We start from the raw sequence: 71927 nt of genomic DNA on the forward strand, positions 1-71927 counted from the left end.
AGGTGTGCCAGGAGTGCCACCTTTCCTGCACCCTGGCACGCCTCCCCAGGGTGCATTGATGCTTGCCGCTGCATGGAAAAATGCTGCATGCAGCATGACTGGGCAGCGATCTCTGCCCCAGCAGCTGCTGCAGCAACCAGGCTCCCATATTTCACTTTCAGTGGTGGAGGCTGCTGCTACTGCTGCTGCTCTCCAAGAGCTGCCAGCCCGGCCCGGGTCGCCTAGCGACTGGCAATCAATTAATCATGGCGAGCGGTTTTCCCTGCTGCACCGAGAGTCACCATCTGCACCACCAAGCCAAAGCAGATGGGGGCGGAGAGAAGGGAGGAGGAGGAAGAGGAGGGCAGCCGCGGTTATTGATCCTGCTTTGTGGCATCTGTGCAACCCCCCCCGTACCCTCCCACCCACCCCCTGCATGGTCTGTTTCCATTGATGAGCTCCTGTTCCTTTGCTGAGCACTGTGATTGTAGTTGTGGTCTGCCAGCGTGCCTGGGAGCAACCTGATGGCCTTTGAATGGAGGCTCCGGCAAGAGAGGAGCTAAAGAAGGTGAGTCTGGCTAGAAAATAAAATCCTAGAGTTGGAATGACCTAAAAGGTCATCTAGTCCAACCCCCCCTGCCTGTGTCAGGAAATCCCCCTAGAGCAGCAATTTGCAAGCAGTGTGCTGTGGCACACTAGTGTGCTGTGAATGGTCTACAGATGTGCCACAGGAATTTGGGGGAGGGTCAGTTATTATTAGGGCCATTGAAGGATGTTAACCCTCCACCAGCAGCATGGTGTGCCTCGTTGATTATCAAAAAGCTGATGGTGTGCCTTGACAATTTTGGCACCTTTTCAGTGTGCCCTGAGATGAGAAAGGTTGACAATCGCTGTCCTAGAGCATCTCCAGCAAGTGCTTGTGGAGCCTCCACTTAATGATCTCCAGTGAGCAAGAATCCACCCCCTCCAGAGAATCATAGCTTTTCTTTCTCAGTGTAACGTGCTGCGTGGGCGGGGGCTTGTTAGAGGCCCTCACTGAAAGAGGCAACAGCAGTCCCTTGGCACCTGAAACACTCACAGGTTTATTGTGGCGTATACCCATGGTAGTCCATGAGAGCATACACCACAATAAATGTGTTGAGTTCTTGTTTGTGTGTATTTATACCCTGCCACTTTAGCCTAATGTGTCCTCTGAGACGCTTAAATGGCAGAACAAATTAAGATCAATTGAAAGCCAAGACAAAATATCAATAAATGGTTGCAATCCTAGATGCATTTACTGGAAAGGAAAAGCCCCATTGAAAAGCCCCATTGACTCTGGTGTAAGTGTGCACACAGCATTGCACTGCTGGAGGATGTAATTTGAAACCCTCAGCCTAATGAAATGACTGAACTCCACTGAGCAATAGAATAGGCAACCAGGAAAGCAGGGTGAAGGTTCCAACCTGCTCCTTCATTGTGTTTTGCTACAGAGGACTGACACGGCTGCCCTTCTGGAATTCATGTGTTAGTATATGATGAGCCTATAAATCCAAGGTGCTCTTGTGGGCAAAGATCAGTCCCCTGTTCATCAGTGTACAGATCTAATCTCCATTTGGAGCAAAAGCTAACTTGAGAAGGGAATACACCAGGCACACAGGTGTTTGCCACCTTCGTACAGAGGCTTTGATGTGTTCTTCCTTCCCTCTCTCTAACAAGATGGTGAATCATTTACAGTTCAGTCTCCAACCCTTGTAAAGGCTGAACCACTTGTAACTGTGTAGCCTGATCTGATGCATATTGTATTTATTCGGAAGCAAGTCTTAGTTTATTCAGTGGTATATATTTCCAAGTAAGTGTACATAGGATTGCAGCCTTAGTCACTTTGAATTCAGGGGGACTTGCTGTGCAATTCTATGCATGTTCAGTCACAAGGGGGTCTAGTTATATCCAGTGGAGTGTTTTCCCAGATAAATGTGCTGCAATCCTATGCATGGGAGTGAGTAATAAGTGAACCCACATAGGACATATGAGACCGCAGTCCTATGTGCACTTGGAAGTAAGTTCATTGATTTCGCCTGGGCTTTCTTTTGGATAGACATGCCTATGATTGCAACCTGAATGGGTAGAAATTAGCTTGTGGATCACTCTGTTATATTTTGGGGTAGATGACTGACTGTTGGTTCTCTTTGGTGTATGAATTATGATAGTGAAGAAATGTTTTCCTAATACACCGACTGAGTAATAACATTAGCAAAGCTCAGAGAAGGATTTTTAGCAGGTTCTGGGCTGTTATCCAGGTGCCGTGATCTGCAGTTCTGCAGCGTGTGTTGTGTTGATGGCTTGACAGCTTTAAGCACAAGTGGAGCAGCCAATATGGTGGTGAGCAGGTAGTGAAAGCTACCCTAAGACAGAAGCAACACCTGGTGTTTTAATCTGGGTTACAGCAATGTGCAATGCGAGATCATCCTCTAGGAACAATTTATAGCCTTACGAGGGAACCTGTATGAACAGGATGAAGAAATGTTTGGCTGTTTCACAGGCGCACCTCCAACCTGTTAGGAATTACATATGTTTGCAGTGGGAGTCTGACAGCTGAGTCAGTGCAGGCCTTTAGAATAAATCCTGCAAATCTGTAGTATCCCCTTTAAATCCGCTTCAGAAAGTGTGTGAATTTGTAATGATGAATGCTAGAACAGAGGAATTATTTTGCAATTGTAGGTCACATGTTTCTGGCTCTGATGGACTATTTTTTTAAGACAAAAAAAAATTTTTCTGCACATTTTAAATATAACCTAGTTTTTTTCCTTTGCTTTCTTGCCAAATCAGTATTTTCATTAAAATATTTTAATTTTTTAAAGACATGCATTGCCTCAAAGAACTGCTACTGTGTTAACTGTAGTGCCTTCCTGCTCCCCCGTCGCCATATCTGCATGCACAAGACCCGGTTCTTGTCTTTTGTTAGCCTATGACACCTCTAAATGGAAACTGTTCGGAGTGGCTGCTATATCACTTAATTGTGACCTGGTTCCATCAAAGCAAAAATGTGCTTCTTGTAATAAATATGTGAGCAGCACCTACTGCATGCTGCTTGCTCCACTATGCAGTGATAAATAACTCTTATCCTGGATCAGCCACACAGAACGATGCAGTTGTCTAGCTTGATGACCCTTTTCTGTTCTGAGAATAATTGCATAGAGCTTAAATTCCAAACAACACAATCTTCTGAGTCTAGCTTTATTTAATGTTTTTAAAAAAATATGTAACTTGCATGCACATTTTGAGCCCATGTGGTTTTTATCTGCTTTGAACTATGTCTTCCAACTGTATTTCATTTCTTAAACATTGGAGTATTCAAATCTACAGCCAGTTGTGTGTGTGTGTGTGTGATCAGTAGTGTAGCTGGGGGGGTGCAAAGCACTAAGTTTTGCAGGGAGCCTCACCTTGGTGTGCAAGGGGTGTACACCTTCAGTTTGCTCCCACTGCCTGGAATAGCTTCAAGGGGGAGGGGCCACTTGCACACCGTGGTGAGGCTCCCTGTAAAACTTAGCGCTTTGCACCCCCTCTAGCTACTCCACTGTGTGCAATTTCCTTTCTTTTTTCAGTGAATTCATTTTTCTTGTTGTTCACCGCATGGTAATAATTGCAGTCATACACACTGACAAAGAAAACATCCTGAAATAATACCTTGAAGGTGCACAAGGGCCAGATTAGTGCTCACAACTCATTGTAGAATGTTCAAACACTTTACTCCATAGTAATTTATGTTTAATTTTAACTAGACAGAATGCCACCAGGTTCCCCAGGGTAAAAGATGCATGAAATTATGCACTCAACCAAATCTCTTCCCTGAGCTGAAAAGTCTGTTAAACGACAAGATACCTTTTCTCTGTTGTCTTTGCCTGGGGATCTTAACCTATTGAGACTGACACACTTAACAGAACTAGACAACCAAGCTGCATTCCAGCTACAAAATGTCAAGGTGGTGCTACAGTGGCTTGTTTTTCCTTTTCCACTCCCCTACCCATTGCTGAGAGAAACAACAGCGCTAATATACGCACAATCCCAGCTGGTGTCTTAAACAGGTAATCTAAAATCTACATAGTTTTGTGCTTTTGAAGCAACACAGATGGTCGTTAACCATTTCGGATAGTGTTGCTTCCTGTGTAAATATAGACCCTGCAGCAGGCTTAGCTTGGCTATTGCCAAATGTAAGGCAGGGGACTGAAGATTGGAATTATGCATTTGTCTTGGACTTGGGATTCTGGGTCTCCATCAAACAGCTGCCACGTGGTGGAATGCGAGGTTGGTTTTCAGGGGGAAGGCAATGGAAAGGAGGTGAGGGTGCTTCTCTTCCTTCAGCTACATTCCCGCAGCTGGGGTTCCAGACATATGCTGCCCAGGCATGTGCTTCCCCAGTGGCATAGCTAGAGGGGGTTCAAAGTACTAAGTTTTGCAGGGAGCCTCACTGCGGTGTGCAAGCTATCCCTCCACCCCCCCCTTTGGAGTCATTCCGAGTGGTGGAACCGAAACAGAGGCATGTGCCTTTGTTCTGCTCTCACCACAAGGGGAAGGGGCTGCTTGCATGCCTCAGTAGGGCTCCTTGCAAAACGTAGTGCTTTGCACCCCCTCTAGCTATGTCACTGTACTTCCTTCCTGTGTCAGATAGCCATGGGGAAGTGTTTGTTTCTCTTTGGGATCCACCAGTCTGCTAGCCAGTGATGACCATGCATTTTCATCTGGTAGGGAGTGGGATTTGGAAGCCATGAAGTCTTGGTGCTTCTTGATACCTTCACATGGTCAGAGGCAAGATCCCATCTCTCCCCGAAATAAAGGATACCTTTATTCAGACCACAAATAGTAAGTTTCCAAGTCCTTTAGAATTCTTCTTTCGGTTGCACGTTAAGCAGAACTAGTAGGAGTAGAGATGATGGAAGAATTCCCACGTCTGCACTTTATATCAGATGACATGCAGGTGGCTTTATGCAGACTTGGGGTCTAATTTGACCCAGTGCACTGCTGGTGCTCCAGCCCCACTGCTGTCGATGTGTGCTGTAAACATGCCATAAGGCAGGAGACACCCAGAGCTGGTGGAAAGGCCAGCGCTAGTCAGTGCAGGTTGTCAGTACCAGAAGAATGCTTCAGTGGAGTGCCAGAAGGTGGGTATTCCTGCCAGGCAGTGGGGAGGCTTTTGGGAGCAGAGGGAGGGGGGAAGAAGGCAGAACTGGGCAGAGAGGGAGGGCCAATGGGTTTATCAGACCCAGGAGGGGGGTGGGATGGTAGCAGAGGCTGTTGCTTGATCCTACCCCTCCTCCAAAACCCCTGAGCCCAACGCAGGTCTCCTTGGTTCTGTGCCAGCCCAACAGCTGGCACAGATCTAACTAGACCCATCAGGGGCAGCCGTGCTCGACACAGGGTAAGGGTACTAATGTTCCCTTACCCCAAAGAGACATCCAGCAGCTTCCTTCGCTTCCACAGAATACAGTGGTGGCCATTTCTGTGTCACTGTACCACTGGGCGCCAGAGAAGGATAACATTGGGCTAGCCACCAGTTTGCCTCTAGTAGGTGTGAAATGGTTGCATTTCCACTGAGGGCCATTGGGACAAAGAAAAAAAGCTTTTCTTCCGCCTTTTGGAAATGTAAAATTACACTTAATCCACTTCCAGCACTGACTAGAACTCACAAGTCCCTTGCAAGGCAGAAAGAACAAGATACATTGTCTCCTACACTCCATCTTAAGACTGTAACCTGCAGGCTTTGGGGCTTTCTCACTGCATCTAATTTTGTCTTTCTTCCTCCCCCACCCCCCCGTACCCCTCTGTTTATCTTAACATCCAGCTGGAACAAAAGTTCTGAAGATCTTTGTCTTTTACTACTCCCTATTTTGTGATATCTTAGTAGGTCTTCCTAAAAGCATTACTCTAATTCAGTGGTTCTCACACATTTAGCACCAGGACCCACTTTTTAGAATGAGAATCTGTCAGGACCCACCGGATGTGATGTCATGACCGGAAGTGACATCATCAAGCAGGAACATTTTGAACAATCCTAGGCTGCAATCCTGCCCACACTTATAATAATAAAAATAATAATAAATAGGTATTTATATACCGCCTTTCTTGGTCTTTATTCAAGACTTTATTCAAGGCGGTTTACATAGGCAGGCTTTATTTAAATCCCTTATTAAATAGGGATTTTTACAATTTGAAAGAAGGTTCTTTCTTTCAAGAACCACTACATTCAGGTGTTTCATTCCGATCTGGCTTCACATTCTGGCCTCCATCCTCCCACGCTCAGAGCAGATGGAATAGCTCGGCTTCAGCTTTCAGCTGCTTCAAGGTCGCACGGTGCCGGTGGCCTCGAACTGGCGACCTTGTGAATGTTATCTTCAGGCAGACGGAGGCTCTAGACCAGACCTCCTGCCTTACCAGGAGTAAGTCCTATTGACTATCATTGTTAAAAGAATATACAGAGTACCTTGTTAAAAGTACAAATGTGTAACATTTCCCCAAGTGCAGTCACATACCATGATAGCATCAAGTCTAATACATTAAAAATAAAATATTGAAATGAATGGGGACCCACCTGAAATAGGCTTGCGACCCACCTAGTGGGTTTGAGAAACACTGATTGAGAAACACCGCTCTAATTTGTGATTGTTTTCTGGAATAGATCAGTATGGTGACCTATGATTTTTGTGTGTGTGCAATCTCCTAATGCAGTGTTTCTCAAACTGTGGGTCAGGACCCACTAGGTGGGTTGCGAGCCAGTTTCAGGTGGGTCCCCATTCATTTCAATATTTCATTTTGAATATACTAGACTTCATGCTACCATGGTATGTGGCTGCATTTGGGGAAATGTCACAGATCTATACGTTTAACAGACTACTCTGTATATGTTTTTAACAATAATAAATGGGACTTACTCCTGGGTCAGTGTGGGTAGGATTGCAGCCTAGGATTGTCAAAAATTTTCCTGCTTGATGATGCCACTTCCGATCATGACATCACTTCCGGTGGGTCCTGACAGATTCTCATTCTAAAAAGTGGGTCCCAGTGCTAAATGTGTGAGAACCACGGTCTTAATGCATTGATCCTTTATTTATCTTTTTTTCTCTCCAGTGTCCCCTTGTTAGATTCTTATGCTGCATAATTAATTCCAGGGTTAATTAATTAATGCAGGGACAGACTGCACTTGCTCCCAGTGTGGAAGGGATTGTCACTCCCGAATTGGCCTTTTCAGCCACACTAGACGCTGTTCCAGAACCACCATTCAGAGCGTGTTACCATAGTCTTTCTAGACTGAAGGTTGCCAACACACATAATCAATTCCAGCTCATGGTGCAGCAGCTCAGCTCACATTGATGACCGGCTGTGTGGGAGTTCTTTTCCAGACAGTTGTCCACTTTATTTCTCAAACTGCCTGTCACATCAGATGAAACTGCACAAGTTGTTCAGGAAATGTCTTTGGAGGCCAGCGATCTATAAACAGGCTATGTTAAATAATTAGTGCTCTCTCTGGAGGCGCTCAGTAATACACCAACATAACCTTGGAGTACAGTCCTATGAGATACCATCATTGAGTCTCGGTTTCCAAGTTTATTGTCGCTTGAGTCTAGCTGTTATGTGCCACAGTTGCTTTTATGAAACATTAACATTAACACAAGCATGGACTTAATGTTCTTGCCTTCTGTTTCTATCCGTCGTTCTCATACTTATCTTACTCATGGTTGGCACAACATCACAGGAGCCACTACACTGTTGGAAATGTCTCTTCACTACTTCATAAGCTGGTGTTGCATAAGTTACTTTACAGTTGTAGACAGAGATCTGTGAGCCGAAATCCACAAAGTTTGGCTGACCTGGCATGCAACAGAGAACTAGGTTCACAACACTGACCTGCGTAGTGTGGGATTAACCCTGCCCAAGGCTACTGGCTTATGAGTGTTAGATTCAAATGAATTGGAGAGTCAGATTCCCCACCCAGCTGTCACCTGGGGCAACAACAACAAAACCAGGTCAGTTTAACTGGAATTTGCAGCCATCACTCTGCTGATGCATTTTCTAATCTATGATGGATTGAGGAGGAGGGCAATAGTTCAATAGGTTAAGGCCTCTGTTTTCTAGATGTGAAGATAGTTTATTCATCTGTGTGAATTTTTACAGTATGAAAGGGATGCTTTGGGAGCCACTTAAAGGGCCCTTAAGGCTTTCATGCCTTAAGTCTGACTTCCAGGACTAGAGAATACAGCTGAGAACTGTTTTGGGGCCCAATCCTCTTGGGCCATAGCAACGGCACTGAGCTCCAGTGCCAGTGCTTGGTGTTGTAAACGTGCTGTAAAGCATGTTTACAGCATCGTGGGAAGAGAGAGTGCCAGCCCTGGGCCAGAAGACCACTGCCCTGAGGTGAGTGAGACTGCTGGGTGGCAGTGCAGGCTTTCAGGGTGGGGGGGGGAAGATGTTCTGTGGTGGGGGAGAGCAGGGTGGGGAAAGGAACTGGCCCGGGGGTTGGACCTGTGGGGTCCCCCTCTGCTGGATCCTATCCTCTGTGTTGGGCCGAAAAGCCCAACACAGAGCTTCCCCAGTCTGCACCGACAAAATAGCCAGCGCGGACTTGAGGAAGCCCATTCTTTACTCAGGGGAAGGGAACGGGTAAGACCTCCAGTGGCTTCCCGGTGTCCACAGGATACAGTGGTCATCATTTTGGTGCCACTCTTCCTCCAGGTGCCTGGAAGCTTAGGAGTGGGCTGCCCGGTTTATTACTTTGAGTTTGTCAAATACAGTAGATAGTATGTAAGAGAAAAATACTTGTTTGTTTATTTCCTATATTTAGATACCACCTTCACACCATTTCATTTAGAGACGGTAAAGCTGTGTACTGTAGTTTCAAAATAATATCTTACAATTCAAGAGACACCATACAGAGGGAAAAAGGAATTGGGAAGAAAGAGGAAAACTAAATATATTCTGGGACCAACTCTTTCATGTCATTAAATGATGAAGCTCCAGAGTGATCAGATGGAATGGACGCATTAGTAGTTAGTCCCAGCTGGGCTGATGAAGGGGGTGCTTTCTATCGCACAGCTCCCTTGGATGCAGCTTGATGGTTTTAATATTGCATCAAGATTGCACACAAGCCCCACAGTTTTAATGTCATGAATCGTATCTGTGCATGTTGGTTGTCAGGTTGACCCAGATCTTTTTGGCCAAATTGATTTTCTAAGAAATAAATGAGTTGATTTATTTTTTTTAAAGCAACATCTGTGGGTTGTTGGTGGTTCTTGATTGCCTTTGAACACAAGTCAGAGGGGATGGGAGAGGAGAAAAAAAGAACACCGTGGGACGTTTTAGTGAGCTGCTGTGTTCATATGAATATTTGATAAAGAGATGGAATTATTCAGGGTCACTTAGAGTTCCTTCAGCCCATGGGTCCTACTGCCACCAATATGTCTAGAGTGGTTGCTTTTAAGCAAAGTTATGTAAGACACAAGTTACTGACAATCATATACAAATCTCAGGGCACGCAGTGACCCCAACCTCAGGAAGCATTATTCTACCTCTTATTCTGCCGCACATTTGTTTTATCTTGCCACCTCTCTTGGTGCAGCTTGGGTTATGTTAAGGAAATCTTATCTTCTGTATATTCCAAGGTGAAGGAAGTGATACAAGATGACCTCAAAAGTCACATGAGTGCATGTTTATTTAAAATACTTGTATCCATGCCTTTTCCCTCCCAATAGTGAGGCACTTGGGGAAGCTAATATAGGAAAAACAGTAAAAATAAGCTCAATATTGACCAAAAAAAGCAGTAAATTATGTCCTTCATTGCACTAGCAAGTCATGGGCTCCATTCCCCTCCTTCCAACCCCATGGACTTACCTTCTCTGGCAGGTCTTCATGGATCCACCAGCATACCTGCAGCGCATACTGGTGGAGGCTGCTTTGTGACTACTATAAAGCAACCTCTGCCGGCGCTGCACTAGTTATGTCAGTGGGAGAGGGGGATAAGACTGAACCATTAGTGCCATCAGTGTGCTTGATGTTTTACTTCGATGGAAAAAGTCAGGTCCCTCTCTAGAGGAGCTTACAATTGACATATGGGCCCAAAAGAAACAGCAAAGAGGGAAAGAAGTGGGGTGGTGGTGGAGGTAAATGGAGGAGGCCTGTGCAACTTGTGCATCAACTACTTACATCCAGGAGAAGGACTGTGATGTGCTACCTCATTTCAAGGGCAACCAACAAGGTAGCAATGTATAGAATAGCGCCCATGTATGTGGGAGGGCAGTTAGAATCCAGAACTCTCAACAGCTGTTGTTGCAACTTTCTGGACCTTCGTGGAAGTTTCATTCCTTGTCCATTGTTGTTGGGAAGCAGGTCATGCCCTAACAGCCTGTTCCCCTTTAAAAATGGGTTAAAGCAAGTCTTATCATTATGAATCCCAAATATTTTCTGCTTGTATAAATAGTGAGACCAAAGAACTGCTTTGATGCTTGATGAGGAGACTGTGTGGGCACGCTGGAGGCTTACAGATTCTACCTTATTCACTAGAACGGTAAGGTCCACTTGTCAGAACCATGGAAATAGTGGCCAGGGGGGCAGAGCTTTATGAAAAATGTAGGTGAATATACAGAGCCAGTTACTTTATGAGCCCTACACTGGGTGACACCTCCCTCTCTACAGGCACACACTCTCCATATGAATTGTTACAAATCATGTTTTTTGATTACCCCTAGCATTCAGCATTGATCTACTGACTCTGTACCCAGAAGTGCCATATGACCCTCATGATTAATAACCTTTTAGCCTCCATGGATTTGCCTAGTCCCTTTTTAAAGCCATCCGAACTAGTAGCCATCACTAAGGTCTTGTGCTAGTGGATTCCATAAATTAATGTTGCATTGTTTGAAGGTATTTGTTTATCCTGATGATCCTGCTGCCATCAGTTTTTTAGCTGCCAGCTCATTAGTTATTTGATTTTTCTCTGTAAACCACTTTGTGAACTTTTAGTTGGAAAGCGGTATGTAAATACTGTTAATAACAATAAAAATAATAATAGCTGATCCCATATTCTAATAATATGAGAAAGGGAGAATTTGCTCTTTCCAACCTCTGCCATGTGGACTTGCTCTCCCCTCCCTCTTTAGAAACTAGAAATTGTGGGAGTTGGGGAAAAAAGGTTTAACTGTGCCCTAAATGAATTATGTTTCATTTAGAAAGCACGTTTGTCTCCACCACCCTCTCTCTGAATGGACCAAATGAAATGTATATTGGTCAATAGTATTTATAGCTCATTTCAGAAGCTATTAGTTTTCTCCTGACATCTCTTTAATCAGAAAGTCAGATGTCTCCATCATTGGCTAGGATGTTTTCCCAATAGCTGCATGCAAAGCTGATGAATTCACTTCTGTTACTGAAACACGAGCCACAAACATGTCCACATTCTTAAAACACCACAGGAAGCATCGAGACAGATGCGCTTCAATGTCAGTAAGTGTAAAGTCATGCACATTGGGGCAAAAAATCAAAACTTTAGATATAGGCTGATGGGTTCTGAGCTGTCTGTGACAGATCAGGAGAGAGATCTTGGGGTGGTGGTGGACAGGTCGATGAAAGTGTCGACCCAATGTGCGGCGGCAGTGAAGAAGGCCAATTCTATGCTTGGGATCATTAGGAAGGGTATTGAGAACAAAACGGCTAGTATTATAATGCCGTTGTACAAATCTATGGTAAGGCCACACCTGGAGTATTGTGTCCAGTTCTGGTCACCGCATCTCAAAAAAGACATAGTGGAAATGGAAAAGGTGCAAAAGAGAGCGACTAAGATGATTACGGGGCTGGGGCACCTTCCTTATGAGGAAAGGCTACGGCGTTTGGGCCTCTTCAGCGTAGAAAAGAGACGCTTGAGGGGGGACATGATTGAGACATACAAAATTATGCAGGGAATGGACAGAGTAGATAGGGAGATGCTCTTTACACTCTCACATAATACCAGAACCAGGGGACATCCACTAAAATTGAGTGTTGGGAGGGTTAGGACAGACAAAAGAAAATATTTCTTTACTCAGCGTGTGATCGGTCTGTGGAACTCCTTGCCACAGGATGTGGTGCTGGCATCTAGCCTAGACGCCTTTAAAAGGGGATTGGACGAGTTTCTGGAGGAAAAATCCATTATGGGGTACAAGCCATGATGTGTATGCGCAACCTCCTGATTTTAGAAATGGGTTAAATCAGAATGTCAGATGTAGGGGAGGGCACCAGGATGAGGTCTCTTGTTATCTGGTGTGCTCCCTGGGGCATTTGGTGGGCCGCTGTGAGATACAGGAAGCTGGACTAGATGGGCCTATGGCCTGATCCAGTGGGGCTGTTCTTATGTTCTTATGAGACGTGGCATCAGTTTTTAACTTACAAATGTCGCAAAGATGGGGCCGTGGCTAAGTAACTGAGCATGCAGGTGATTCCAGGTTCAGTCCCTGGCATCTTCATCTGATAAGGATTTCAAGCCTTTGGTCTGATCCAGAATGACACTTCTGTGGCTCTTTTCAGTCTATTTCCTTCTCTTTGCTTGAGTTCAAGTGTTGATATTTCAGACAAGTAATATAGAAGCTTAAAGAACTGCAGTAAAGCCTTTAATTCCAATATTTCATCCATTTCTGCATTTTGGAGACTGGTGTGGGCCTCTGCCCAAGTACATAAAATGTCCTTACATATTTGCCAGAGAGGGGGAAAAATAAAGATGCTCCCAGCAATCTTATTGAAGAAAAGTTCATTTATTTAATTTGCTCTTGGAAATGTTTCGAAGGAAAATATTGCAGATAATGATGGATATGAACCCTCTGAGCTGCAGAAAGCTCACCTTGGATTAGGCTCCTTGTAGTTACTGAAATATAATTTCTTCACCAGAAATGGGATGTTCAAAGAACAGCATTTTATGCTTCCCAGGGTGATGTTTGCGGCAATAAGCAGGGAAGTCTGACATGGTTTCGTCCACCGTTTTGCTGAGAAGTTGACAGATGGGCAGTCCAGTGCTACCTAAATCCACCACTAGCAGAATACCTGTTCCACCAGATGAGCTGGCAGGATCCTGCCAGAAGTCACACAATGGTTTGTGTGCTCCAGTGATGCTGGCCAGTGCAGCAAGACCCCCAACACAGTTGCTGGTGGCATCCACTGGTGAAATATGAGGTGGTGGTGGGTGAAAGGGGGAGGAATAGTGGTTTCTGGGCAGGGAGGAGGGGCAGGGACAAGCGCTTCCCTGGCTCGTGGGTCATGACCCACCAGTCTGGGAACAACTGTACTAGAAACCTGCTTTGCAAAGCCAAGCCTCCTGACTCTTCTGCTCTAGCAACAAGAAGGTAGGTTGGATTTCAGAACACATTGTATGTTCTGGATATGGCCATTTATTAACCGTATTTACAACATCAGCCCCCCCCAAACAACAGAACTGTTGTGCATCTCTGCATGGCAACATAGTACCAAAACTTGCATCCTCCCTCCCTCCTTCCCTCCCTGTCTCTCTGCTTTCTGTCAGAACAGCATCTCCTGTTTTTCTCTCTGAGATCAAAGGCCAGACCTGTTTTCGCTCATATCCTGACAGGTTGATGTGACCTGGATCGCAGTATTTGAAAGAACTGGTGGTTCACTTCATCAGCCATCGGGGTGGCTGTGGGGTGTGGGAACTACACCCAGTCTTTTGAAAGAGCTTCTCCCAGTAAAGCAAAACTCAACAGCACAAGTCCCAGCATACACAGTTGTTCTGAACATTGAGAGACCATCGTCAGGTTGCAGGGCAGGCGGCTTTCCCTGCGGTTTTCTTCGCGTATTTCCTTCCTTTCCCCCTGATCTTGCTATTAGGTAAGCAACATCAAAAGCACCTTCAGGGAGTGTTGGAAGCCTGCCTAAAAGTTCATTAATGAATCAGTTTGCTGTTAGCCTCTCTCTCTTTCCTACAGGTGTCACTGTAGTCAGAAATAATTACAGCGGGATGGGGGGGACAGCAGCAGGATCCAACCAGTCAAAAGGCATCTTAATGAAAGAGGCTTTCACCAGTCAGAGCTGACACATTTTGCAGCAAATGCTTCCAGTGGTCTCCAGCAGGAAAGTTGCTTTGGAGTACTTGCGCTTTCCCTTTTAGCGAGTGACATTCTAATTTATACATTCATTGACATTTTGAAGGAAGAAGAAAGGGAAATAAAGATAACTAGGCAGGATCAAAGAATTGCATTTAAGCTAGCTTCTTCTTTGGAGTTATGCAAATTTTGTTTGGCTGTATTTTTATCCCAGGTGCATTTGACACTTAAAATGTTGGGAAGTGGAGCAGGGTGAATTGTGACTTCCTTTTTACACAGTTTTGAAGGGGTTACATCCAGTTAGGCCTGGTCTACCCGTGCAGCAAATTAACCTGCCCCAATCCTATCTAACTCCTTGTGTTGCAGTGGTGCCAGCACAGCTTCTAATGCATCCCGCAGGGGGCAGTTTTGGCTACTGGAGGTCTTCTCGGGGCAAGGGGACATTTGTAAGTCCCAGGATAAGCCCCAGCAACAGCTATGGGTCAACGTGGACCTGCAATGGCTCAATTGCTAGCGCAAGTCTATGCTGACCTGGAAAGGTGGAAGGATTCAGCATGAGTTGCCATCAGCGATCCCACCCCCCTCCCGTACCTAATCCTCCCTCCACCCAACCGCATCAACGTCTCATTCCGCCCACCCCCATGAGAGAGTCACTGGGTGACTCTGGGGACTGACTTGCTTTGTGTTAGAGTAGGAAATGAATTTAGATCCTTCCCCCCCCAGCTTCTCCCCCCCATCTTAATCCAACACAGCACTACAATTGCACATCCAAAGGACAGCCCCTGTGCTAAAAATATAAGGTTTGAAGCTACCCCAGATACTTCACAGTTAGAGATAAGCAGAACCACTTGGTTGTGGTACACAAGCACTTTGCAAGAGGTTGGAATGAAGTCATACTAGCAGGTTATGGTTGTGTGTGGAAATGGAGACCCATGATTTTTCATGGTTCTAGCAAAAGAGCCCAGCTCAGTGGCTTTTTATTCAGCTAAATAAAAACTGACTGAGATGTAAGATCTTCCTTTAATTGCCTTACCTGCTTATTTCATTTGGATTGTTTGTCTTTCAGCTGCTTCCTTATGGTAGCTTTTTATCTGTTGTTGATAAAGTGTTTGTGTTTTATCACATTCTTAAAATGGCTTTATTGTAATTCACCTTGTGCGCGCTGCAAAAATAAGGTAAAAATATCTTAAACAAGCCCGCAGGCATTTTTTAAGGGAAGGCTTTTATCAGAGCTGCACTGTGCTGGTTTTGAAGCTTTCCTGGTTGCATTAATTAGGTAATTAATAACTTACTCCACACAAATAGGTTCTAGTTTTATTTTTGTGATTGGGTCATGCTTACAGAATAGAATTAAAAGAGAAATTCATTTTTCTTTTTCAAAGTAATGAAAAAACCCCAAAGGAAATGTTGCTCCATTAAGGAGAGGACATGAGAAAACTGTGAACCAGTTTTTGTCCTGCTGCAAGCACTGTCTTCTGGGAGCCTCATGGTAGGGACCCAGATATGGGTGCTTTTGCATCTTTACCTCTGATCAAGACCTAGCAATTACTTAGGGCTCAGTCCTACCCAACTCTCCAGTGCTAATGCAGCCCCAAATTAAGGGAACATGTTTCTTTACCTTGAGAAGGACTCCCTGACTGCCACCCCACCTCATGCTCTATTGGTACGGCTGCACCAGCTCTGGAAAGTTGGACAGAATTGCATCCTTAGGGCCCAATCCTATACAGTGCGCGCTGGCCTACTGCCTGCACGCAGTGTTGCAAACATGCCGTAAGGCATGTCTGCGGCCCCCAGTGCCAATGCTAGCTCGGCGCTGGGCTAGCACCAGTGGACCACCGTCACTCCGCAGTCACATGGAGTGCCAGGCAGTGGAGAGGTAGGTGGGGGCATAGGGGGAGACATTCCAGGGTGTGGGGAGGTGGAGGGAGGGCGGGGAGGAGGCATGCCAAAGGGAGGGAGCAGGGCGGGAGGAAGGCGGAAGCTGTGGTGCTTTGCTCCACCAGATCCTGAGCCTCCATTTCAGGCCCCTGGCCCGACATGGAGGCTCTTGATTCTATGGCGACCATTGGGTCACCATTGAATCGAGTAGCCCCATTGTGGGGCTACTAACCTTACCCAGGGGAAGGGGACAAAAGTCCCCTTCTCCTGAGGAGCCGCTGGATTGTCCAGGTTGCGCTCAGCCACTTTCGGCGCCGCTATAGCCCTGGGCGCCAGGCAGCTCAGGATTGGGCTGCCCATAAGTTAATACGACTTCTGTTCCAGAATTTCCAAATACTTTGCAGCTTTTAATAGACAGAAGCATGTCATGCAGGCAGTGAAATGAAAACTAGCTATAGCAACATGACGAATACAGAAGCTTTGTCCTCTGTGCCTAAGTTAGCGGTGGAACATTTGGAGAATTGGTGCTACAGGTCACCCTCCACATCCGTGGGTTTGGTACCTGCAGTTATTAATACCTGCAGGTTCTCAACCTGTTGGGTGGGCCATCTGCATTCCTGTGGGAATGGAAACCTTGCAGATATTAAGGGCCACCCTGTAAATTTCCCCCCACCTCTGTATTTTGATATGCAAAAAGATTTGCATGAGAATAATTAGCAAAGAATTGTGTTTACCTGGAAACTACCAGATTGAGGATGAAGAAATGTTTAATAATAGTGGCAAGTCCATGTGAGCCCATCCTTGCAATTTGTCTTCTGTGTGCTCATGCTATTCTGCTTGAATGCTAGTTCAGCAGTTAGTCTTGTCATTCCAGTATCTTCATGCTTTAGGTAGTTGTTTGCTTTTTCTTTCTATTATATGCTTTTTCTTTCTTTTTTATGTCCATATGTTCATTCTTATTCTGTTTTTTGGTGTGTGCATGTGTTTTAAAGCAAACAGCTGATGGAATTACTTGACAGTGTTGTGTGTAGGGTAGTCTTGGTGACTTGGTGTCCATAGCTATCTTTTCCCCACTCAGACAGAACCATTCATAAAAGCTGTAGAACATGTATATTTAGATGGAATAAGGTGAGGTCTCTTCTAGGCCATTTCCACTGTTCCATTTGTCTTCTCTAAGTGCTAAACATTGTTATCTTATGCACAGTCTGACATAAGTCCTGTTGAGTTAAATGTGACTTAACTCCTAGGTAAGTGTGCATAAGATTGCAGCTGAACTTTATCTTCTTGAGTAGTGGTTGATTTTAGGTGAAGACTGCCCAACTCTGTAGTAAATATCTACTTTGAGACTGCCCAACTATATATTAAATATCTATTGCTCTTTTACTAAATGTATTCATTTTGCTTTTGCAGCATAAAGAACTTCTGGACAAGAATTTGCCCATACTGAGAACCACTTGCTGAAGGTGAAGAACAACACTGCCATCATGAAGCACTTCCTGAGGTATCTCTCCCATATCTTGCTTAGCATGCATGCAATTTTATTCTGGTTCTAGAGCTAATACTTAAAGCAATTATAATCAGGACACACAGGCACATCCCACTTCTGTGCTTCCAAAAACAGATCATTTGGCACGAATAAAAGCAGCCTATGTGATTACTTGAAATGAAATGAAGTAAATTAATGGCCCAGTCTTATTGACCCTGTGCATTGGTGGAACGTGCATTCCGCAGGCATGTTAGGCTGCAAAAGTGCTGTCAAATGCCAGCGCATTCCTGTCTGGGAATGGGGGCAGGGAGGATAGTGATGGGGAAGGGGTGGGTGGATTGGACCCAGGACGAGGTAGGATTGGCGGCACCAGCATGCACTGTATCTTGTTCCCCTTCCCAGGCCTGATCTGGATACGGATCAGCTTGGACTTGCACCAAGGAGCTTGTCCTTACTCCAGCTTGGGCTTACTCCAAGGAGACTTCCAGCTGCTGAAATTCAGCTGCATCCACAGGATGGAGAGCAGCCACTGGCGCCACTGCATCACCACTCTGGAATTTTGTTAGGATTGGACTGTAAACCAGCTTGCCCTATTTTTGCTTTATCTTGAACAGTTTTCCTTTTGTGAAGCACTAATGTCCTGGCCTCTGGAATTCTTGCACAGCTCCTTCCTTCCATGAGTTCTGAGAATTCAGTAGACATTGCCTGCTTGCTCTCAAGGTTGGATTCTACAGGACAAGGACTAGAGTCTTAGACTAGAAACTTAAGAACATAAGAACAGCCCCACTGAATCAGGCCATAGGCCCATCTAGTCCAGCTTCCTGTATCTCACAGTGGCCCACCAAATGCCCCAGGGAGCACACCAGTAACAAGAGACCTCATTCTGGTGCCCTCCCTTGCATCTGACATAGCCCATTTCTAAAATCAGGAGGTTGCACATATGCATCATGGCTTGTAACCTGTAATGGAATTTTCCTCCAGAAACTTATCCAATCCCCTTTTAAAGGCATCCAGGCCAGATGCCATCCCCACATCCTGTGGCAGGGAGTTCCACAGACCAGCCACACGCTGAGTAAAGAAATATTTTCTTTTGTCTGTCATTACCCTCCCAACACTCAATTTTAGTGGATGTCCCCTGGTTCTGGTGTTATGTGAGAGTGTGAAGAGCATCTCTCTATCCACTTTATACTTCACATGCATAATTTTGTATGTCTCAATCATGTCCCCCATCAGGCATCTTTTTTCTAGACTGAAGAGGCCCAAACGCCGTTGCCTTTCCTCATAAGGAAGGTGCCCCAGCCCCAAAATCATCTTAGTCGCTCTCTTTTGCACCTTTTCCATTTCCACTATGTCTTTTTTGAGATGCGGCGACCAGAACTGGACACAATACTCCAGGTGTGGCCTTACCATTGATTTGTACAACGGCATTACAATATTAGCTGTTTTGCTCTCAATACGTTTTCTAATGATCCCAAGCATAGAATTGGCCTTCTTCACTGCCGCCGCACATTGGGTCGACACTGTCATCAACCTGTCCACCACCACCCCAAGATCTCTCTCCTGATCTGTCACAGACAGCTCAGAACTCATTTGTCTATATGTGGTTTTGATTTTTTGCCCCAGTGTGCATGACTTTACACTTACTTACATTGAAACGCATCTGCCATTTTGCTGCCCATTCTGCCAGTTTGGAGAGATCCTTCTGGAGCTCCTCACAATCACTTCTGGTCTTCACCATTCGGAAAAGTTTGATGTCATCCGCAAACTTAACCACCTCACTGCTCAACCTTGTCTCCAGGTCATTTATGAAGAGGTTGAAGAGCAACGGTCCCAGGACAGATCCTTGGAGCACACCGCTTTTCACCTCTCTCCATTGTGAAAATTACCCATTGATACCCACTCTCTGTTTCCTGGTCTTCAACCAGTTCTCAATCTAGGAGATAACCTGCCCTCTCTCTATATATGTATGTATGTATGTATGTATGTATGTATGTATGTATGTATGTATGTATAATTTCCCCTGGGGGCTGGGGATAAGAATAGGCCCTCAGTTTGGCTGTACTTATCGTAAGAGGCGACTAAACAGCCACCGGGTAGATGGGACTCGTCAGCCTGGGAAGGCAGCTCATCTGCGAGAAGGAAAACTCTGATCCCAAACCTCCACTGCCTTGTGGCTACATCCAGTTATGGAAAAGGCTTCAGGAGTCAACCTCGAGGCAAAATCTGGAGCCGGAGTCCCTGAGGCAGTTCATGGCTGAACACAGTCACATTCTGGCAACTCCTGCGACGCTGCTGGAAACAACCGTATTGGCCTTTGCCTTTCCATTGGACCATTTCAGCGACGTGGAGAGGGGGGATTTGCTGCTTGGGTAACAGCCTATCCTCCATACCTACTTTACCCAGGCTTCGCGCACTGGAGAGGACACTCTGTTCCAGAACCACCATTCAGAGCGTGACACCATAGTCTTCCGAGACTGAAGGATGCCAACAACATATATATAATTATATATATATATATAATGTCCACAGGTTCTCCCGCAATCACATGCCTGTTGACCTTTTCAAAGAATTCAATAAGGTTCATGAGGCAAAACTTACCCTTACAGAAGCCATGCTGAGTCTCTCTCAGCAAGGCTTTTTCGTCTATGTGTTTTGAGGTCCTATATTTGATGAGGCATTCCACCATCTTACCCGGTATAGACATTAGGCTGACCAGCCTATAGTTTCCCGGTTTCCCCCTCCTTCCCTTTTTAAAGATCAGTGTGACATTTGCTATCTTCCAATCTTCTGGCACCATGGCTGTTTTGAGGGACAAGTTGCATACCTTAGTCAAGAGGTCTGCAACTTCATTCTTCAATTCCTTAATAACTCTTGGGTGGATGCCATCAGGGCCCGGTGACTTATTGATCTTTAATTTATCAATGAGGTCTGAAACATCTTCTCTTTTAACCTCTATCTGACTTAACTCCTCGGTCAGAAGGGGCCGTTCGGGCAGCGGTATCTGCCAGAGGTCTTCTGCCGTGAAGACAGATGCAAAGAACTCATTTAATTTCTCTGCTATCTCTAAGTCTCCTTTTGTCTCCCCTTTCCCTCCCTGACCATCCAGAGGGCCAACCGCTTCTCTGGCGGGTTTCCTGCTTCTAACATATTTGAAGAAGCTTTTATTATTCCCCTAAATGTTGCTGGCCATGTGTTCCTCATAGTCTCTCTTGGCCTCCCATATCAATTTCTTAAATTTCTTTTGCCACAGTTTATGTTCCTTTTTATTCTCCTCATTAGGGCAAGACTTCCATTTATGGAAGGAACTTCCTCACCCTTTACGGCAGGGGTGCTCACACATTTTTGGCTCGAGAGCTACTTTGAAACCCAGCAAGGCCCGGAGATCTACCAGAGTTTTTTTTACAATGTTTGCGTCATCATAACATATAACATTTATGTGTACAATGTATGTTGGTGTACCTTGAGCCCCACTGAGTATAACAGGACTTACTCCTGAGTAGACATGCCTAGGATTAGGCTGTGAGGCTGCAATCCTAGCCACACCTACCTGGGAGTAAGCCCCATTGAGTACAATGGACCTTACTCCCGGCATTTCCTCCCAGAGGCACCTGAAGGGGGGGGTCAGCACTCCGCGATCTACTCATTTTGCCTCGCGATCTACCGGTAGATTGCGATCCACCTTTTGAGCACCCCTGCTTTACGGCCTCTCTAACTTGGCTGGTTAGCCATGCGGGCACCCTCCTGGACTTAGTGGATCCCTTCTTCCTTTGTGGTATACACTTCCACTGGGCCTCTATTACTGTTGTTTTAAGAAGCCTCCATGCACGCTGGAGAGATCGAACTCTTTTTACCTTCCCTTTCAACCTCCTTCTAACCCACCTCCTTATTTGAGGGAAGTCCGCCCGTCGGAAGTCAAAGGTTTTTGTGAGAGATTTGCCCGGTATTCTTCCCCTGACATGCATGTCGAAACGGATCGCAGCATGATCACTGTTCCCCAATGGCTCAGTAACATTAACATCTCTAACCAGGTTCTGAGTACCGCACAATATTAAATCCAGAGTTGCCTGTCCTCTGGTGGGCTCCATGACTAGCTGCTCTAAAGCACAGTCATTTAGCATGTCAAGGAATCCAGTCTCCTTTTCGTGACCAGAACACAAATTGACCCAGTCAATATGAGGATAATTGAAGTCCCCCATGATTACAACCCTGTCCCTCCTTGACACCTCCCTGATCTGTTTCCTCATTTCAAGGTCCCCTTCCAGTTTCTGGTCTGGAGGACGATAGTACGCCCCCAGTATTACATCACTCCTCAGGCCTGGTAATTTAACCCACAGAGATTCTATGGTGGAGTCAGACCCACCTTCAATCTGTACTTTGCTGGATTCTATCCCTTCCTTAACATAAACGGCCACCCCACCTCCAACACACCCCTCCCTGTCCCTCCTGTAGAGTTTATATCCCACTGATTCGCTGCATTCCACCAGGTTTCCATTATGCCCACTATGTCAATGTTTTCCCTAGTCACCAGACATTCCAGTTCTCCCATCTTTGCTCAGAGGCTTCAGGCATTTGCATAGAAGCATTTGTACATGGAATGCCCCAGGATGCGCTGCTTATTAACTCCTTTGTTCCTGCATCCTCTCATTGTGCCAAACCGTCTATCACATCCCATCACGCTACCATTCCCAATTGCTACTCTGCCTTTGCCTTGCTGTTTTCTAACCTCTAACCTCCCCATCCATCCCATAGGGATGAGGAGTCCCGAACCAGATGCCCCTTGGCTCCTGTCGGCCTTCCCCCAGGGATCAGTTTAAAAGCTGCTCTGCCACCTTTTTAATGTTATGTGCCAGCAGTCTGGTTCCATTCTGGTTCAAGTGAAGCCCGTCCCTCTTGTACAGGCCCTGCTTGTCTCAAAACATTCCCCAGTGCCTAACGACTCTAAAGCCCTCCTCCCTACACCACCGTCTCATCCACGCATTGAGACCCCTGATCTCCGCCTACCTAGCTGGCCCTGCGCGTGGAACAGGTAGCACTTCAGAGAACGCTACCTTTGAGGTCCTGGCTTTCAGCTTCCTACCTAATAGCCTAAAATTGGCCTCCAGGACCTCCCGGCTACACTTGCCCACGTCGTTGATGCCGACATGCACCACAACCACAACCTCCTCCGCAGCACTGTCTACCATCCTGTCTAGACGGGCTGATTCAGTTTAATCAACTAAACTTGATTTAGTTTGAATGAAAAGAAGAAGTTAGCTAAAAGTCTCACAGTACAATCCTATGCATGTCTGCTCAGGAGTAAGCCCTACCAAGTTCAGTGGAACTCTCATGTATCTGTGTATAGGATTACAACCTCAAGATGCTAAGTTATGGTTGAGCCCCAGGGGTGTGTGTGTGTTTTTTTCCCCCAGGAATTGCTACTGAATGAGATGAAACATCACTTATTCAGAAAGGATTGTCCTGAATAGGCTTTTGTTTGCCTTTAATGACATTGCATTGTCCATGATCCCTGATTGGCTAAAATCACTCATATGTAGTTTTTCTACTAAGTTGTGTGGCTGCACAGCTTGAAATAGTTCTGCAAAACTTGGAACTTGGCTTTTCTGGAAGTCTGGCAATGATGTATGACATCATCACCAACCTCATGTCTGGTGATGCCACCTTGCAGCCACTGAAGGGGTTTTCATCCTGGCGCAGACCCCTTAGAGAGATCACTGCCATATGATTAGTCCAAGAAGCATTGCTCTCATTTTAAATTGGCTCTGTGAGCTATCGGTGATACTAGCATGTAGCCAAATCCTGTTGACTACTTAGTATTATTACATCATTGGATTCACTGTGTGATCTCTGTAGGAAGAAGCCTCAGAGAAAATTGGGGGAAAATTTGTTTCTAAGCAGCAGTTGGGAAGACAATGGTAGAAAAAGAAGGTGTTTGGGGGTTGTTGTTTTAATCAGTGTTTGCAACAAAAAACCACTACTGTACTAGCTAAACTGTACTGTACTGTACTAGCTAAACTGTACTGTACTAGGACAAACTGTACTAGCTAAAAGTTTTTGTTTAATTATAATGATGAGCAAGCTGGGTAAGAAATTGAGGTATGCATCTATACTTAAGAATTGTTGTTGGCAACCTTCAGTCTCAAGAGACTATGGTATCGCGCTAAGTTCCAATGAACATGTTTTTGAATAAACATGCATGGATTTGTGCTGCAGTAGTCTTTCTCTTACTTATTGTGCACTCGATAGCATTTTGTACCCAGCTCTGCTTGTGGCGCGTAGGATAGAAACTTAAAACCTACTCAAATACTCATCAGTATTTTAAGAAGCTCATTTGAGACAAGGAGCTGTTGAATAAGCAATGATCCTGAATTGTAAACATGCGTCTATGGAGTTCCTAGGCTGAAACGCATCAAATGTAGTAACTTGTATCTCTTGATAAAGAGTATTTATGATGTTGGTGAATTCCAGCACAGTAACTGTTTTAATTTGTCTGTAGCAACAAACAAACCAGGGTCTTGTGGCTCCTTAAGGAACAACAAATTTATTGTGGCACAAGCTTTTGTGGACTAGAGCTCACTTCATCAAATGCAGGTAGTGGTAACTTCAGTGGGAATCTGCATCACGTCTGATGAAGTAGGTTGCTGCCCACAAGAATTTATGCCATCTTATTTAAGATCTTTAAGGACCCACAGAACTTGGTTGTTTTTGTAATCAGGATCTCTTCTCCAGTATACTGTAGAGCAGTGGTCCAACATTTTTCATGCCACAACTCCAAATTAAATAATGAAACTAGGGACCCACCACCAACCCTACCCCCTTCCCGGGACCCTATCCACCAACTCCCTGCCGCCGTCACGCCCACTCCCCACCTCCATTATGCCCTCCTAGCAATGAACACTGTAACCAAATATTCTTATTAGAGAGAGCAGAAAATGTTGCCTTGAAGTCTGGTAATAGTGAAAGCTATTTTAGTACCTGAGCAGGACTGGAACACAATCTCCTGGTACCTGAAGGGGGATGCTAGATACCTTCCCTTTTATCTGGTGGTACTCGAGTCCAGTGGTCTTCAACCTTTTCTTTAAGTTTCCCATGACCACATAACTATGGTCAACCCCAAAGTTGAAGAACACTGCTGTAGAGCACAGAATGTTACATGCATATTACAGTTTCAATTTATGAATGGTTTTGCTGGCTGTCTATAATGTCTCCTCGAACCTTGTCTTGTGGTTAGACCTTTCTCCAGGTGCTCCAGTCCAAGAGAGCTTAAATAATTTTTGTTCTGGAGTGCTTGGAATGGTCTGATCAAGTCCATATGCATTCCTGTATTATTACTACAAAATGAATGAAACTCTGCATGTCTGGAAATTCATGCTGTATCAAACTGTATATATCATAGTGTAGTAAGGAGGCTGTCTTTCCATAGCATGAGGTTATGACAGCATGACTTTTTAGTCTGAATTGCTAGTAAGGTGAGTCAGGGGACAAGTGCTAAGGTGTAAAATGCTGAACTGGAGAGATGGGAGTGTGGCAACTGGTTGAAGAGAGAGCATTTTCAGTATGTTTGGTGACTGATGCCTGCATACTGTCCTTTCGTAAGGCACAGGGCTGCTGCTTTAGTTAATCATGCCAATGTATCCCCTGGAGAAAATGCTTTCCTTTTTTTCAAGGTGTTTAACGTTCTCCCTCCCATGTTGCTTGGGAAACGGACTCAGTGGATAGCTGCAGATCTGTCTCCCAGGCGCTCTCCATGGTGCTGTCTGCGACTGAACTGCCTCAACTCTAAAGCAGGACTTGTTTTGCCTGTTCTTGATCCGTTGGGTCATCCTGATTGGTGCCTCCTGAAGGCCTAGAGAGTGAAAAAAACAATGTGATGCTAAGTGGATAGACCAGTAAAAGAAGCATAGGACATGGAATCCAGTCCTGTGTATGATTATGGAAAAGGAGTCCCACTGACTTCTGGGGGAATTGTTTGTGTGTGTAACTGGGTGGAGATGGCAGCCTGTATTTGCATTTGACAACGCTGAAAACAATTTTGTTATTCTGAGATCCTTGGTAAGTGCATGTAAGCATGAGATGGAAAATTTATCAGTGAAGTTTTATAAAAAGGAAAAAAAAGGACAGGTTGAAGTAATGTTCTGAGCTGAGGTTCTAGTTCAGTGTGTATTTATAGATGTGCATGCTAGGGGAGAAGTTTTTAGACTATACCAGTGGTTCCCAAACATTTTAGCACCAGGACCCACTTTTTAAAATGACACTCTTTCAGGACCCACCTAGCTTTACAAGTCTAAATACCTAAAAGTGTTCACTTTACCAGCTGCTCAAGCCTCTGTTTTTTATCCTTTTTACTATAGTTGGGGGGGACGGACAGGGGATGACTATGTTTGGAGCTTTTGTTGAGCTCCGCATTCACTGGATGGAACCATTCTGGTGGTCTTGCGAGGCATGTGTAACTCAGTTTCTCTTTCCATAGGGCTTAATTAATTTTCCTTGTCATTTTGGAGGGAAGGGGACTTTCTTCTTGGGGTCTGCATTCATCAGTTTGGGACCATTCTGGCCCTAAAGGCTGCTGCCTGATTTATGAATGTCAAGGGGTGTGACTATAATGGTGATTGTGCAGCAGTGCTTCCCCCACCCCTGTAGCAGCTAGTTTAACCCTTGATACACATAGCCTAATCTGCCTTATCAGTTTCATGACCCACCAAAAATTGGGTTGTGATCCACTGGTGGTTCCCAACCCACAGTTTGGGAACCACTGGACTATACTGTATTCAGAAACTGCTTCTTTCTAAGAACTCTGTTTTGATTGAGTGGTGATAAATAACCCCATATGGCTTTCAGAAGCAGACCTAGTTCACACAACCACATTTTGGATTTTGGTCATTCTGTATACATGGGATCATCTTTGCCAGCTTTCCTGGATTCCCTCCTAGCTACTCTTGGGAGCTGAAGGTTGAGTAAACCACAAAGTCCTGGATTACAGTACTATCCAGACTTTGTACAAATCATCTGCTTCTAGAATAGCAGTGTTCTGTGGAGGCAATTTTGATTCCTTAAATTACAAAGGATATTGATACATTTGGAAGCTTAAATGTCAGATAGGTTCCTGTTGAGCATGAGTGCTTGATGCAAGCATTGCTGAAAAGCAAACTTCTGTGTTTCCCAGTGTCTAGGATTGTGGTGGAAATAAACAAGCTAACGTTCCTGGAGAGTTTTTGTTAATATCAGCTATTAGTATGGACAAGAAGCATCAATAAACACATATGAAGCTGCTGTCTTCTGAATCAGACAATTGATCCATCTAGGTCAGTGGTGTCTACTCTGATGAGCAGTGGCTCTCTAGGATTTCATGTGAAGGTCTTCGCCAACACTACTTAAAGTTGCCGAGGATTGAACCTGGAACCTCCTGTGTGCAAAGCAAGTGCTATTCCACTGAGCAACCAACCCCCAGAACTATAAGAATAGTTTACATGGATTTGTTTCCATTTGTTTTGGATGTGACATGCCAACGCACAGTTGGTATGTATGCAAGGTACTAGAATTTTGTACATGTGTGCATGAGTTTACATTCTTGTTACTGTCTGCCAAGACATATGCAACATCTTGTGCAAATCGGACCTACTAGTGAATGCTCAGACATGCAGCATGGCCCTGCAATCTCTATACCTCCTTTTTAGGTGTCAGGATGGTGGGAATTAGACTTACTACACTTGTGAGAATTGTACATTTTTTAAAAATTGAATTAATTGTTGACTTTTATTATTTATTTGTATTGTGTTTTTTTATGATTATTGATGTGTTATGAATTGTTACACCTTGAGCTTTGGAAAGGCGGGCTATAAATATTTTAAGTAAATGAATCTCTGAGTCAGTCTGTGGCTTTAGCAACATTGAGTACCTGCTAAAAATTAGTATCTGTTCGGCTTAGAATCTGCCACAATGATTGGAATTTTTTTTTTTTGGTGCTGTTGGTTGCATTTCTGAAAACCAGTGTTGCACATTATTGCCAATTGGCTTCTTAAGTGCCAGCAAATCTCTTGACATGCGTAGTAGCTCACATTTGTATTCTGGTCACATCGGATAAATAAATTATTGAGGCAACAGAATTGTGAGGATAAGCCGCAGAGTATGTAACGGTTTTGAACGACTGTACTCTGCTGTGAACTCTGGTTGCTATGGCACTCCTCTTAGATATCTAAGCAGATGGATAAACAGAAAAATCAGCCATCTCTGTATCGGAGAATCTGCTTATTACTTGGTGCAATTTCAAGCAAAGCAAAGAGGGGCTCAGAAGAAGACAGCAAGAAGGGGTGGCCATTTTCCTATTGTGGTGGTACCTTTTTAGGAATTTTGTTTGACTCCTTTATTCACAGAGGTACAAAACCCCACAAAAACTCCTAGACCTGGTCAAATGGGCTTATTCATTTTCTCTTACAGCCCCTTTTGAATTTATAAGAGGTTTATTTGTACAGGCAAGCTCTCGCTTACCATCTGAGGTCTAAATGAAGCTAATCGGAGTGTCATAATGAGTGCACATGCTTCAGCAAATTGCACTGCACCAGCCTTTCTCAGACAGAATGATTACTTTGCCTGTCACTTGCTGCTTGTGCCTGAGGTTTTTATAGAGCTGTATTTTCTCTGTGGGTGGTGTACAGATCTGCGTATAAACATTTTGTATCTTGTGAGCCATTCATTCAGTTTTATGTCCTGTCCCACCCATCTTAAATGGGATGTGAGACGCAGGAAGAGGGGCCTCACTGGCTGGTTTTTCTTTCACCATGTTACCATGGAGTCTGTTTTGATATAATCTACAGTTGGGTTTGGGGTATATCACCAGGTAGCCTTGCTAGTTTATTCAGAACATTTTTAGCCACCATTAGCTAGCATGTGGAAATATCATGCCAGAAAAATAATAATAAAAATAATAATGCATTTCTAGGTGTCAGCAAAACACAATCCTTTGAATACAAGGGTGGTAGAAACAGCAGCAAATCAGTGCCAAAGCAATGCCTTCCTTATTCCCACAAATGTTTAGGAAAATAATTATTTAGCTGGTAGCAGAAAGAGTATTGGGAGGATTCAGTCTAAGCTTATTTGGAAGGACATTCCAAAGAGGGGCACCACAACTGAGAGGGTGCTACTGTATCCTTTGTGGCTTCACCTGTGAAATGTAAAGCAACTAATAGGGTGTCACTTTATGATCCAATGATTATATGAAAGATTATGCCACATCAGCAATGCCACATATGAACTTCAGGTTCATCTACACATGTCACCCACAGCCTATGTCTTGGGGATTTTAAGGCCTTTACCTTAAGAACCAGGGCTACATTGCTTGGGAATAGCCAGGTACATGTCAATGTTGAATAATTTTGTTATGAAAATGGAATCCTAACAGGCACATACATCAGTGTATATGGTAAACATAACAGTGTCTATGACAGAATTTTTGCTGTGGAAAAGGACTTCTCTATAAATGTGGTTTTGAGCACTTCAGAACTGAAAATCTGCTCCAATGGGAGCACTCACTCAGTCAAAAAAGGCACATTGTCACTTCCATTCAGTGCTTTTAGAGCTTATTACCATGATCATTCTGCAAGCAGCCTCAATTGCAGGGGCACGCATAGTGCACATGGAACTCTGCACATGCTGCCATTGTCCCACGATCACCTTTGCTTGTGATAGTAGTGCTTATACTCTCAGTATAAGCATTAGCTTACCTCAGTGAGAGGTCATACAGAAATGAGCTTGTGGGGCCTTAAAGTTCCCAAGATGTCGGAGAGTTGGCACTCAACATTTCATGGAAGCTGCAAACACTGAATATTGAGGGACAGGGAAGAAAGTCAATATCCAGAAGAATCCCTGCAATGTAACAGTGTCTCTACTATATACTACTATAGTATATACTACTATAGTATAGTGTATAGTAACTACTATAGCTGTTTCTGACTTTCCCCAAAAGAAGTGTTAAAAGTAACCTTAATAATCAACAGTGGACTAGTACAGGCATAAAAGGGGCAATATCTTAATCCCAGTCAAGAGTTCAAAATGAGCCACAGGACTGTGCCCCCCTACCCTGTGCAAATTGTGCCACTCCCTGGCCTTATTCACACTTAAGTATGACCGTGCTTGCTGGCTGTGTAGTGAAAACTAATAAGAATCCCTATTTAACCAGGGCATGCTGACAAGCATCAGATCCTGGTGAAGCAGTGCAGAACCTGATTAATACTGGTCTTATCACTGCTTGCCTCTGTGCTGCTTTGATAGTTTGCTGATTTAATATGTATTTTGATTGTGCTGTGTTTTGGCCAAGATGTGTTTTAATCCTATGTTGTCTTCCACTTTGAGGGCCCATACAGTCAAAAAGCATGATGATTATGCTTAACTACATAGTTAAGGGAATTTGTGCTGGTGGGAGGGAGAGATTAGTTGGAGGAGGATGTCATACTATTTCCTCCTCCCAATCATATGTCCACATGAAGCTTCCTTGTAAGAAGTTAGACCGTTTGTCCATTGAGTCCTGTGCTAACTACTCTGAGGGCCCAATCCTATCTGACATTCCAGTGCTGATGCAGCCAAGCCAATGGGGTTCATGTTGCATCATGTGGTGGAGAGGCAGTCAGAAAGTCCTCCTCATTTGTTCCCTACCTCATGGCTACATTGTGACTGCGTTGGCACTGGGAAGTTAGATAGGATTGAGCCCTGAGTGACAGTGGCTCTCCAAAGTGCCTGCCAAGTGTCATCCTCATAGCTGGAGCTGTTGAGGGTTGAACCTGAGACTGTTCTCATACAAAGCAGGTCTCTTAACCATGTTTAAGAGAGTGCCCTCATGACAACTGCACCAGCTGTTAGAGTCCCTTTTATGATCCTCAGTATCATTTCTGAAAATGCTTGTCTTTTATTAGAATGCTACTCCACAAAAGAAGGCATTGATTTGTGGTCTTAGTGGAATTAGGAAAGTCAGTTCATCTTAACGTGTAATCCATTTCATAAATAGTGTGCTTTCATTGCAGGATTTCTACAAGCAAGAATTTATTTTAATAAAAACAGTCATTGAAAAGGTATCAGCATTAACTATGCATTCCATTTTGTTCCTAAAGATCTCCAGAGTCATAAGTTTAAGATGGAGGAGTAGTGTAACATTTAAAGGTACCTGCCAAACAAATTTTCTCTTACTTTTAGATACTTAGCTAAAATGTAGTGCTTTCTTAGTAGCACCCGTTTGTAAGTTAAATGCGCTCTGTGTGATAGCTTTTTAGTGCTGCCGTTAAGCTGTGAATTTTCTGACTGGTCCCAATTTGATTGACTTGTCCACAGTGCCAGGTAAGGCAGACTATCCCATTCTATGCATGTTTATTTGGAAGAGTTCCACTGAACTGAGTGTGATGTACTTCCTAATAAGCATACTTAGGTTCTGCAGCCAAACAGCCCAGTCCTAACTAAATTCCTGCTCAGTGATGCAGTGGTGCCAGTGTGGGCTATGCAGTATTCCATGGGGGATTTGGCTGCTGGAGGTTTCCTTGGGATAAGAGGACATTTGTCCCCTTGCCCTTCGGTAGGCTCCCACAGCTTGCTATGGGTCACTGTGGACCTGCATCAGCTGGTGCAAGTCCAAATTGATTCATGCAGGCAGGCCTGGGAAGGGGGATAGGATACAGTATGCAACAACAACACCAATCCCAACCCTCTTCTGGGCCCAATATGCCCCCCATTGCTTTCTTGGGCCCCCCATTGCTCTCCTGGGCCCAATATAACCCCCCTTTGCCCACCACATTCCACCACCTCCTGCAATTGAGCTGGACTTAACTGGTCTGGAGGGTATCCTTCACTCCATCTGTGAGCACAGAATGGCTCTTGCCTTCCCGCTGGCACACCAGCCACTAAAGCTGTTGCAAAGCTCTTTACATCGCTTTTGCAACTGTGTGTGCTGGTGGAATATACATTCTGACAATGCATAGGACTGGGCTGAAAATCTCATTGCAAACACACTGTACCATGGGATAACAAATTTTCAGCAAATTTGTCTTGGATTCATTCTTTTCTATGGACTTTACAAGCCAGCTTTGCTGACCTAAGACCCAGGTGTGCTTCCTGCTACAAGAAAATCATTTCTGTTGATGAATATTGCTCTGTTTAGTCCTAAGGGGTCATTGGGTATCTAGCCATTACAAAAGACTTTTGTTTCCACCTCAGAAATAACGTGCTGTAAGGATTAAGCAGCTTACCTACAGCAAAATGGTCTTCTCATTTACCACCTCGAAAGTGAAGACAGTACTCTTGTAGGCATGAAGCCAGTCATTCACATGTTATTCATTCATATGACCAAATGTTGTGCTAAGTGTTATACAATAAATAGCATGACATGTCTCTGCCTACAGCTTACTGTCTGAAGCACATGGAGATCCTATACAAACAAATTTCACCATTGGCTTAAATTGAACATGCATTGTGTGTGGAAATGAAATGAATGGGGAAGCTCCTGCTTTTGCAGGAGCTCCATATGTACAGATCTGGCAGGTGGCAGTGCAGAATCGACAGTTTAAATTGTAGCACCCTGCTGGTTTTGGTTTCTCAGGCTTTCTGTCTTTCTATCCTGTCTGCTCTGACAATTGCATAACAAATGAATTCCACAGATGCAGCTTTTACCCAGTATAGTTATAGGCACAGAGTCTTGAGAAGGTAGGGGAAAACTGGTAGCCTTACTTCAGAATGTTTTGCAAACCTTGATTCTGGTTGAGAAAAGTCTCCAAATCCAGATCATTTTGCTTCATTTGACATTCTAGATAAGTGTGTCAGGATTCCAAAACCCATTTCACTCTCCCCCCATTCCATTCTCTTTTTCCATTTGCTTGTTTGCAGATCCCCTCCATGAACAGAGAGAGAGAGAGAGAGAGAGAGAGAGAGAGAGAGAGAGAGAATGCACCACTGCACTCACACAAATATGTACTTGATTTTTACAATTGAAAACCAGCTGGCTTTCTTCTAGAAACCAGCCAAAGATCTTGACTGGAAGCACTAAGGACAAGCACCCAAATGAACTTGGGAGTTCTGCCTCTTGCTCCGTCCACATAGCCTAACTGTCTATCCTTTCTCTCCTCCTTTGAATAGCCTCTTTAAAAGAAGAGAGAGAGAGTGAGAAGTGAGCATTTAAGAGTCAGGGGAAGCTAGTTTGAAGGCGTCCATACCCAAACCAAGAGCTGGAGAGTGAGTGTTTTCTCCAATTCAGGGTCCCTGGAGCAGGGAACTTGAGTTGAAGTTAGCACTAGGGTTTGTGCTGAACTAGTACTGAAGTGTGGTGGGGCAGAATATACTCCCTTATTGGTCAATACTCCCTTATAAAGGAGGTCAGTAGTCCCTTATTGACCAGGCAAGGCAGAAGGCCAGACTCCCAATTTCCATGTTAGGTCCATTCAGACTGGAAACTCCATATTGGCTTCCAGTTGTAAGCCAACTTACACTCTGTAACGGTACACTCCTGTGCCTGAATTGGGTTCCGAGGCTTAACCCTGGCTCCCACCTTCAGGCCAGGAGATTCCAGGTTCAAGCCCTGGAGCCCTGCAACCATGAGGACCCTTAGAGAGGCTGAACCACCTGCTTCCCAGGTACTCTTGTTTACTAAGCATATCCCTACACAGTATTATGTAGTTCATAGCATTGTAGTACAGGTCATCCCTCAATATCCACTGGGGTTCCGTTCCAGAACCTCTAGTGGATTTTTAAAAATCCATGGATGAAAAAACAGTTCAAAAATAGATTTAAAGACCCACTTCTAGGTTTCTTGCCCTCCGATGCTCCTAACAGAATAAGGTTGTGCCTCAACGTTTGCAGAGGTTTGATTCTTGGACTCACTGCTGATACCATAAAATGTGTTAAATAAAAGCAGTTTTAAAAAATTAAAAAGTGCATCCCTTTACAATTGTGGTTTAAAAACAGTTTTTCTTACTGTGGTAGAGAGGCAGTCAGCAATTAGAAATGCCCTGCCTTTGCCTAGCTGAGCTGAAGAATGGAATGATCGCTTGCATGACTGTCTCTCTAGAACAGTAAGAAAAGCAGTTTTTTTAAAAACTCTGATTTTAAAGGGATGGATTTTTCCCCTTCTCCAGGGATCAACACATTCCTTCTCATTTGCAGAGGCCATTCGTGTTGAGTCAAATCCGTGTATAAAAAAGTCAGTGCATAACAAGGTTGGATCTGTAATTAAGTAGGGAGAAAAGTGGGATTTAATTGGAGTAAAAAGAAATATTCTTCGTTTCCCCCCTGTATTTCGTGGGCTGGATTCTCAACTGCATAACCAAATACACTTTGAAGCAGATTATACTCCTTGGAACTAAAACTATCTGGGGTGATTCTTTTCCAAGAATGGTTGGCAGGTTTTTGTTTTCGAAAGAAACGATTTGTTTCAAAAAAAAGGATGCAATGGAAAGTTCTCTCTCCTGTCAGTAGACCCCAGTAGGATGATGAATTTCAAAAGATGGCTTTTTCAAAGGACACCTGCGATAAGAGTGGGAATTTTTTCTAGAGCCTCTCATTGGGAATTTGAGTTCTGCCAAAGAGCTTGTGTTGAATTCTGACTTCAAGGCCTCTTTTGACAGGATGCTTGTCCAGGTGTGCCTGTACTTCTATTGCAAATGCTTGTGGCGCTGCCTGAAATTTGTGGTGAGGAAGCTGACAGGCCGATGTGAGTTGCAAAGAATCTGCTACAGCACAAAGCCTGGAGCTGGCAGAACTATGAAGATTGGTAAGTGATTGCAAAGCTACTCTCTACAGTTGCCTGACAGCCCAGTCCTGTACCTGTTTACTCCGAAGTAAGTTCCATTGAGTTCAATGTGACCTACTTCCAATGAAGTGTGTTTAAGGGTCGCAGTCTTAACTTCTATTCTTTGTCGTAGTTGCTCTGCTCTGTGTATGTCGATGAGTGTTTTATGCAATATGGTTTATTCTTTGGCATTAAAATTAATTCAGGCACTCAATTCATGTTTAAAAATGTTTTCTGGAACAGGAAGCTGCCCTTGCTCCATCACTATGAAATTATTCTACTTTATTGGTGTTATTTATTTTGTTTATATCCTGCTTCTAAATTAAAAATGTCAAAGACCGTACAAAAATTAATGGGCAATAAAGCAAAAGAAAAACTACAATGGTAAAAACTGTAGAATAAAAGCATGGCAGAGCATTAAACACTTATAACAGAGCCAAAAGCCTTCCAGAAAGTAAAAATAATTTCTGTCTGCCTGAAGGATGCAAGTGGAAGCCAGTCTGATCTCCCTGGAGTGGGCGTTCCACAATTGTGGTATTGCCACTGACATGACTGTTTTGTTGACTGCGATTCCTGTTGATAGAGAGCAGGGCAACCGGGCTTGATCTCTGGGGTCAGACAGGTTTATATAAGAACACACATGGCTTCCCATTATATTAATGTATGAACCCTGTATATATTTGAGGGAATTTAGTCTAATTTGTTAGATCAGTGATTTTCAACATTTTTTTCATGTCACACTGGCCTCTATAGTCTTAGGGCCCAATCCTATGGAGTGTGTGCGGGCTGGCATGTACTGTCACAAACATGCTGGTGCTCCACCGGTTCTAGCCCAGCGCTGGCTGGAGCTGTGCTAGCGCTGGTGGAGCACTGGGCTTCACCACTTGGCGGTCGCGTGGACCCCCCAGCAGCGGAGAGGTAGGTGAGGGAGTGGGGGGAGGGAGTGGGACAGAAGGGAGGTGGGACTGGTGGAGCTTCATTCCACCGGATCCAGAGCCTCTGTGTTGGGCAGCCAGCCTTGGGTCGTTGTAGAATTGAGTAGTCCCATTGCGGGGCTACTTGGTTTACCTGGGGAAAGAGGACAAAAGTCCTCCCGAGGAAGAGGCGGCAGCTGCTTGGAGCAATTGGATGCAGCAGTGACCATTTTTGACACTGTTGCAGCCCTGGGCACCGGCCAGCTCAGGATAGGGCTGCTTGCCTCTTGTTGTGTCACATCCTCCTTCCAGGAGACTCTTCTGAGTTCTAACGGGACTGTTTCTAGGACAACTGTCTGTAGTAACAAATTGTCAGAAGAGGAACAGACAATTTGTTATTACAGATAGTTGCCCTAGAAACAGAACCTCAGAACCCGGAAGAGTTTTTCAACAATTTTAACCGCTGTGCTCCAAACTCCGGTGACACACCTGTGGACCATTAGTGGCATACCAATTTTAAATTGCTGTGTTTATATTCTTTCCTCACTCTTTTCTACACTTCTTCTTAGTGATCATACGATTTTAAAAATGCATGCATTAGTTCTATGATATGCTCAGGCTGTGGGTTGTTGTACCGAAAATGCCAAAATCAGATAAAAAATTGTTTCAAAAATATTTTTTTTGACAGAAACATCACTGAGAAGTTCAAAAAATAAGGTGAGTTAAAGGCTGTTTCCTGCGTAGTTCTCTGCACCGTGTTTTCCCAATTCTCTCCTCCTAGTTGTATATTCAGTTAAAGCAACCTTGCAAAATAAGGCTGCAAAAGTTACCAGTCTACTTTGGCAACACTGCTGCCTGCTCTGGCTTGGTGGGGATAGGATTGAGCTTCAGCTGCAAAACGGAACTTTCCCAGTTCAAATCTCACCTCTGCCGTGAACCGTGAGGTTGAGAGTAAGTGGCCTTACACAAACCATGCCTTGTTAGCCTCAACTTTCTCATCTGCAATATGGGGATAATACTACTTACCTAATAGCATTGTAAAGTCAACCTCAGGACTGTATATATTAATGCACAGACAGAAAGCTGAATAGAGTTACTAACCACCCCACCCTAACCTGCGCTGGAACAGGCAGGCCAATTGACCTGCGCTGCATCCAGTGCAGGGTTGGGGCTGGGTGTGGTGCAACTCAGAGTAAGGGAAATCACAGCAGCAGGCCAAATTGGGCTACTCAGATCTGCACCACCTAAAGAGGTTTTTCAACAATTTTCAACCTAAAGAGGTAGTGCAGATCTGAGATGCGCATCGTAAGGTCAGGCCTCCCGGAAGGAGTTTAGGATCCAGCCTAAGTAACAGATCCTGATCCCGCCCCCCTCCCAGGGCCTGGTCCTCCTACCAGCCCACCTCCTTTTCCTATCTCTCTTGCCCTGGTATGCCTGTAGACCACCCTCCCCAGACTCCTGCACCAGCCAAGGCAGGTGGCCCAAACTTACCAGGTGCTTGTTCTCCAGAGGCTAAATTCAGCCTCTGGAAGATTCAGCCTCTGGAGGCTGGCACACACCTGTGCGCCAGCCTGCCTGCTCCGGGCTGGCGCAAGCGACTTGAGCCAACCTAAGCAACCCTTTGGATGGGCCCTAAGTATTACCAGTCTTATTACTTGGTGTGCTACATGTGTAACTAGAAATCAGTCCGGTAGCTCTCAGGAAAGCAAAGTTCAGCCATGTCCATTACATTTTGCTTTTGGTAGAAGAAACTGTTCTTTGTTTAAAATTCTTTTACAGTTGCTCCAGAGTTCAGTAAGCATTCACCCAGATGCTATTGAAAAAACCATAGACTCCATCATGGAACTGAAAAACATCAACCCTGATGTAAACCCACAGTAAGTGTGTGTGCATGTATGTGTATGACATTACTGTTGAGCTTTGTGATCACAAATTGTGCTGGCCCAAATAACTAGTTATGAAATGGGGGCTTCCCTTAGCCAGGCAGAGTTTCTATAAGATGGTTCTTGTTTTTGGCTTACGTTGCAAACTGAAGGTCAATTCATACATTCTGTTTTAATGTGTGCACTCTTAAAACACCCAGTTTTAAGGTGTGCCACACGTTATGGTGAGTGTATATTTTCTCGGTGGAAAAAGATGGAGTCCAGCTCCATACCGAGTTAATGCCACTCATGCAAAAACAATGTTTAACTTGCTGGTGTGTGGTTTGTCTTTTTATTCCAGGCTAGGTGTATCTCTGCAGGCCTGCCTCCTACAGATTGTAGGGTACAGGAATTTGATTGCAGAGGTTGAAAAATTGCGTCGAGAAGCCTATGATTCTGAGGATCCCCAGCATGAAGAAATGCTTCTGAAGGTAAGCTGCTGAGGCAGGTTTCCCAGAAGCTTTTTTATATTGATGGATACTATTAATAAAACAATTCAGTTGCAGTCCCACAAAAGGCTTGACCACACAATTGGTTTGCATTGAGATAACAGCTTGTTAATGCTGATTTGTTTATGTAATCTTGGCCTAGGGCAGGGGTGTCCAGACTTTTTGACAAGAGGGCCGCATCATCTCTCTGACACTGTGTCAGGGGCCAGGGGAAAAAAAGAATTAATGTACATTTCAAATTTGAATAAATTTACATAAATGAATATATTAGAGATAGAACTTATATGAATGAATGAAGGTCTTGCAAAAGCTCAAGGCCCACAAAGTAAGGCCAGCTTTTCCTTTGCTGCTGCTGCTGCATCACAGATGTGAAACAGCAGGCAGTGGAGGAAGCCCTCGTTCCACAGCTGATGAGAGAGGTCCAGTTGGCCATCAAGCTGAGAGTAGTTGAGTCAGGCCAGCGCAGGCTCCAGCAAGTCTCTGGAGGGCCAGAGGCTTATTGGAGACTAGGGGCTCCATGCAGGCCAGATTGGGAGTCTTTGAGGGGCACAAGGTGCCCCAGGGCCAGTGTTTGGGCACAAAGCAAAACTACATGTGATGCAGTAAATACATTATTAGATCCCCCCAGCATTTTTTATTCTTGCTTTAAAGCCCTTGTCAGAACCTCTAAATTTTGGTTATAGTGGGGATGGGGGAGGCATACTGTTTTCCCCAACTTGAATATATGTACCTGTATTTTATTTTATTTTTTTCTGTTGCAAGGCTAATAGCAGTTTCAGGAGGGGCAATTTGGATCAGGAAGATGGTGTGGGGAGAAGAGTTTAACTCACCTCATTCTGTCTTGTTTCCTTAGCTATGGTGTGATGTAAAGTCTGAATGGAGCCAGTGTGCCCATGCAGCTGCTTCAGGTTTTAACTGTGTTCCCCTGCTGGAAAGAGTGTTGCAGCCAGGGCCGTCACTAGAGGGGGTCCATGGTGGGCACTGCTCACCCTGAATCAACAGTTTGCCCACCCTCACATTTATGGGTCTTTGATGTTTCTCCATAATTATCCTATAATGCACACCAATATATATATACACAACATAATTGCCCACCCTGTAAAAATAGTTGCCCACCCACCTCTAGAATCTTGGTTGCAGCCAAAGAGGTAGAACCAAAGTTGGGTGGGAGGAGGGCCATCCAGGAGAAGGGTACTAGGAGCCCAGTGGCTCTCTAAATATTTGAAGTCTGTATGCATGCCGCAAACTAGATTGGTCGGTTTGTCACAAGATGGTACTCTGAAGGGCTTTATACTGTGTCAGGTGGAGGAAAGAGAGGGAGTGGTAGGACACTCAAGGGGAAAGAGGGAGGGAGATGGGATTTGAAACATAGTACTTCCTATGTTAACTTGTGGAACTTGCTGACACAAGATGTGGTGGTAGCCACACTGGTTTAGCTAGCTGGTTTTTGAAAGAGGTTGGGCAAATTTGTGGAGGCCCGTTGGACGGGGCAGTGGCTGATCATTGTGAGAGCTACGTGGAGCCTCTGTGTATAGAAACTGTGTGAGTATCAAATTCAAGCGGTAGACAATGGGGGGCAGATTGCTCTTGCTTTCAAAATCATGATTTTGAGATAGACATATTAGGCTGTTTTCTTGAAATAACAGCTAAAACACGAGTGGTAGAATTATCAACTGGATTACCCTCATACTTTGTATAGTGTATTTTGTGCATATTTATCTAAATAAATCCCAGGCGGTCATTGGCCAGGCTTCTAGCAATCTAGAAAAGGTGCCTAGGAATTGGAATAACTTCATTTCCCTTGCACCTTTTTCTTTAGAAGGTGCTGCTGTCAAGGTTGTGCCACATAAGAAAAGGAAATGCTTTCAAGCCAAAAAAGCATCAGGTTGGTTTAATTATCTTCTGCTGTGGAACCACACAGTGGCTTGCAGCTAAATAAAGTATGCTGGGAGGAAGACGGTTTTTCTAGACAGAATCACCACGTATACAGAACTCCCTATCAAGGTTTTTGCACCATTTCTGTATTAAGTCAAACATGATTTCCCAGCGGCCATATTCAAAATGGTATTGCTTTGGAGAACTCTCTGCCAAATCTTTATTTGGCACATTGCCCCTAGGATACATGCATAACAATGAAGTCGAGGCCCATAGAGAACACATTTCAGAAAAGTGAGTCCGCAAATATCCTGGGTTGTAATTTTCACTGTGACTTCTTTTCTCCTCCGGTAGCTATGGAAGTGCCTGAAACCTGATTCCCCATTGGAAGCTCGGATTTCGAAGCAGTGGTGTGAAATTGGTTTCCAAGGCGATGATCCTAAAACAGACTTTAGGGGAATGGGCCTCCTGGGGTTATATAACTTGTTGTAAGTATATTTTATTTTATAAAGAGTGGCTATAAAGGTATCAATTATGCTTCTGCTAATACATTTCAGGCTTTCCCCAGATTACTGCTATTACTGAAATGCTCCTATCTCAGTTTATTATATGAGAAACACCATTTTTCTTATTATTATTAGTACTACTACTAACTAGGTATTTCAAATTTTTCACAGCAGAGTAATACAATGCTATAACAACAATACAATACAGAGCAATTGGTTGCTACAGTGGCGTAGCTAGCGGGGGGCCGCCCCAGGTACCACCCTTGGGGGGGTGACACCACAAATGCCCTAATATAGCTAACATTGCGGAGATTAGGAGTAACCCCATCATGCCATGTATTAGATGCAGAATTTCCAGCAGAATGCAATGCAAAAAACCGGATTGAAATATCTCCTTTCGATCAAAAGTTATGGCCAAAAAACCAGAAACAAAAAAATGTATGGAACCCTATGGAAAATGAAACTGAGCCATATCGTGTGTTTACTCGTGAGTAGGTGAACTTGCCATAGTTCATCGGAAAGGGCAGGCTGAAAAAAATCCAATGACACCGGAATGGTTCCTATCCAATGAAAGCAGCCCCAAAAAAACACCCAAAATGAAGTCCCTCCCTCTAAGCACACGAATGTATTGAGCCCTATGAAAAGCGAAAGTAAGCCACACGGTCATGTTTACTCGTGAGTAAGCAAATGTGCCTTGATTCCTGGTCAAGTCAGGCAAAGGGGAATGCAAGGCTAGCTTCATGGTCCCAATCTAATGAAAGTGGAGCTCAACAAATGCTCCAGAAGGCAGCGCCCCCCAAAGAATAAAACAGAGGCTTCAGCTGGTAAGGTACATTTTATTTATTTTTAGATTTGTAAAGCCAGTTGGGTCCTGATAGTGCTATGCTTGAAATATAAGAATATACACTGAACTGGGCACTGGGGAGGGCTGAAAATCTCACTGATATTTTTGTGGGGTAGGAGTGTTCTTGCAGGCAGGCTACAGAGAAAATTCACTTGATGGAACAGGGCTGGCTTCCCCTTATTTAATTTGTTTTTCTTTAACTTAATTATTTATAATTACTTATTTTATTGTGCTTGATGATGTCACTTCTAGCCATGACATCACTTCCAGTGGGTCCTGGACAGATTGTCATTCTAAAAAGTGGGTCCCAGTGTTAAAAGTTTGAGAACCACTACCTTAACTCAAAACAGGTCAATTAGACATTCTTGGGGCGGGGGCTGTTCTTGTGTTCCTCCCCTGCAAGCACTTACAGTGGCCCTAACTCTCCCAGAGAGCTTGAGAACCACTGAAATAATGTTTTAATTAATTTTTTACTCATTGGTATGTATTTTGATTTATGAGTTATTTGAATGATTCCATGCTCTGCAAGCCAATTTGGATTTACTAAGAGAAGGGCAGGACAGGAAAAAAAGCAATGCCAGGCCTCCGTATGGCCTTAAAAACAATGCTTGGGATCACACACTCCCACCGGCCCATGCTAGAGGCCCACTTGGGGGGTCTTACCTACCCTCAAACCACCTTCCTCTAGCTGTTTTTCTCTTACTCTTTGAGCCCTGCAAGCAGAGAAGGTAGTTTCAGATAGGAACGTGTAAGTGAAGAAAGAGTTCAGTGCCCATTTCTTACCCTCTACTCCTGCAGACTTAAGTCACCATCATACTTTATTTAGTAGATCTTGGCAATAACCTCATTTTAACACACAATGTCTGCTACTATCACATCTAATTACCAACAGCAGAAGTTGTTGAGCTCTGGAACATAGTTCTTTTACTGCATAAGTCTTGCATGCATGAACTTCCTGACCATGACTCCTTCTTTTTTTACCCCACCTATCCAGTTTGGTGCCACAACAGGCTAAAACCAGGTTTTGTGTAGCAATGTTCGCTTTAACAATATCATACATTCTTACAAAATGTCTTTTGGGTTTAGCTTTGTTTTTAATTGCAATATTGATCTAGCAGTGACATGAAGCGCACACCTTGGGAATGTCATCACTGCATCTGGAGTGTCCTGAATACCAGGGGAAGGTTATGAAAGCTGCCGGGTACAAAAACTGAATCTCTTGATCTTTTGATCATGAGTTTTGAACTTTTGAATCAAAAGTTTAAAACATTTATTAAAATTCAGCAGTATCACAAATGTGTGCAGAGAGGATAACATCCCCCCTCAATTTGAACAAAATGAAATTTAACACCTCGATAGTGTCCTTAGAAAGGCACTCCAGTTTTCATGTAAAGAGCCTAGACCACTTTTTTCGCCTTGAGTTCACTGTTGGGGGTTCAGGTTGGCACCCCTTCAAGGTGTGGTACTTGTGGCAATGTACCCCTCTGCCCCCCTTAGTTACACCACCATGTGAAATGTGTTTTTCTCTTTCCAGATACTTTGCTGAACGTGATGGGGCTGCAGCTCAGCAAATCCTCTCTGACTCCCTTCAACCAAAATATAGGTAACAGCTGAAGTTAGAAATGGTGACAGTTTCTAATGAATGAAATCTTTCTAGAAATAATTTTGCATTCTTTACTGTTTATGTACGAGATGTTCAAAATAACAGAGTTCAAGAGAGTAGTGAGAGAGAGAGAGAAATGACTCAATTTCACATATTCTACATATTTATTTACTGCTAAATACATCCACATTTCTCCATGTTATGTTGATTTTTAAACCTACTTATTTGTTCTTCCTTTCCTTTTTTCATCTTTCACAATGAAGGGAAGTCACTAAAGAGGAGCTAAGGTATTTCTTTGTTGTGTTTGCTTTGTGTGTGCCTTTAAATAACAGACTTTGGAACCAGACGTAACCTGTAATCATAGGGATAGAGGAGAGGTAGGGAGGGGTGGTGCATCTACAGCTTGTATGTATGCTGTAGGGAAGGAAGCTACAGCCCTTCCTTGCAAGCAGACTTACACGAGAGGAAAGACGACATCTCCCATCATCCCTTGGCCTAAGACTAGGTGAACCTCTGGTTCAGCAGGGCTCTTCTGAGGTTCTGTGCTCAAAGCAGTCTTGCACATACATAAATGCTGTTAAAATGACAGGTTTGTGCAAAGCTAGAAGGGCATACAGTATTTCGTATCTTAAACAAGAAGTGATTTTAATTTTTTTTTAAAGCACTAAAGAACATAAGAAAATTTATGGGAACAATCTTGATATTGTCTTAAGATAGTCTCTAGATTCCTTAGATGGAATAAGAGGTCCTGAGGTACAGCAACATATAGTAGGGGTACATTAACCTCATTAGCAGTTCCATCAGGACCTCTTAATATTTGTCAGCCAGAGAAAATACATGTCCTCTTTGTCCCAAGAATTCTACACAAACATTTAGGTGACACCTTTTTCATATCTAAATACCAAGATAGATAGGTGGAATAGATTGAGTCTAGAGCAGGGGTTTCCAAACCCCGGCCCGGGGGCCAGATGCAGCCCACAGCAAGCCTCTTTCCAGCCCGCAGTCAACCTCTTGTCCCCTGAAAGCCTCTGGCCCACTCAACTGAACATGACCAGAACTGTGCTCTGATTGTGTCTAGAGGGTGTTCTGAGGGCCAGAGAGGTGGAATGAATGAGCCCATTCATTCATTTATTCATTCCTCTAAGTTCCATCTCTAATTTATTTCTTTAAATTTTAAATTTAAATTTTTTTTCGGCCCTCCACACGATGCCAGATATTTGATGCGGCCCTCTGGCCAAAAAGTTTGGAGAATTAGTCTAGAGGATGTTCTATAGCAGGGGTGCCCAAACTCCAGCCCTAGGGCCACATGTGGCCCTCGAGGCCTCTCAATGCGGCCCTCAGGGAGCCGCCAGTCTCCAATGAGCCTCTGGCCCTCCAGAGATTTGTTGGAGCCCACACTGGCCAGACACAACTGCTCTCAGCTTGAAGGCAACTGTTTGACCTCTCGCATGAGCTGTGGGATGAGGGCTTCCTCCACTGCTTGTTGTTTCACATCTGTGATGCAGTAGAGGCAGCAAAGGAAAGGCCAGCCTTGCTTTGTGCAAGACCTTTTAATGGTCTTGAGCTATTACAAGACCTTCATTCATTCATATAAGTTCATCTTTAATATATTCATTTTTGTAAATTTATGTAAATTTATTCAAATTTTAAATGTAAATTAATTCTTTTTTCCCCCAGGCCCCCCCCCCCCCCGACACAGTGTCAGAGAGATGATGTGGCCCTCCTGCCAAAGTATCCAAACTGGAAACTGCTGTGTCTCAAAAAAGCCCTTCCTGACCCCAGTGAAGCTTTGCCATTCTACCATGGCACCATGTGTTTTTCAAACAGAACAGGCCATAGATATAGTTTTCTCCCTGTATTTTAAATAATGGGGAAGAAATTCTCCCCAATTTCAGTGTTGTCTCTGCAGACAAGTGCTGAATTGGGGACACAGTCCAAATTCTATCCACCACCTTTGGCAACAATGTAGCCATGCCAACAGGGTCATGTGCTGCATCCAGTGGTAGTGTAAAGTGATCAGGTGACCTGGAAGAAGTAAGGAAAAGTATTTTCTACTTACCTCTGTGCAGGCCTCCAGAAGGCATATGTGTCTCCTCAGACCTACACCTACTATGTAGCTGGTGTAGGTTTGAGGAGAAAAAAGGGGTGGGGTGGATTTGAAAAGAGGATACCATTCTGGCACATGTTCATTACCGCCAGGATCCACTTCCTCCCCACAAAACACAAAACTCCCCCTCCCCACCATGCCTGCCACTAACTTACCACATGCTGCCAGAATGCAAGTTCCTGCAGTGTGAGGCCCACATAGGATTGGGCCCTCAGTGGTGTGGCTCTGAAGTGCAGTGGTGCAGGTCTGATGTCACATGCGCTTCAGGCACAAGGGAAGGAAAGGTAATAATTTCAACAATTTGATACTAGAATACTCCTGGAGATATTTATTATGCAAAAAAATTGGAAAATTACAATCTGAGAGATAAGCTACTTAAGTAGTATTTTTTTCACCTGCGGGGCTAATAGCTGCTTTGGGGTGAGGGATTTAGTGGTAACAGGGCTAGTTCCTCTCCTCCTGCTTCACCAAGTGTTGCTAGTCTGATAATAAAATCAGAACCTCCTGCAGCCACTTTAAAGGAAAAACAGAGTGTTGGGAAATCTAGTTATGAATCCTTGTATCATGTGAACCTCATTGTAGCCAACTGGGAAAGAAAGAAATTAGTATTCTATACTACACCTCCACACATAGTTACTCTATTCAACTTCCATTTACTTCAACAAGACTTAGGCCCCAATCCTATCGAACTTTCCAGCGCCGATGCAGCTGCAATGCAGCCCCAAGCTAAGGGAACGAATGTTTCCTTACCTTGAGGAGGTCTCCATGACTGTCCCCCACCACAGGATACAGCACACAGTCCAGTGGCACAGCTGCATTGGTGCTGGAAAGTTGGATGGGGTTGGGCCCTTAAGAAGCTTGTGGGTAAGATTGTGGCCCTCGCTTTCACCGCCAAGGACTAAATGTATCCATGGTCAATTGTTTTCATTTTTCAATGGGTAGAGGTGTTTGTTTCCAGTGAGTAAGATAGGATTATAGCCTAAGTCTTAGTGAACACAGTGGGCTTACTTCTGAGTAACATAAATAACAAAATATTCAAACAACTCTGTTAATGGGTCTTTCTGCCTACTAAATATGTCAGAAAGGGGGCATGGACAGTCAAGTCTATGTCTTGGATGTACTGAATACCAGGGAAACAAACAAGCAAAAAACAAAACACTTTAGTATAGAGGAGACTAAAGGGACTTTGGGTCTATATGGCAGTTGAGAGGTAGAATTCAAAATTGTGTGTTTTTTTTGCACACCACTGGACAAAACCAAAAATTACAAAGTGTGTGACGCTGTAGATCTCTTATGATTCTTTGTGTGCATTCTTAAAGTCTTCTGGGAGGGGGGAGCTGGCTCATAAATATGCATGCAGTTTTCCATTTGAAAGCATTCACAAGAGAGGAAATGACTGTGTGCATTTCCTAGTGTGCATTTTTGTTTCTGTAGCTGCTAGTGAACCATGGAGTGTGCCCTATTTCATAATACTTGGAGTGGGGTTCATTCTTGGGGGAGGCACTGGGGAGATTAATTAGCAGTGGTGAGATGTATTATCCAAAATGATGATGATGATTTCCCATGCTTTACACGGTCCTGCTCTTGCCCAGAACTTTAATCTATACATCAGTTCTTATAGGGTATCTCATAGAATGACTTCAGGCAAATTCTTAAGATTCCTTTTGGTAGGAAGTACTGATTAAACTCTTGAATAAAAAGTAAAAAAAGAAGACAATGGGATGTAGTGCGTAGAGTGTTGGACTGGACATGGGAGATCTTGAGTCAGATCTTTGGGTACTTGGTGGCTTCAAAGTCAAATACATTCTCAGGCTACCTGATCACACAGAGCTGTTGCGTGAATAAAATAGTATAACCCTGTCATGCTGTCAAGAGCACTTTACAAAAGGACAAGATGGAGATGTGATATTTAAGCAAACTGTGTTTGCTCTTATCATCATTATGGATAAGTATTTGCAACTGTGTGTTAGTCCCTACTGATTTTTCTTTGTGGTGCCTATTTATCAGTGCAAGGCTTCTGCCTTTAGCTGTTTAAGCCAATCCCTGTGTTTTAAAAATGGTTTTGATGATTTCTTTTTAGCCAAAAATGTCTCTCAGTGGCTGACAGTAGCTGTAAAACAGAAAAGCCGTTCAAACTATATTAAGAAATATGGTTGGAAATTTCAGCAGCCACTGTAGTTCTTAGTTCTCAGCCTTATTAGCCTATTGATTTATTTTAGCTTGTATGGGGAAATCAAATGTATCAAATCCAATTGTAACTTTGACTGGGGCCAATTCTGAGCTGCCCAACACCCAGAGGAGCAGTGGCACCAAAATGGCAACCACTATATCCAGTGACCACTGGGAACATGGAGCTCTCTGGGTAAGGGAGCAGGCCCCATAATGGGGCTACTCAACTTCACGTTGGCTATTTAGCCAGCAGAGTAAAGTGACTTTGTGTCGGGCCAGGAGGCCTGATGCAGAGGTCTGGATCCGATGGAGCAAAGCTCCGCCGGTCCAGCCCCACTCCCTTCCCCCACCCTCCCCCGCCCTGGTATGCCTCCCCCCATCCCCACTCACCTCTCCACTGCCCAAAGTAGAGCTACAGGCAGTATGCAATGGGCCTCCTGCCAGCATTGGTTCAGCATGTAGTAGCACTGACCGTGCGCCTGCACTGTCCCGGTGGTGAGTGTCACAGGCGTGCCCTATGGCACTTTTGTGGCACTTAGCGCCAGCAGAGGTCCAGCACTGGCCTGATAGGATCAATACAAATAATAATAATACAGGTATTTCTATACCACCTTTCTTGGTCCTCAAATTTCTCCTTAGACTTTATTCAAGGCGGTTTACATAGGCAGGCAAATTTAAATCCCCGTAGGGATTTTTACAATTTGAAAGAAGGTTTCTATCTTTCAAGAAACCACAACATTCAGATGTTTCTTTCTTGATCTGGCCTCCATCCTGGCCTCCATCCTCCCACGCTCAGAGCAGATGGAATAGCTCAGCTCGGCTTCTCAGCTGCTTCAAGGTCGCACGGTGCGGGTGGCCTCGAACTGGCGACCTTCGGATGTTATCTTCAGGCAAATGGAGGCTCAACCCTCTAGACCAGACCTCCTGCCCTAAGTCAAGTCCTAAGTTCTTCTTGTGAAGAGTGTAGAAAAAAGTTCACTGCCTGGCTTTTTGTCATGGACAGTCATCCTGCATAATCTACTTAAAGTAGAAGAAAAACAAGTAAAAATTAACCCCTTAAACATTATTTAAAAATAAATGTGATAAAATGTAATAATTGTCATTTTAAAAAGAAACTATTGAAAGAAAGAAAAATGACTCGGCCTGGAAGATAAAACGGTTCTGTTGCTCACTGACTGTTTTTCTGGTGAAAATGACCCTTAAGCCTTTGAAGAGGTGATGTGGGTGTAATTAGGGATGAAGTGCAACCTCCTTTATAATAGCTGTACTGAACAGTTTCAGCTGAGCGCTGAACAGAAAATGGCTTTTCTGTTTTACAATTATTGTCAGCATCCTCATTTCCTCAGTGCTAATGAGCTATGTGTGGGGAGATGTAGGAGGGAGCATCTGCCTTGTGTCTACCCCCACCCAGAATAAAATGTATGTGCAGAGTTGACACATGTTGTAGTTGTACATGTATGGCACTGTGACTTGCGATCTGTCTGCTTCCTTTTTTCAGTAGGTATGAATCACTATATGTGGCCTGTACGCATTCAAGCTACAGCCTGTGAACATAGGATCAAATGGATGGACTATGTATGGTGGGGAGGTCAAGCATTCCCCCTGCTCATTTAGCGTCCCCTCCCCCATTAATCTAGTTATAGTAGAACTAGATCTAATAGGTACAAATGGAAAGAGAAGAGATTCCAGTTGGACATTTTGCTGAGGGAGGTGATGGAATCTCCTCACTGGAGATTTTCAAGCAGAGGCTCAACCTGTTGGAGATTCTCTAGGAGGATTTCCTGCTACAGGCAGGGTTTGGACTAGATGACCTTGGACTAGATGACCTTGAAAGTCTCTTCCGGCTTTATGATTCTATCGATTTTCTATGATTCCGGCTTTATGATTCTATGATTTTCGTCACTTGCTACTCACAGGATGTCTGTGTCAAGCTGTGTGACACAGAATGCCATTATGTCAGAATGCCAGATGCAGGGGAGGCCTGTGCAGAATGCCTATGCAGATGCCAGATGCAGAATGCCTATGCAGGGGGGGCACCAGGATGAGGTCTCTTGTTATCTGGGGTGCTCCCTGGGGCATTTGGTGTGCCCATGGGGCATGGTGTGCTCCCATGGTGTGCTCCCTGGGGCATTTGGTGGGCCGCCGTGAGATACAGGAAGCTGGACTAGATGGGCCTATGGCCTGATCCAGTGGGGCTGGTCTTATGTTCTTATGTTTTCATGTGTGGAAATAGATTACCCCAATGGTTCTCAAACATCTTAGAGGCCCTAGGCTGCTTCCTGGTTTATAAATGCCAGTGGGTATGGCTATAATGATGATTGGCAGCAGCGCTTCCCTCCCCCAGTAGCAGCTTGTTTAACCCTTGATACACATAGCCTATACACACTTGCCCTGTCAGTTTCGCAAACCAGAAAAAAGTGGGTCACGATCCATTGGTGGGTCCTGAACCCACAGTTTGAGAACCACTGGATTATCCAACACCTGCAAGTTTCTGCATAAAAGCATATTATACTCCTTTCTATCTCCTCTCTCCAGTAGTGCCTGCTTTGTTTCTCAGGCTTGTTTCAAACAATTCATGTCATATCTGTCTTGGAGAATACCAAAAGCTACAGCAAATTGTGCTCAGAAGTGAAAGAAAAAGAGAGCTGCAGAGCAATTCTTCTGTTTCCCCCACCCCCCAGCAAAACAGAATTGGCCTGTCTTTTTTTTTATTATTTAAAGGCTGCCTGGAGAACAAATCAACCTTGACAGAGAGAATGCCAACATCAAAGGTTCTTTGTAGATCATGCTGATGAGTGTATTATGGTGATCCTGATTTGAAAAAAAACAAACAAGAAAGTTAAACTAGCTTCAAAGGTTTTGTATTCACTTGGGTTAAAATGACTGCCAACGCCCCCCATCCCAGCATTCCAGTTACACATATACCAGTAAAATGTAACTAAATAAATTGATCTTGTCTGGGTAATTATTGGTTACAAAAAGAGTGATTGAAATTTGCACAGCAACATCTTGATTTTGATTTTTCAGCAAATTCAGCAAGGCTGAGTGGGAAAAGAAAAAGTTTGACAAAGCTATTGGGTAAGTGAAAATTTGGAAGCAGAAATATAGTGCAGATTTTGTTTGTTCATTGATAATGTCATCTTCTTTCCCAAGGGCTAATAGAATAGATTTTTTTTTCTGTTTCAAACTGATTGCAATATTTCAGTTTCAAACCACTTGATTCTTATGGGTTCATTGTGGCTGCAGTGATTTAAACCAGAATTTGCAGTGGCAAACCTTGCAAGGAATTTAGTGTATCCATCACTCATCAGGGTTAGCAGATTCTGGGCACAATTCTAACCAGGTCTACTCAGACGTAAGTTCTATTTTGTTCAGTGGGGCTTACTCTCAGGAAAGTGTGGTTAGGATTGCAGCCTCTGGCTCATAAATTCACATGCCTTCATATGAAGAGAGAAATAATCCTTTTTAAACATTTGACTGGTTGTTTTGTGTTGGTTTCAGCTGGGGGTGGGAACTGGATGTTTATAACATTGCTATGGTGGTGGGCAACCTTCAGTCTCGAAAGACTATGGTATAAGCCTACAGCACCCAGTATTCCCAGGTGGTCTCCCATCCAAGTACTAACCAGGCCTCACATAACACCAGAACCAGGGGACATCCACTAAAATTGAGTGTTGGGAGAATTAGAACATACAAAAGAAAATATTTCTTTACTCAGCGTGTGGTTGGTCTGTAGAACTCCTTGCCAAAGGATGTGGTGATGGTGTCTAGCCTGGACGCCTTTAAAAGGGGATTGGACAAGTTTCTGGAGGAAAAATCCATTACGGGGTACAAGCCACGATGTGTATGCGCAACCTCCTGATTTTAGAAATGGGTTATAGAATGCCAGATGCAAGGGAGGGCACCAGGATGCAGGTCTCTTGTTATCTGGTGTGCTCCCTGGGGCATTTGGTGAGCCACTGTGAGATACAGGAAGCTGGACTAGATGGGCCTATGGCCTGATCCAGTGGGGCTGTTCTTATGCTCTTATGTTCTTATGCCTGACCCTGCTTAGCTTCTGAAATCAGACAAGATCAGGCATGTGCAGGATAACATCGCTATGAATTTAAAATAGTCTTTTAAAGTGATGGAGGCTGCAATCGTATCCACACTCACCTGGGAGTAAGCCTTATTGATTATAATGTGACTTACTTCTCAGTAGGCATGCATAGGATTGGGCTCGGGGTCACTTTAACAGACAGGATGATGCCCATTAGCTGGCATTGCTTTTAATCTCTGCTTCATGTTTTTTGCAGCTATTCTTTTGCTATCGTTGGCATAAACATCACTGATCTTGCATATAACCTGCTTGTGAGTGGTGCCCTGAAGACACACTTCTACAATGTTGCTCCAGAGGCTCCCACGTTATCTCACTTCCAGCAGACATTCTGTAAGTGTATGTGTGAGACTGTCAATATTTTTCTTTACTGTGCTGCTATTGTTCTTCCTTAAGATCTCTGCAGCTGATCAGTTATGCAAAGCACAGCCCATGCCCTATTGCTCAGTTACAGCCTTATCTTAATTCTTGACTTTTGTTCCAGGATGGCCAACTTGCAGCAAAAATTTGTACTTAGATTCATGTTGTGGGACAACGAATAATCTCAGACCAAAGAAACTCTTCCCCATTTTCCAATGCAAATATTGACTGTCTCCGGAACAACTGTACAGTTACTAGAATCCTGGCTGCAAAACTGCTGTAGCAAATTAGTAGCTATCTTTCCATACCATTTCATCCCTTTCTGATCCAATCTTGAATCAACCCTGAGCCAAATCCTCATATTTTCAAAGGATATAGCACCTTCCCAAAAACACAATATTCCTTTTTCCTATGTATGTTCCTATGTATGTTGTATGAGCAGTTCTAGACAACCCATTCTGAAGCTACTGGGAAAATGTTGGCAGAATAATTGTATATCGTGGAAAGTTTAAATTTTTAAATTCTCACTTCAAACTTCTCCACTTTTCCCCATGAAAAGGTTAGATCAAAGCAAGGAACTTGGTGTGCACGAAATGGCTACAGACAATTTAAAAAGAACAATTTCCAAAGCTCATTAGATATAGTTTTTGAATTGGTTGTATTTGCTATTATCAGATGTTTTTCAAATCTTGAAATTTTGACGATTCTAGCCTCAGAAATCACAACATTGAACGTTGGTTTCTCGTTTGCCAGTTCCAAACCACATCCACCAGGTGGCAGCATTCTGTTTCCCCCACTAACAATCGCTCATTTTAAAAATTTCTTCTTTGTATTTCCCCAATAATGGAATCCTATGCACATTTACTCAGATGTAAGTCTCACTATGTTCAGTTGGGCTTGGTTTCTAGTAAACAAACAAAGGATTGCAGCCCTCTTCTGTTTATTCCTCCTCTTCTGTTTATTCCACTTATTATTATTCTCACTCTGTGTGTATATATGCTGGTATTATTCACATTGTTTTTCTCCTGTACTTCGTGGTTTTTGACTTGTAAGTCACCCTGGAAATATTTTTATAAAACAAGCATCTAACATCATAAAATAGTTGTTTTTGGCATCCTTCAGTCTGGGAAGACTATGGTATCGCACTCTGAATAGTGGTCTGGAACAAAGTGTCTTTTCCAGTGCACGAAGCCTGGGTAAAGTAGATATGGAGGATAGACTGTTACCCATGCAGCAAATCCCCCCTCTCCATGTCACTGAAATGGTCCAATGGAAAGGCAGAAGCCAATACGGTTGGTTCCAGTGGCGTCGCAGGAGTTGCCAGAACGTGACTGTGTTCAGCCATGAACTGCCTCAGGGACTCCGGCTCTGGATTTTGCCTCGAGGTTGACTCCTGAAGCCTTTTCCATAACTGGATGTAGCCACAAGGCAGTGGAGGTTTGGGATCAGAGTTTTCCTTCTCTCAGATGAGCTGCCTTCCCAGGCTAATGAGTCCCATCTACCAGGTGGCTGTTTAGTCGCCTCTTACGACAAGTACAGCCAAACTGTGGGCCTGTTCTTATCCCCAGCCCCCAGGGGATATCAAAAAGTAAATGCTAAATAAATGCATGGTCCTGGTTGTACACATAGGGGGCAAGTGCAGTACAGGGGGGCCTGTATCAGTGAATCCCGTGTATCCTGTATCTGTGGATTCAGTTAATTGTGGGTCGGATCTGTGCCCCCCACACCCCCTCTGGAGACAAGGGGAGCTCTTCTTTCGTCACCTCCAAAGGCTTTTCTGAGACCTGCAAAGGTCACCCACATCCGCCCGCAACCTCTGCAGTCTTCAGAATGGCTGTTTGGGCCAAAAAACGCAATTTCAAGTTTCCTCAGGAAACCAAAAGTGATGTTTTTATGCCTTATAAGGCATTCTGTGACCTGGGGAAGCCCCTGGAGGGGGGAGGTGGAATGAGAGAGGGGAGGGGGTGAAGCTAGGTGGGAAGGGGGCAGAATGGGAGGCAGGAAGGCTGTAGGATCGGTGAATCTGGCAGCAATGACACTTGCTGGATCCTATCCCCTCCATGGGCAATTTTGTCATTGTAATTGCTGGTGCAGGTCTGAGGAGACCCATTGCAAAGTGGGAAGCTTGCAGAGGTGTAAGGGGATTTAAATGCCCTTTCCCCTCCTAAGCCTCTCAATCCACTCCCCCTTCCCCCGACTGAATACAGCGCACCCATTTTGGTGCAGCTGCATCAGCAGGTGGGGGGACGATAGGATTGGGCTTGAAGATGTGCTTTTGATCAGTAGGAAAGCTGATCCATAATTGGGTGTCCAGCCTGTTTTGGGTAGGGTGGTTGTCCTCTGCAGAATCAGGTTCACAGCTTGGTAGTGCTTCTGGTTTCAGTCTTGCTCCTTGGGCAGTCAGAATCTTGGGCTATGGCAAGTGGTCAAAGGTGCTTTTCACAGTTGTGCAAAACTTCATGGAGAGGGCAGCTGTGTCCACTCTCACACATCCTGTGGTCACATTATGGTTAGGCTGTGATAATATATTTTATGTAGGGTTGCCTTGGAATCATGTTTGGTGCAGAATGCTGATGGGGATCACTGTTTGGAGCATATAGTTCTGATATTTGCCCTGATTGATTCTTGGCTTGTTTCCACTGCTAAAGTTCTAAATGGTGTGGGAAGGGGGTATTTAAAGAACCATGTGCACCCAATGATTCTGCCTGCCCATTGACATATTTGGAAGAGGCCCTGCTCAATGCCCCAACATCATCAGAAGTGCATCTGGTGAGTGCTGAGAATGAGACTTTTTGGTTCACATTGCCCAGACTCTGTATCTCTCTATCTCAGGAGATTCACCCAGCTCCTTCACTACAAACCTTTTGGAAGCTGGTGAAGTCTTATTCCAACAGGCTTTCAGTGTTGGACGACCAGCTTCCCTTGACTGGACTGCTGCTTGTCTCTGTGGTCGATGGTATTTTTCTTCTGCTTTTGGGTTGCTTAACTTTTTACTATGTGTAATGTTTTAAATTTTTATTCTACAAACATGGCCTGGAAATCTACACTGACTGCAGCCAAGGATTGCCTGATTCAAAGACAGTTCAGTTAGCATCAGCTAATAGTTGTAGATACTGTCTTCAGAATATTTGCACTTCTTTCTTTCTATAAACCCATTTGTGAGTCACATAAACCGAGTGTGACTCAATCAAGTAGTCAGATTACCTACAGGAGGCTCACACAAGTCTTTACGGCTGATTGACAGAAGCCTCCTGTTGGAAGGCTTTGGTCTGATGTCAGGGGGTTAGGGTTGGGTAAAAGAAATGTCTCAGTGAAAGCTGTCCCCAGGGAAGAATTCCAATCCTGTTTGCTAGAGCTTAATCCTCCACTCAGGATAGGAAATAGATGTCAGTCAGAGAACTGGGCTCCCATTCTGCAGCCCTCTCCAAGACGTTGCTACTTGGGAAGGAGATGTCTCATTTCATACCCCCTTCCCTTGTTCATTTTGGGGCCATCCCCAACTCCATAAGTACATAATATTTACGTAGTACCTCCGCTCACAGCACAGCTATGTAATTGTTCCTCAGTCTCTTCTAACTCAGTGCAGTTAAGGAAGGAATGTGTAGAAGCAACACATTTTAGATGATGGTGAAAAGAAAAAATGCCCCCAGGCCATGAATCTGAGTTGCAATGCTCAGTGAGCTTTCACTTCAGGGGAAGAATGATAGTTGGGCTAATTTGACCTTGCAATTATTAGGTCAGATTCTGCCTGTGTCCGCATCCATCTGAGCCACCGTTCTCTGTGCAGAAGCAGCTTTTCTGACGCTCTGAGCAATGCAATAAATTGGACTATGACTCCCTATTTATCTGAAGCACTAGCGAGTGTTCAGAGAGGAAGCACGGTTTCTAAATGGATTGCACACAGTTTTAATTTAAAAGAATAGAATAGAGCACCTTCCCAGAAACACAGAATTCCTTTTTCCTATGTATGTTTCGATTTGGATGAGCAGTTTTGGACACCCCGTTCTGAAGCTACTGGGAAAACGTTGGCAGAAAAATTGTATATCTTTAAATTTGCCAGTTACTTCTTTGGGCATTTTGATTGTATCATAATGGGCGTTGCACTAAAATCTGAGACTACCAAGTATCTGCTCACTCCAGAGGGGTGTATGATTGCACCCTACTGTGTGCACCCCACTGTTTTTTAACCAGTCGCCTCAAAAGCTGTCTCTGAACAGCTGCTTTTTAGACCTCCTCCAATGAGTGATTTGGAGACGTTGTCCAAAAGTCATGTTAATTCAGTGGCGTAGCTACAGGGGTGGCGGCCAGTACGTATTGCAGTTGTGAGCGGCCCCTCCCAGTTGCCGTCGGAGCCATTCTGGGCAGCATTCTGGCTCTGACGGCGGAGCCACTTACACCACGCATTCTAGTACCTGCAGTACTTATCACTTACTGCCATCCATGTAGCTACGCCATGTTTTACAGATGCAGTTGCTGGTGGGTAAGCTTCTTTAGTAAAGTTCGTGAGGGTGGGTTCCTTTGGCAACAGTTTTGACTCTCAGCCTGTGTATCTGAAAGTTGATTTGCAGCAACAGGGTTGAGTACTGTGATGTCATGGTCGTTTTCCTCCCACACGGTGTTTTATTACATAACTGTTTCTCAAGCTAATTAAGTAGTCATTGTAAATGTTTGATCTTCTGAGTCCTGTCCTAAAACCTCAACTGCTGTTTAAGAGTTTCAAAAGGTTCCTAAGAAGTTAGAAAATGGTGGAGAGGTCTCATGTTGTTGTTTTTTCTGGTGATGGCTTGTGAGGCTGAGGTCTCCAGTATGTGGCACTTTCTCACTTATAAGAGGTTTACCACTCATTTTGTTGGAGGCAGTTTGAAGCATATGCTCATTTGTATACATAGTCCTGCTCCTGCTATTGAGGTGAATGGGGAGGCCTGTATACACAAGAGCTCTGGGTGTGCATTGCAACATCTGCAGGCCTCTGAATGAGGGAAAGTGACTTTAAAGTGCAGTGACCGAGTAACATGACTCTATGGATCTTTTGATAAACCAGATGAAAACGGGTAATACCGGGCGACTCCGTTGGGGTTTCGTTCCAGGAACTCCCGCGGATACTAAAATCTGTGCATGTTTGAATCAGCTGATTTGGACTACTTGGACTATCTGAACGTAACCAGAACAAGGCCACGTGTTGCCTCTGTGGGCCTCAGAATGCTCCCGGAGGCGTTTAAAGTGAATTTCTGGTTTTCAATTAAGACCAGAAGTTCAATTTAAAAGCTTCTGGGCAGCATTCTAAGGCCTGCAGAGGCAACACAAGACTGCCCACTACCTCTGCAGCCTGAGAAGCAACCAGAACAAGGTTCCAGTCACGTCTAGGAAGTCTTCAGTGGGGTCTAATCACAGGTTCAGAACCTGCAGATGATTAAACCTGCAGGTTCCGAATCCACAGTGGCTAATAGTGGGAGCTGTGGACCTTGGATATTAATTTCCTGAATCACTTTAGGCAAGCTGCTTTTCTCTCAACTTTCCCATCTGCAGTATGGGTCCAATATATCTTGGCCTTCTGCCCTGAGCTGTTGTAAGGATTATTGAAAGAATATGTGTAAATTGAACAGATGAAAGTTGTTCTACAAATGCAAAAATTTGTGAACCAAACTAATTTGCCAGAATCCTTTTATTTTAGGCTGACAGCCCAGATGTGTGAAATTGAATGGTGCTGGGAGGGAGAAAGAATTGGTAAATGCCTTGGTATGTTTTGTGTTCATAAATCAACGTGGGAGTCTGTTTACCTTCTCTTCCTGAACGGCTTTGCCATTCTTGGTAGGGTAAGATGGTAGTACAGAGCAGAGGAGATGGTAATATTCTGGAAGTCAGAGTGCCATGAGAAGAAAAATGTTGGAAATTGCTGTCATAGTGTAATGTCCATGGCGGGCAGAGACCCCGCCCCTTGGTGTGCGACCGAGCGCGGGGGGCTTACCCTGTCGATGAAGGGCGGTTGTCGACGGAAAAAAGGACGGGAGGCAGACACAGCTGTTTTGCACAGGCGGTTTACTTGAGTCAGCCGTTTGACATTCCTGGGGCCTGTTACGTCACAGGCCCTTTTGGCTTACACAGTCTTGTGTCGTTTTTGCACGGTCGGATTGTACCCCGACTGGTGTATGTTCGGAGCTCCCCGGCTGGTGCCTGTTGCCCCGGGATATGGGTTCCCAGGAGGTCAGTTGCCCGCAGTGCTGGTGTTCGGGGTCAGCCCAGGTGTCCTCAGGAGGGCCCCAGGTACCTCAGTGTTTGGACCTTGCTCAGCTGGCCACCGTTGGGGAGAGTTAGCTGGCAGTCCCCCGGCCTTTAGTCTTGCTTCTCCTGAGGTCACCCCAGGGGCCCAGGCGGGTCCCGGATCTGGAAGCTCCCAGTCCCAGCGCGCGCTCTCTCTCTCTCTCTCTCTCTCTCAAGGGCTGAGGTAGTCAAGTTCCCTTTTGGGTCATGGACCAGTAAAATAAGGCCAGGGTTGCTACCCCTTCTGGCCTTCCCTCCGGCACTGCTGCTGTCTGGGGAGGAGCGCCCTCTCCCCAGGCTGCCTAGGCCCCTTATGAAACCAGCCTCTGGCTTGGCCGACCCCACCCTTTCCAGCCACATGGCTGTTTGCTGCTCCCAGGAGGCCTTGGGCTCTACTCCCAGGGAGATGTCCTGCCTCGGGTCCCAGTCCTGACTGTACTTGTTTCTTACCCCCGAGGAGGCCCCTACCCATGAGGAGACCCCCTACTCCTGAGGAACTCCTGGCCACCGTGGCTGGGCCCAGGTGACACATAGATAATGTACTGAAACATGGGACTATTTAAATTACAAGTAATTTGGTTTTACAATGAAAGCATCCATCAGAGTTTCAGCACTGAAATTTGTAGAGACCGAACTGGAGTTCTGAGGGTTGCTGTATAGTCGCCAAAGGGGATCATGTTTGCCTGTATTCCAACCCTCGGTCTTTGGTGTTTTCATCCTCTTAGGCTATTTGATGCATGAATTCCATAAATTCTGGATTGAAGAGGATCCCCTGGACATCATGGAGTTTAACCGCATACGAGAGAAGTTCCACAAGCGGATCATCAAGCAGCTCCAGAATCTGGATATGGCCCTGTGTCCTCACTTTGCTGCCTCAGAAAGCCTCATCAACCTGTAGCTGTTAACCTGGTTTGGTTTGAAAGCACTGCCTCATTCTTGTGTTAGGCCACCTTCTAGAGATAAATCGCTAATGTATTGAATGACCATCGCGATTGTATGCATGCTTCCTGGTGCAGTATTCATCTCTTTCCTTCTTCCCTCACACTTTGCTCCTTTTGAGGGGTTTTGTCATAAAAATAAGAGTGCTCATATTGCGGCATTTTGCAGTGTTAAACATTCTGAATTGATGTCCTATATGAAGAAGTTTTTCTATTTTTTTAGACTCTTATCCCCACCCCATAATTCAGCAGCAGTTAAAGAATTGTATTTCTCTAGCTGTGGGGTGTGTTTTTGATTGTTGTTGTTTTTTTTAATATGTGGAAGATTTTGGTTGAAAAATTGTATTGTGGAAGTCTTTTAACTTATTGATTTTGTTTATAATGATTTCTGTTTTTAATGGGCATGGACCAGTCACAGTTAAGTGCTTCCAGATTCCAATGATCTGAATGTGTGCTTAAATCTACACAGTTACTGGGACTTTGGCTGGTTCTTGCTTTAAGTTTGTATATTATTTAGAAGATGATGTGTGTAACTTGAGCCTGTTGCAGGCAGAATATATTAAAAGTAGAGATTGTTTTTCCCATGCAACCATGCATGCTTCATGGAAAAAAAATTAATGAGGTTTACGATGCAGAAGTGGGAATAACTGTTTAAAATATGCACAGAATTGATAATGAGGCTAAGTTGACAGCATGGAAAACTGACTGCTGAGTGACTTTGAGAACATTGATTGCATTGATAGCAAAGACCAAAAATGCACCATTGAAATTAACCAAGAATTGAGGCTTTATCTTCCAAGGAAATCACATTGGGATATAACCACCTTACGTAAACCAGAGGTGTCAAACTCATTTAATACAGCATCGAATAGCATTCATGATGGGTCGAATAGCATTCATGATGTCTGCTGAGGGCCGAAAGTGATGACATTAAGCAGGAAGCGATGTCATGAAGCAGGTCATGACCAGAAATAATCCCCTTTTCTCACTTAGGAACTCATTAGATGCAAATGACAGAACAGAAAATACGCAAATCTTGATATTTTCAAGATATGGGAGAGCCCAATTATCATGCAGGCAAACCTTCCAGCAGTGACATCTCAGCACAACTCAGCAGCTGAGAGCAGCTGATGGTGATACTGGGAGAGCCCAAGAGCAGGGTAAAAATGGCAGGATAAAGAGCTTCCAAGGGCCTCTTCTAGCCAGCGGGCCTTACATTTGACACTCCTGACGCAGGCGATAGTTAAATTGAATTGCAGCCCTTTGAAAATGCAGGGTTAATGTTTCTCATTTCCTCATGTCCAAATGCAATGTGAATTGGGTGTGTGTGAGTCTGATTGCTTTAGGAGGATAGTTAATAAATAAATCTATTTTCATTGTTTTTGAAGCATTGGATTTTGGACTTTGCATTGTTAGCTCAGTTCCCAGCTTGAAGGATTTGAGAAATAAATAACTGTGAAGGCATCATTAAAACAAAGATATGAGGCACAGTAGTGTCCTGAAAACAAACATTCATAGTTCATGCCGAACATTTCTCATATAAACCCTGTTGTAATGAATGGTCGATACACACAAATATAATTTTGCTCATGGAAACATTACAATGTAGTATATTCATTTTTAATGGGTTTTTCAGAGGAGGAGTTCCCCTCAGATTGTACCTGGCACTTCGGACATCATGTGTAGTCTATAACCAATAGTATTTACCATGGCATTTCATACCCATGGTATTTTTTTACCTTCTGACGTTTAGTATTCTAGGTAGTTTGTGAAGCTGCTTGCCTAGCAGGACTGAATTTGAGGTATTGCCTAATTATTTGTGGATTATATGAATAAATTGCGTCACTCTAAACGGGAAGTACGTGTGTATGTGTCTCATTCCTCTCATACATTAGCAGAAGGCTTATTGCTCAGGTATTTTTCCAGAAAGAGATTTGGGGCAGGCTCAGACGAAGTGGCTAAGCCGTTCTTCAAAAGCAGCAGTGTTGACCTTTTCCAAAGATGAGGTACAGCCATTTTCAACCACTGTGCCATGGCTCATTGGTGTGCCACAAATGGTCAGCAGGTGTGCCATGGGGTTTGGGGGAAGGTCATTTATTAGTAGGGCCTTTGGGGGATGTGAGGCCCCAGCTGACAGTACAGTGTGCCTTGTCTTTTGGCAATTGACTGAATGGTGTGCCTTGATAATTTTAATACCTTGTCAGTGTGCCGCAGGATGAAAAAGGCTGGAAATATGAATTTGTCTGGATCTGCCTGACAAATTTGGAGGGAATTTTTGAATTGGCCTCATTTTGGAGCCTGCATGAAGTCCATGGGCTCCAAAATGGGGTCCAAAAAGTCTCCTTGGATCCAGGATTTCTTCTCCCTCCCAGCAAGGATAGATGCTCTCCCCCCTGCCGCTGTTGTCCTTCCACCAGTACCAAGGTTGGGTCCCATGGAGAGGAAGGCCTTGGACACTACCGTGAATATATGGAACATAGAGGGTAGTTGACTATCATTCATATGGGAAGAGGAAAGAGTATGCCTTCCCTCTCAGATTTGTCTTTACCAGTCTCTCTAGTACAGCGTTTTTCAACGTCGCATGGTCCACTTATTGGAAGTGCCATTGGAAGTAACTGACAATGATGTCATCACCAGTTCCTTCCAGATTAGGAATCCAAACACAACAAAAAAACCAGTAAAAAGGCTCAGGGCAGATGGGAGGGCATTTTCAAGCATGGAAAAAGGTGTACGCTAGAGCTCTGCCTGCCAAGCTAAGCTTCCTATCACTGCTTGCTGCATTGCTGGTCTTGCTGCTGGTGGAGTGATGCATGATGATACAATAGCATGGTTGTACTGCATGTGGACATGCCCAGTTGTCATAGCTACTTGTTTCCTGATCTCTATGATGTGTCTTCATCTATGGGAGTGGAAGCTGCTGCAGGGGCAGAGGACTTCAGAAAAAAACTCTGTGTTGTATCAGTGCCCCTGTTTGCATGCAAATAACTTTTGTTAAATCATAGTCAAGGTGAAATTTGGTACTGGCTTCATAATTCAGTAGTCTAAGGATCTCCCCCTCAAAGAAGGCACATTTCTTAAGCTAAAGTCATATGGTGTGAAAGTGATGAATCGGATGTTGGAAGCCACCTCTCTCATGCAGGTACATTTATTAGAGACTCAAGGAGTGACTGAGGTTCCTTGTTGGGTATATACATGCAGCAAGCCAAGGGTTGTCGCAATGTTACATGTTAAACAGCAGACATGGAAGCATAGGCAATACTTGATTATAGTTGAAAAAGTGGGTGGGGCAACACTGGCAGGATTTCCAGAATGGGGGGGGCAAAAGTGCTTTCCATAGCTCTTCCTCACTCCCCCTCTGTTAGCTGGAAGATGCGACGCAGCTCCCAAAATCACAAAATAGACACAGACCTAATTTACAGCTTACTGCATAGAACTGTCCCAGTTTTTGTTGCTGTTGTTTTTGTTTTAAACAAGCTGCCTTCTGACTAACCCTCCCGAAAATGAAATTTAAAACTGGATTTGGGTCAGAATGTTCAGTGGGAGTTTGTGCTAGTGAGACCTAGCTGCTATTATTTGCTACACTTGTTGAAGCTTTGCCTATCTCTTTGCCACTTACGGCTGATAAAACGGCATGAATTATTAAAAGCAGATGTTGTTTTGTTGGAAGCCATCCTGCTATCTCTGAATTATTCATTCTCTTCCCTCCCCTTCTCCCAACAGGTATATGACAGCTCAGATTTTATACAAGATTGTCAAAATACAGTAGGAAAATGCTAACTATAGAACACTGCTGCAACTTGTGTTCCAGTAGTATGGCTTGTTGTACTAGTAAATTAGGCTGCAATCCTATGCACACTTTTCTGGGAGTAAGCCCCATTGAACACAGTGAGACTTAAGGCACAATCTTATCCGTGCTCTGCGCCAGTGGAATGTGCACTCTGCCAGTGCTAGCCATTGCAAAAGTATCGTCAAGCACTTTTCAACAGTAATAATAATAATAATACAGGTATTTATATACCTCCTTTCTAGGTCCTCAGATTTCTCCTCACTTTATTCAAGGCGGTTTACATAGACAGGCTAATTTAAATCCCTGTAGGGATTTTTACAATTGAAAGAAGGCTCTATCTTTCAAGAGCTACAACAATTCAGATGTTTCGTTCTGATCTGGCCTCCATCCTCCCACGCTCAGAGCAGATGGAATGACTTGGCTCAGCTTGTCAGCTGCTTCAAGGTTGCACGGTGCCGGTGGCCTTGAACTGGCGACCTTCGGATGTTATCTTCAGGCAAATGGAGGCTCAACCCTCTAGATCAGACCTCCTGCCTCAACCCTCTAGACCAGACCTAACAGTATTAGTGTGCCAGCAGGAGGAGTAGAGCATGCCCACTGGATCAGATAAGGTCTAGGCTGTGTAGCGCAGGGGCAGAGGGAAGGTGAGGAGGGGTGAAATGGATGGTGACTGGATGCGTGGTGACTCAGGCCCGAGAGGGGGACAGGATCACCTACACTGATGTGCATCATATTCTATCCCACTTCCTGGGCCTGATCCGCCAATGCAGACTTGTGCCAGCAATATTGAGTTGACACATAGTGGCACCTGGGCAAGGGGACAATTGTCCTCTTACTATGGGGAAACTTTCTTCTTCAGGATTCAGCATAGGCCATGCCCGCACCACTGCACTGGCATTTGGGCTGCTACTTCTGAGTAAAGTTGCATAAGATAAAGTACTTCTAATTGGGTATACCAACTTCTGCCCCAATATGGCATTTGTTTTTTTATTTATTTTCTGGACTTTTTAGTTTCATTCACCAACAAACATTCACAAAGCAAGATTATGTTCAATATACAGGGAACCTGTTGGAATAATTCAGGCAGTTAAGCCAAGATCTTAACAAAGATTTTATTGGTATGCTAACTCTCTGTTAAGACTCCATTAAAATGCTTACAGAGTCTGCCTGTGGTGTAATTGAAACAGCTAATGAGGCATCACAACAAATCCAGAAAATCCCCTCTCAATCACACTTCTCAAAGAAATGGCTAATAACTTTCTATTAAAGTTCGAAGCAATCACAGATTTCAAGTTTCAGTGAAAGGGCAGGATATGATTTTTTTTTTAGCTGAATGCTATCTGATTTTCATTAGAAAACCACAGACTTTAAAAGTCCTTCCACCTGTCTAGGACAACCTAGAGACACTAGTATAGGTGGGACCCTGTATTCACAGAGGGATTCATTCCAGCTGTCCTCCCCCCATGGATACTGATATTATGTATGGGGGAACTGTGTATCCATCACTCCTGCCCCCCCTGCACTCATTATCATTGTTTAGATCCTTATAGAGGCAAAAAAGTTCTTGGTTTTACAGTTCACGATAAGCATTCAAGCTTATAGCAACATGCAAGCAGGCTGAATGCTTGAAAAGACTAGATTGGCGCTAGCAGGAAGTTTACTACAGTTTTACTTCTAACCCAGTTCTCAAAAGCCAGGACATGAGGTTATTGATCAGCTTTGAAAATCTCCAGTAAACCTTTAACAATACTATCAAAGCCTGGTAATCCAGGTATGTACAGGTGTGCATCATTTAACCTTCCACTTAACCACAGACCACATATATGACAGTGGTCAAAGCACAGCAAAGAAGCTCTAAATGCAAGAAGAGGCAATCTGTCTCCAGTAGCCTGTGTAGCCAGCTAGTGTCCAGCAGGGAGTGTCTGTTTACACAACAAAGACACTAGATTAAGCCTATGCTACAAGGGTTGTACAGCTCAAGGGACATACTGCATGTGATAGGAGTACAATATGATTTCTTGAGTTGGGTCAATTACTTAGAAACCCGCAAAAATCTTCCACCAGTTTTGAATACGAGACCCATCATTGGTATTATAAACTTTTCTACAGGCTTGTATAACTCTTTTTTGCACAATAAGCCTTCTTTTGTCAGTGGCCTACTTAGTCATTGCAAAACATGAGACATCACCCACACTGTCTGTAGTCAAAAACGGATGCCAAAAACTTTGGGGCCATAGCTTCAAATGAAAAGTTACCACATCAGTTGCATGCCTCATAAACGTCTGTCAGATGCCGCTAAATCTTATTCCATACAGTTCTATTTTACTGAATTTGTGAATGTCAATGACTTTGATTTTCCACCATCAAGCACTCGGTCACCGATCTGGAAAAATCTTCTTGGATGACTGGCAGCATCAAGTGAAGGAATAACTGTGAATCAATGTGACTAGAAATCACACATAGACATTTCTGTGCTCTGTACATGCAAAATCTTTGTCTTTCTGTCTCTTTTAAATCAGGACTTAATTGTCATGACTGAATCCTCCTTAAAGTTTCCTATTTTATATATATTTGTACGTAGTTTCACTTGGATGCATTCTTGTACTGTGTCATTGGGTTAGTCAGGTATTGGCAACCTTCAGTCTCAAAAGACTATGGTATCGCGCTCTGAAAGGTGGTTCTGGCACAGTGTCTAGTGTGGCTGAAAAGGCCAATCCAGGAGTGACAATTCCTTCCACACAGGGGGAAAAGTGCAGTCTGTCCCTGGTCTGTCTCCCTGGCTATGGGCCTTCCTTCTTTGCCTCTTTGCCTCAGACTGTTAGCCAAGTGTCTCTTCAAACCGGGAAAGGCCATGCTGCACAGCCTGCCTCCAAGCAGGCCGCTCAGAGGCCAGGGTTTCCCACTTGTTGAGGTCCATTCCTAAGGCCTTCAGATCCCTCTTGCAGATGTCCTTGTATCGCAGCTGTGGTCTGCCTGTAGGGCACTTTCCTTGCACGAGTTCACCATAGAGGAGATCCTTTGGGATCCGCCCATCATCCATTCTCACGACATGACCAAGCCAATGCAGGCGTCTCTGTTTCAGCAGTGCATACATGCTAGGGATTCCAGCACGTTCCAGGATTGTGTTGTTAGGAACTTTGTCCTGCCAGGTGATGCCGAGATGCCAGGTGATGTGGGTTAATCAAGAGGTTCCCAAACTGGAACGCCCCAGCCAGAGAAGCGTGTCTGCCCCTTAAGAGGCACTTGATCGCACCACTGCCCTTGCTTTTCCCCCACATGTACTCACCCTGGTTCCTAAACTCCCAGAGAGGTTGGTAACTGCTGGTTTAGTCAATAAAAATATGGATAATATGATGAAGGGCCTAATCCTATCCAGTTTTCCAGTGCTGATGCAGCTGTGCCAACAGGGTATGTGCTACATCCTGTGGTGGTGTGGTGGCAGTCATGGAGTCCTCCTCAAGCTAAGGGAACATAAGTTCCCTTACTTTGGGGCAGCATCAGTTCAGGAAAGTTAGTCAGGATTGGGCCCAAAGATAATTAAAAGTGAAACAAACAAACAAACACACAGATTAGTGGAGTTAATTTGGAAAGCATCCTTGCCATTTCAGTGCAAATCTTTTCCTCTTCACAATCATATCTTGAAAAAAGAGACAAATTGTCCTGCAAGTTTGCAGCAATCGGCTTGTGCCTGTGCTGTCCCCAAGTCAGAATACACCCCAGGACCTGGGGCAGTTTGCAACTGTATGCAAAAAAAGTTTCCTTTCTTCTTTAAAAAAAATGTGTTTATTCACTTTAAATGTATCCACGTGGCTGTGATGAATGTGATCCACAGAGTGTCTCAAAAAAAAAAATATACTCACGTTTTAATGAGCTCTAGATTGTACATGCTTCATTGTAGAAAACCTGCAATGCTCAAACATGTAAGGGAAGAAATTGAAGAGATATGTGGAACCTGATCCCAGCACACGTGTTGGTGGATGTCTGCAGATCCCTTATGGTCCCTTACGGTCAATGGTGTATAGATACCAATGGAGAACATGTCGAGTACTTGGTCTTCTATCTAATTCATTAACTAATAAATTAACTGGAAATCTAATCCCAACTAAACAACCCCACAGATGCAGCCACACTACTGGAGCGCAAACTACATTCTGCAGGGGGCAGTCCCTCAGGTCTCCTCTGGGTAAGAGAATACTTGTTGCTTTGCCCCAGAGAGAGCCTCCACTGCCTGAATGGGTCTACTAGGACCAATGCCAGTGATTTTGCTGGCACAAGTCCAGGTGAACCCAGGAAGGTGGATCAAGACCAGGAAAGGGGATAGAATATTGACAGTGTCCCTGCTCTGATATCACCACCTTCCCTGCCTTGACAAGCTCCTCCCTGCCCTGGTCTCCAGCCTGTTCTGCCTGCCCCCAAGCTGACTGACCAGCACTCTGGCTTTTCCTGGGGTAGCTGGCATGCAGCCATAGCTGCTCACCATGTGCAGTGCTGGCCCAGCTGCGCTGTATGGGAAGTCACCTTTCTGTGAATTCCAGTGGTGCAGCCGGCCCAAAGGATTGGGCCGCCGACAAGCAACTGCTTCTGTGTACTTAATTGTAGGTGTTTATTGTTTGTCTTAAGATGCTTAATTGGTTGACTGCTCAGTTGTTTGCTAAAACCTCACCGTCCTGTGTTCCCTGCACAGGAAATTAGGACCAAATGATGTGAAGCAGATTGTGCAGATGCTAAAAGACACACTGTGGGAAATACTCAAGGAATATATAGCTGGGCAATGGCTTGCTGGAAGAGTAAAATCCTTTTATGGAAATATGAAAGCGACTGGTTGTCTGGGTCAGTCGTGTGTGCCTTGACATGCTTGAACTTCAGGCTGCCTGCCTTTGAAATTCCCATTTTAAGATATTTGAAAGTCAGCGGAGTGAGACAATGATCCCAGGGAATGACCATTATGTCCAGCTTGTGACAGAGGACTGTATTGATTACATTTCAAGCAGAGTAGGCATGTTTTTACCATCCCGTGGGCTTCTTGCCAAAAGCGTGCAAGAAAGGAACTTTTACAAGGAGGCAGCTGCGCCCCTAATGTTCGATATTCAGTGTAGTAGTTTGACTTGGACCGAGGAAACTGATGTTCAAATTATTATTCTTTACAATCTTCTAAGTCAGTGCTTCTCAAACATTTTAGCACCGGGACCCACTTTTTACAATGACAATCTGTTAGGAGCCACTGGAAGTGACGTCATTAATCTAGAAGTGATGTCATGGCTGGAATTGACATCATCCGGCAGGATAAAATTTTTGACAATCTGAGGCTGCAATCCTATCCAAACTTACCCAGGAGTAAGGCCCCATTGACTAGCATTGTTAAAAGCATATACACAGTAGCCTGTTCAAAGTTCAGATCTGTAACAACTGCAGCCAAATGCATCAAGTCTAATATATTAAAAATAAAATATTGAAATGAATGGTGACCCACCTGAAATTGGCTTGTGACCCACAGTTTGAGAAACACTGTTCTAGGTGCTATACATAGATTAACCCATTTCTGCCCAGCCCACAGTATACACATTTGATCCCTGTTGCGTAATGCAATGACAGGGGTCGAGCCCTTGTCCGACCCCTGCCTTACGTGGCTGCAGGCCAGGGGCAGAACTGCCTGGCCACAGGGAACGTCCTGCCCCCCCCCCCAGAGCTCACCTGACCAGAGCAGTGAGCAGGGCAGGATTACCAGTAACCACCAGAGAGGAGGGAAGCAGGACAGGGTCAGGGTCCCTTTAAGCCTAGAGAGGGAGGAAGGGGAAGAGCCGAAGGTGCGGCTGGGGAGGATAAAAGCAGGGAAGGCTGTGATGACAGGCAGTTTTGGAGAAGGAAGGTAGCTGGCTGGAGCTGGAGCCCCTGCCTGAAGACCAAGGGCCTCAGGTCCTTCCTCCAGGGTGGAGGACAAGGGTGTCTTGAACCTCCTCCCCCTGGCTTGGTCTGAGGCTTCCCCGCAAGGAACCCCAGGGAGGTGGACACCCCACCCAGGGGTCCCAAGAGACCATCCAGCCAACCCTCAGCACCCCGCTGGGTGACCCCCAGAGACCCCCCCTTTTGGGCACCCAGCAACATTGGACAGAAATGACTTAACAAATGCAGGTTTGTAGTCTACCGGCTGCTTCGGGAAAGCTCCCACCCAGCAGGGTAAAAAGGTAATCGCCTTTCTCCGTCTCTGTGCCTCAACAACTGTCATTCAGTGGTGCCATAGATGGAGTGTGTGCCATAGATGGAGCTCATTTAGCTTAAAGCCATTTACCAATGAGGAGCAGCTGCTGGGGGACAGCAAGGATGAAAAGCTGTTGAGCATGAGGGGAATGTGTATGCTGAAGTTAAAAATACTACTGTCAGTTGCTAGATCCCATTGCTATATGTATACTATACATTTGTTTATGTCCCGCCTTGCTCCCCAAAGGGCACCAAAGGCGGCTTACACAACATTAAAGTACATAAATATTGTACTGTATACCTGTGGATGCTGGGGAAACTGGGAAAATGTGGAAATGTGATGAGCGAATCAGAGAAGTGCCTTTCTGAGGCTTCCAGAAGACCTTAGTGGGCCACTTCCGTTTGCTTGTAAAACAGGAGCTAAGGTTCACACTCTCCCTTCTGATCAAATTCTCTGCCAGTTGGCTACATCAAAGCCACCTCAGCAGGCCTTTTTCCTGTGGTCAGTGGCAGGGGCCAGAATGTTCATCCTCCCTTCACTTCTGCAGTTGCGTTACAACGGCCCGTCAGAGTAGTGTCCCTTCTTGCAAAAAGTGGGGGAACAAGCTCCCTGCTGCAGCTCATTTTCTGGAGAATGGGTGGGGCCAACTTGTCTTCCCCTTGCCATAAGAATATAAGAACAGCCCCACTGGATTAGGCCATAGGCCCATCTAGTCCAGCTTCCTGTATCTCACAGCGGCCCACCAAATGCCCCAGGGAGCACACCAGATAACAAGAAGACCTGCAAGGCTTCCTGGGAATTGTAGTTAAGAACATAAGGACAGCCTCACTCGATCAGGCCATAGGCCCATCTAGTCCAGCTTCCTGTATCTCACAGCGGCCCACCAAATGCCCCAGGGAGCACACCAGATAACAAGAGACCTGCATCCTGGTGCCCTCCCTTGCATCTAGCATTCTGACATAGCCCATTTCTAAAATCAGGAGGTTGCGCATACACATCATGGCTTGTACCCCGTAATGGATTTTTCCTCCAGAAACTTGTCCAATCCCCTTTTAAAGGCATCCAGGCTGGGCCAAGGGTGGGAGGGGGTGTACCTTACTGATTTGTTGCTCAAGATCATGGCTTCCCATAGCTGCTCTTGGTTCAAAATAAGAGCACCAGGACAAAGTTATAGGCAATTGTGTGTCAAGCATAGCCTGGCTCTCCTGGGAATGTGTCAAACAGCTGTGTTTCATTTTCCACTTCCATGATTAACATGCAGCCTCTGCATCTGTAAGAGAGACCTGATTAACACACACAGTGTTTCTTCATTGCCTGGGGTGGGGGGAGAGAAAAAAGTCTGGCGCACAGCTGTAGAGGCTCTAAAACAGTTGCTCTAATATGTGGCGACTCTCAAAAAATTATTTTTAAGCCGGGGGAAGATCTGCTAATATCAAATGAAGATACCACAGTCAAGTAGCCTGGAAACAGAGGCATGGCATGTGAATGAAATATGGGAATCTTCCATATTGAATTGCTGAGGATTAACCTCCTACGGAAATAGATTCCTCCTGCTTCCCCGGTGCTGGCTCCATGATTCAGACCCAGCCCTTGGAATACAATCAAACTTTGCCAATTGAGTGAAACCCAAGGCAGCTTCTCCTGAGAGGAGGAGCTAATAACCAGGCTCTGCCTTTACACTTAGCATAGGAAAAGCTCATTGATTTTTCAGGCACTGCTAAAAATCACCTGCCAAAACGCAGGTGTAACTTTTGGATTGTTCGCCCTACTGTTCATCCAGATCATGCGCACAACTCTGTCTTATTGCATACATACATGGAACTGAATCTGTGAAGATGTGACCTGGAAATCTTCAGTCTTATGCTACGCGAATACCAGCAGTTCAGCTGCAATTAGTTAACTAGACTCTTGGCCGTGGGTGCCACGAGGGGCAGCAGTCCCAAAATGGCAACTGTTGTACCCAGTGGCCCTGCGGAGGGCCACCAGAGGTCTCCTTGGGGGTGGGACATTTATCTCCTTCCTCTGAGTAAAGGCTCAGTCTCCACAATGGGGCTACTTGAGTCTGCACTGGCTATTTTGCCGGTGTAGACTTGATAACCTCCATGCTGGGCTTTTTGGCCTGACACAGAGGATAGGATCCAACAGAGGAGGCCTCTGCTGGTCCCATGCCCTCCTGCCCCAGCCCTTCCCCTGTTCCACTCTGCCCCTGCCCCAGAACCCCTCCCCCACCCCAAACAGCTGCACCGCCAGCCAGCTGTGCCACTTTCCGCCAGCCGGTATTCTTCTGGTGCTGGACCAGGCATTGGCTGGTGCCAGCGCTCCCTCCTCCTATGGTGCCATAAATGTGCCTTCCAGCACATTCACAATACCTAGCACCAGTGCTGGAGTTCAGTGCTGGCAGTACTAGCCAATAGGACTGGGCACTCACAAACCTGTTTTTCTCTGTGGGTGTCTACCATACAATTTCGCGATCACAATTCTCAAACGAGTTCACGGTTTCCTTAAACTTTCAGTGATAATATCCGGAAGAGAATCAAGGCAAACAAGCAGCGCATCTTACTTCTTTATTCAGCTGACAGCAACAGTGGGTGAAAGAAGAGTTTCCATATTCTTTTAGCTTAAATAGATCTGACTACACAAAGCTGAAACCATGAAAGTGGGTAGAAGACAGACATGAAAGATAAATGGATCATAGCGGCTCCAAATCAGGTGCATGAATTGTTTCTCAAAGGGGGAGGAAACTGGAGATTCCCTGCTTTGTAGATCATTTATTATAGAATAATTTACATCATTCTACATCCACTTGAATACTTAGATGAATGTAGGCAAGAGGTTAGAGTAAAAAAATGCATTACAGGTTTTCCACCCAAAGCCGAAAACATAAGGCATACAATAGCGCACTCCTGTACAGTGGAGTTCATGTCCCTCTCCAAACACACATCCTTCAGTGATGTCTCCAAGGAGTTTGGGAGAGTCTTTCAGTCCTGGTAGGACTTCACCAGAAGCCACATGAGGAGCACTGTTATCAGCACAATCATGAAGTTGAGGAAGAGTTCTTGCGTGGATCGTTCCATGGCCGGGAACAGGCAAGTGAAGAGCAGAGGCTGAGAAAGTGGAGGGGGAATGCGCTGGTTTCAGGTCGTTCTTGAGAGCAACCTTGTCCTCTCCTAAAGAACAAGACAAATCCCAACAAAGCTAGATGTGTGAAGTTCGGAAGCCTACCCCACAGCTATTTATATGCTATATGTAAATGTTAGTTCTGTTGCTAACCTTTAGTGCATGCAAGGATAAAAAAAAGGCAGAGGGTATCTCTGACAGCTTATCGCCTTCTTCAGTTTCGACTAAGCAATGGGCTCTGTTCACCCCCCCCCAATATATCCTTCATGACAAGCAATCCTGGGAATCGCATTTGCATTAGCTTTGTCTTTAATTTAAAAAAAAACCTTTATTGTGATTTTTTAAAGGTGTACATCATTGGAAACTCAATTTGGAAAATAAGTGATTAAAATTCTAATATCCATTTGTGTATTCCTTCTATAAGAAAAGAGATTTTGCTCATAGATAGATAGATAGATAGATAGATAGATAGATAGATAGATAGATAGATAGATAGATAGATAGATAGATATCCCTACAGTGAACGTATTAGTTCGGTATAGTAAAGAGACTAGTTATATCAAACTACAGTACTAAAACGTAATCTGCTTTACTCCCACTTTAGCCTTGTTAATTTCATTTTTGTGCCTTAATGGGAGAAGTCACCCT

The 71927-nt window shown here is 44.4% G+C and overlaps 2 protein-coding genes across 2 annotated transcripts; one reads left to right on the plus strand and one right to left on the minus strand.

Moving 5' to 3' along the window:
- Positions 1 to 33969: 33969 nt before the first annotated feature.
- On the plus strand, positions 33970 to 58139 carry ELMOD1 (ELMO domain containing 1). The gene is made up of 10 exons (XM_066621790.1): positions 33970 to 34120; positions 35741 to 35769; positions 36832 to 36929; positions 37276 to 37405; positions 39653 to 39786; positions 42183 to 42251; positions 42515 to 42538; positions 49555 to 49605; positions 50823 to 50956; positions 57967 to 58139. Exons 1-10 carry the CDS (start codon positions 33976 to 33978, stop codon positions 58137 to 58139), a joined length of 987 nt encoding a protein of 328 aa, XP_066477887.1. The 5' UTR covers positions 33970 to 33975.
- A 12686-nt stretch (positions 58140 to 70825) lies between these two features.
- On the minus strand, positions 70826 to 71282 carry SLN (sarcolipin). Its single transcript, XM_066622467.1, has one exon. The coding sequence runs from the start codon at positions 71234 to 71236 to the stop codon at positions 71141 to 71143; it is 96 nt and encodes a 31-aa protein (XP_066478564.1). The 5' UTR covers positions 71237 to 71282; the 3' UTR covers positions 70826 to 71140.
- Positions 71283 to 71927: the final 645 nt, after the last annotated feature.

The sequence above is a fragment of the Tiliqua scincoides genome, chromosome 3 (genome assembly GCF_035046505.1).
Source record: "Tiliqua scincoides isolate rTilSci1 chromosome 3, rTilSci1.hap2, whole genome shotgun sequence".
In the NCBI taxonomy this organism is placed as follows: domain Eukaryota; kingdom Metazoa; phylum Chordata; class Lepidosauria; order Squamata; family Scincidae; genus Tiliqua; species Tiliqua scincoides.

Excerpts from the sequence above, each read along its gene's own strand:
- SLN (XM_066622467.1), bottom strand. The coding sequence starts at position 71,236 with ATGGAACGATCCACGCAAGAACTCTTCCTCAACTTCATGATTGTGCTG.
- ELMOD1 (XM_066621790.1), top strand. The coding sequence starts at position 33,976 with ATGCTTGTCCAGGTGTGCCTGTACTTCTATTGCAAATGCTTGTGGCGC. Across the intron at positions 37,406-39,652 it reads ATGAAGAAATGCTTCTGAAG|CTATGGAAGTGCCTGAAACC; the intron begins GTAAGCTGCTGA and ends CTCCTCCGGTAG. Across the intron at positions 50,957-57,966 it reads TCACTTCCAGCAGACATTCT|GCTATTTGATGCATGAATTC; the intron begins GTAAGTGTATGT and ends TCATCCTCTTAG.